Here is a 71,386-nt window from a genome sequence, read left to right as displayed (position 1 = left end):
TTCTCTTTCGGCACGATGTCCTTTGACGGCAGGAGGCCACAGCTGACGGCGCCAAGCACCAGGCTTCTTTATCTGGCTTGAGCTCGCGTTCCTTTACTGAGGAGCCTGATAATGACATGCACAAATAACTCGCGATAAACAACAAGAAATACTTATCCCGCGGTCCAATGTGTGAAGCGGGAGACAATAATGAGGCTTAAAAGGTAAACAACCACTTTGTCTAAATTGTAGGAATAGTGTATCCGGGACACTCGTCCACGAGGGTAGGTTGAGCTTGGAAAGCATCACAATGTGCGGTTTGCGGCCGAAGGCCTTGCACAATTTTAAAAAATAGCCTTTTCGAGTTACTTAGAAGGATTTGGTGTTAGGCCAGTTGGCAGGACATCGGGAAGAGAAAAACCGCAAGACAGGACAGGACTGAGGCCCGCCCTTTGTTGTCGCCTGTCTCAGTCCAGTCCTCTTTTGCGGGTTTGCTCCTCACAAGGTTTTCGAGTTAGAACAGCGCTTTTTTTCGGAATAGCATGGCCAGCAGTGAAGTGTATCAGAATATGGCTAAGGTGTGATAACTAGCAGCTAGTTGGTTAACTAATATTGAATAGTTGAATGTTTAATCATTACTATTGCGCTGCTTAATTATTGAGAGGCGTGTAGCCCACCGTAAGTAATAGCCATACCGGTTTGCATAATTTCGAATGCACGATTACCTTTGGCGCTGTGGCCCAACAAACTTTGGCTATTTCGGCGGGCTACGTGCACTGCAAAGGTTGCTTTGCCTGCAAGTTTCTCGAAAGCGCATGTGTATTGGCATGATAACGGCCAAATTTGTTGGGATTTGCCTGCAAGGTCTTGAAAGCATATCTATTGGCGTGATATCGGCGAAATTTTTTCGGCGACCGCCGAGGGCCACCGCATTTTCGAAATTCTAAACACAAATTTTACAATGTCGCTTTTTTATTATTTACCGAAAATCACTGTGAAACTTCTTTAACGTTCAATTTTCTGTTTCGAAGTAAGTCTGTGATTTTCATACTTTTCTTCATCATTATTTACTGAAAGCTTGCAAAAGGTCTGTGAAATTCACTTTCTGTTTTCAGTGATTCTGTTATTTTACAGTGTTTCTTTTCTATCATGTACAGAAAATCAGTGAATAAAAAGAGAGTTCAGTTCTCTGTTTTTGGCTTGCTGTTAATTTACACACATCTTTCTTTTTTGTTTGCAGAATATATGTTTCAAAGTAATGGAAAGTTCTGTTGCCTGGTTGTTCTTTTATTTCAATATTTTTTCCGCCACAAAATGCGGCTTTTCTGCAAGCATTTAAAGAAGTGCACATTAAATTACAAATGCGCTCTTTACGTCGCTTACAGAATTGAAAGCGTGAGGTTCGATAATTCACTGCTCGAGGGAAGTTGCCTGCAGCCAATTTAACAATGTCTAAATATGAAACGTTTGCACAACACACTGATTTTCATTGGCGTAGCATTGCCTGCGAACCGAAAACAAAACAGCTTGTATGAAGGAGCACTTCATTAAAATGAAAGTGAAAACATGGGGCCTTGAGTTTTAAGCAGTCTCCCTGTGTTACATCGTTACGACACACGTGGCGTGTCTTACTGTATACGACAGTACGCCGTTCGAAGGTTGCAACATGAAATCTTTATTGCTTCCGGCTCGGGGCGTATATATACGAAACAGAGAGGGGGGAAAGGGGAAAGGGAGAACAAGGGAAGGATATCAAACGATAAACGCACGTGCCGTCAGCGCTTGCAAGGCAGTCTGATTGCGGCTGACGTCACTTTACAACATCCCTTCTTCCTTAATAGTGAAGTCGCTGTACTGGTTTCCTTTGACGTGTAGAGCGCCGCAAGGCTTGGGGTGATCTGACGGGTTCAGCGTTGCTCCCTGCGAGTTCCGGCTGAAGTTCATGCTCAGGTTCTGTTATGCCCCCTTGTTCGGCTGGCGTTCTCGGCAACAGTGGGTAGTCGCTAGGAGTACCTGTTCTCGAGTCTCGTTTAGCCGCTTCTTGGTATTTACCAAACGGTGGCGTCGCATCTTCCCGGTCCCGCACCTGGTCAACATGTCGTCTTACTGATCCGGCTGGTGTTCGAATGCTCACCATCCGAGAGCCTGTTGTAGACTCTACAATTCCTGGAGTCCATTTCTCACCCCTTCCGAAGTTGCGGGCGTACACGGTAGCTTCAGGCAATGGCAGTGGCCACTCGTTTGCTTCGTTCGCTGGCCCTGCGTGTACAGGAGGGAAACATGTATCTAAACGGGATCGAATTTTATATCCGAAGAGCAGCTCTGACGGCGATTTTCCAGAGCGGTTAGGTGTCCTTCTGTAATTGAAAAGGAGCTTGTTTATATTATCTTCCAGCCACCCCTCACCAATCTTCTTGAGGCCGTCCTTAATTGTCCTGACAGCCCTTTCTGCTAGGCCGTTCGATTGAGGGTGATATACAGCTGTGCGCAGATGCGTTATGTTGTTCCTCTTGACAAAAGTAGCGAACTCGTCAGCGGTAAACTGCGTTCCATTATCGGATACGATGGTTCGTGGCACGCTAAATCTGCAGAAGATACCGCGCAGGCAGTTGATTGTGCATGAAGCGTTTGCTTGTCGGAGTGGCACAGCTTCAATCCACTTACTGTATGCGTCCACGACCACGAGTACCATGTTCCCTGCAATAGGTCCCGCAAAATCGATATGTACCCTTGCCCATTTTTCAACAGTAGCGGGCCAGCCTTTTGGCGTTGCTGTAGCTGGCATGGGCAGGTTTTGGACACAACTCTGACATGACGCTGTCACTGCCTCTATTTCGCGATCTAACCCTGGCCATCAGAATGACGATCTAGCAACCGCCTTCATAGCGGACGATCCCTGGTGCGTCTCATGCAAAAGGTATAAGATGCGACGTCGCGCCTCCATCGGAACGACTTCTCGCCGGCCCCAGTATAACAACCCGTGGGCCAAAGAAAGCTCCAATTTCTTGTCAAAAAAAAGGTGCGACACTCGTGTTCAAGCCTTTCGCGCAGGGCGGCCAACCGTTCTTGGTGAATCGCATAACTTTACTCAGAGCAGGGTCGCCCGCACTCAACTGCCTTAGCTCCTCAACTGACACAGTTCCCTTATCGAACACACTCAAGGCCAGCAGATAGTCTGGTGGGTCCGCTTCTGGTGGCTTCGGCTCAGACGTCCGTTGTGGCAGTCTACTAAGGGCGTCAGCGTTGAGGAGTTGTTTACCAGGAGAGTTTTGAAGCTGATAGCGGAATCCGCCTAAGTACAGCGCCCAGCGCTGTATTCTGGCGGCTGCCAATGCTGGAGTTGGTCGATCCGCCTTCAGCAGGCCCAGGAGCGGCTGGTGGTCGGTGACCAATACAAATTCTCGGCCTACGAGATAATCACGGAATTTGGACACTCCAAACACAAGAGCAAGGGCTTCCCTCTCAAGCTGGGAATAATTTTTCTCAGCCCTTGTTAGCGTCCTAGAACGGAACCCGACAGGTTTGTTTACCTTTCCGAATGTATGGAAAAGCACGGCACCTATTCCGTCCTGTGAAGCGTCACACTCTATCTTGAGGGGTCTCTCGGGATCATAGTGAGCCAGCACAGCCGCTTCCCGAAGGCATTTTTTTGCTGCACGAAAAGCTGCTTCTTGCGCATGTCCCCAGAACCAACGTGTGCTGTTCTCCAATAACTTGTACAGCGGTGCAAGTACGGAAGACATGTTGGGCACGAACTTCGAATAAAATGTAATCATGCCCAGAAACGACCTCAACTGCTGAACATTTTGTGGGTTGGGGGCTTGCGCGATTGCTTCAACATGCTTCTCTATCGGATGCAGACCTTCACGATCAATTTTATGACCCAGATACGTCACTGCCTCTTGGCGAAAGCTGCATTTCTCAAGTCTGAGCTTCCCTCCATGCTCACGAAAACGCTGCAGTACTTGTCGTAATCTGTCGGTGCTACCAAGTTTTTCTGATACCAAAACGTCGTCAAGGTAAGCCTGAACACCTGTCAGGCCCTGCAGAACTGTTTCAATATTCCGCTGGAAGATGGCAGGCGCGGAAGCTATGCCGAACGCCAGTCGGTTGTAGCAAAACAACCCACGGTGTGTATTGATTACGCACATCTTCCTTGAGTCCTCATCGAGGGGGACTTGGTTATACGCGTCTTTTAAATCCAGCGTGCTTAAGCAGTTCCCACCGTTCAGGCATGCGAAGATGTCATCAATAGCTGGCAACGGGTACTGCTCCAGTTCACAGACGAGATTCAGGGTCACCTTAAAATCAACGCAGATTCTAACCTCGCCGTTCTTCTTCATTACAGGCACAATGGGAGTAGCCCATTCGGCGTGCGTTACAGGTGACAGTACTCCAAGCGTTACGAGCCTATCAATCTCTTTCGAAACTTTGTCGCGTAAAGCAAATGGAAGGGAACGGGCCTTACAAAATTTCGGCATGGCGCCTTCCTTGAGCTTCAGATGAACAGGGTGTCCGTCAATGAGGCCCAGCTCGGGGCTGAAGACGTCTTTGAACTCTGACAGGACGGCATGCGTGGCGTAGGTATGGCTGCTTCCCGGACCAGAGTTTTGTTGCACTGATACGTTCAACACCGAGGTTTCTGCGTCATTGAACTTGGAAATCAACTCCCGTCTACAAAGGCTCGGACCTGAACAGTTCAGGACCATCAAGGAACTCTTGACCTCCTTGTCGTTGTAGGACACTGACATACTCAGTTTCCCTACTACTGGAAGTTGTCCAAGATAACAGGACAGTTTAATGAATGCGGGTCCTAATTGCGGCCAATGTTCACGGTTTTTCTCAAAAATCTCTTTGGACACAACACAGACGGGTGAGCCGGTGTCCACAATCATAGGTACGTCAATGCCACACCATGTGAAAGTACGAAGAATAGGTGGTGGTAGCCGACCATTGAAGGGTGCGGTTAGTGTCCAAATGTGCGCATCGTCTCCATTTTCCTCAGTAACATCCGCTGTTATGCAAACGCTTCTCCTTGCCTGCATTGTGAACGTGCCTTTGGGCGTCCTTTCCGCACGTCGCTTTGGCACATCTTCGCCAGATGGCCGTATACACCACAGCGGTAACACCTCGCTTTCGCCCAGCCGCAGGCGTTTCTGTTGTGTTTCTTACTTCCGCAACGCCCACATACTGACACCAGTTCATCAGCTTGTCGTGCATTGACCTTGAGTACGGATTCAATGTCAGAAGACATCTTCTTTGTATCGTTTTCCGCTGCTTCTGCTGATATGACAATTGTTTCAGCCTCCTTCAATAATAATAATTGGTTTTGGGGGGATAGGAAATGGCGCAGTATCTGTCTCATATATCGTTGGACACCTGAACCGCGCCGTAAGGGAAGGGATAAAGGAGGGAGTGAAAGAAGAAAGGAAGAAGAGGTGCCGTAGTGGAGGGCTCCGGAGTAATTTCGACCACCTGGGGATCTTTAACGTGCACTGACATCGCACAGCACACGGGCGCCTTAGCGTTTTTCCTCCATAAAAACGCTGCCGCCGCGGTCGGGTTCGAACCCGGGAACTCCGGATCAGCAGTCGAGCGCCCTAACCACTGAGCCACCGCGGCGGGACAGCCTCCTTCAACGTCAAATCTGTTTTCGATAATAGCTGCTTCTGAATAGCGCTTGACCTCACGCCACAGACGATTCTGTCGCGAAGCATCCGGTCTAGCATGTCACCGAAATTACAGCCATCCGCAATCCGGCGAACTTCAACGATGAACTGTTGAATGGGCTCACCTTCCAACTGGCAGCGATTGAAGAACCGATAGCTCTCCGTTATTTCATGACGCTTGGGGTCGAAGTAGGCATCCAAAACTTTGACTGCTTCCTCGTACGTCAGCGAGTTTGGCTTCCTCGGTGCAACCTGTCCTGAGAGCACTTGCACGGTGCGCGTACTCAATGCTGCTACCAGCAACATCCTCTTCTTTCCCGAGTCGCTGACGCCAGTTGCCTCAAAATAAGCTTCTACCTTCGTGATGTAGGCCTTCCAGTTGTCGGACTGGTCATCGTATTCCGGTAGTTGATGATGAGCCATGGTCGGTATTTCCGCGGCCGCTGTTTCCTGCTTAACTGCCTGGCTTAAATCATTTTTCACCTCAAGGGTTCTTTCTGGCCTCGTCGCCACTGTTACATCGTTACGACACACGTGGCGTGTCTTACTGTATACGACAGTACGCCGTTCGAAGATTGCAACATGAAATCTTTATTGCTTCCGGCTCGGAGCGTATATATACGAAACAGAGAGGGGGGAAAGGGGAAAGGGAGAACAAGGGAAGGATATCAAACTATAAACGCACGTGCCATCAGCGCTTGCAAGGCAGTCTGATTGCGGCTGACGTCACTTTACAACACCCTGCTACAAAACTATCTGTGAGTACAACATTTATCAATGCCAATAATAAAAGGCTTATTACTCCCGAAAAAAAACGTGTAGTCCTAGAAAGAGCAACACAAGCCAAAAATATAAAAGTCGTAGTCTTTGAGTGCTGTTATGACTGCAGCAACTCTCGGTGCCAGGCAGTGTTGCTTTCTGCCTGTCTTCTCAACCTTCGTTCCTGTTGCAAGATTAATAGCTGCAATAGCCCTGAAACAAAGAGCCACAAGCTGCGACTAACGACCAGGCACAAAAACTAAATATTTAATTTTTACAGTTGAAAGACAAAAATATATATGTTGTACACTTGCACAACTACTCCGACAAGGGCAAAAGGAACTATGATGTGTTAAAAAAAATCAGGTCCCATGAATGATCCGCTACGTTCTGAGTAGTATAAGTTAAGCAAAAAAAAACACTAATCTTACCCGTTTCCATCCAGAAATAAAACTCTAGCTTTGCGAAGTGTCACATTCCTGCTCAAACCTTCTTGGCAAGCTCCTCATCATGATAAAGCAGCAAGATTCGTTTTATCGAAAACTGTACATCAGCTGGAGTCGCAGGTACTGCTAGGTGGAAAGAGCATATGGTGCTTCTACATTCTCACTGTTTATGAGGCGCATGTGTTGGCGGAGTTTCCGGTCATACAGGTGCCATTTTAAACAGAAGTCTCTAGGACGCTAGTAAAGCCAATTATGCGCCATTTTTCTGAGTGATCACATCATTTTACCGTCACATCTTAAAGAACTTGAGATAGACTTTCATCTCCACAAGTGAGGTTTAGATCCAGTGGGTAGTAATAAAGCTGTCGGCTTCGTTCGTAGCTCATGTGTCATATAAGCTCATAGCCTCGACAGCACATGTGGCCATATGAATAAGGAGAATTTAATAATAAAACAAGGTGAAACATGTTTTATCAAAACGTTATGGTCTTTTCTGCCTTACCTCTTGCTACTATAGATTCCCAAGGCAGAACATACCCCTCTCCAATCAAAAAACAAAAGCCTGAATGCCAAACCCCGATTCCATTACCTTAAGTGTGTGTGTGTGAAATGTGGCGGACAAAGAGCGGTACAGATACATTTTTTTCCTACACAGTGATATTATATACAAAGGGTGATTTTTGTCACTTTTTCAGATTTTTATTTCAAGTACTTAGTTACGTCGGTGTGGTCTTCTGAGCTGGATTGTACAGCAAGGCAGACAATACGTATACCTCAAATGCATCAGTATAGATAAATGATTAACTTTGATTGACTTTTCTGTCTTTGATCTTAGAGGCAAGGCTGTATTGCAAAGTAATAGCCGTCAACTTCGAATGCCAGCTGTTTTTTAAATATTGTTAATCGACAGTATCGTTCGAAATATCGGCTCAAAAATATGCACCTGAAAGTTCGTTGAGTCGGCTTTCTAGCATTACATATTCATAAAATATCGCTTCTCGCACTTCTAATGCATGCATCAAATACAGGCGCAGTTAGTGCATTGGATGACGTATAAGTTAACTAGATTTCAGCGGCAATACCATGCACAGCGATGGCATTGTTTAGTTAGGTAATGTGGGCAAGTCAACTGAAAAAGCTTCGATACTACGTACTACATTGCCAAAAAAAAATTAAAAACAACGCTAGCTCTCTATGTTGACGAATAAATTTTGCAATATAACCTTGCCACTTTAAGCAGAAATAACGAAGTTTATTAGCTAATTTAAGCTGATTAATCGTCTAATTACTGACCGATATGAGAGACACACCCTGCCTAAAATGAGAGGCACACCCTGCTAAGCCTCAACGACTGTTTCACATTTGGGTTGCACCGTGTAGCAGCGTGGCTGCTCCTTAAAGATTTCGCTCCTTTGGTGAGCCTCGTTGGTGAGCCTTTGGTGAGCCTCTAAAGCCTCGTTCAAAGTGTGCCCTCCATGCTACTTGCTACGCGCTCTTCAATAAGTAGGCTATATACGCAGTTAAATTACACGGTCTATTTGCTGCTTTCGAGATGCTACAGATGCGCACCTACCAACATAGTACACATGATCGACGTCTGCACGCCTGGTTGCGCGGCAAGCACCGCTGACTCGTATCAGGTTGCATGCAAGCGTCGGCGACAGGCGACGCGACGGACTATGTCAGCAGAAATGCGCATTCGCTCGAAGCCTAAACTTAGCCATTAGTAAGCAGTCAAGTAACCTGCGCCCTCAATCTGCTTGTAAGTGCAGCATGCTGTCAAGCATCTACGCCGCGTGCAAATCAGCGCCAGCCTTCGAAGAGAACGGACACATGCAGGTGATCGACGGCCCGTGCCCAACATAACATGCATCTCACCGCCAAGAACTGTCGGTAATACGTGATATAGTCCAATATGGTTGTTCTCATTACCCGGCAAACAGAGCAAACAGGATATTCGGCATTACAATTTTTAGATTATATTTCACAGCCATAGCAAAAGCCGTGTGGAACCTTTTTGACGCTTAAGCCGATACAGCGGTGGCGACCAGGCCACCGAGCCTACTGAGGCGAAGACATGCTCCACCGCGCGAAACGAACGATCCGCCTCCGGGTCGACGTTGCTTGTCGACAGCTAGGCAAGGACCCAGACCGCAGCCTTTTCTTCTCGAGAAAAAGCTGCGGTCTGCGCCAGCCGAACAGCCTCCGCTCAGCCGTAGCCCCACATGAGCAAGATGCGATGCCGCTGCATTCGGAACGACACGCTGACGCAGGTGCCGGAAACCTGCGATACTGGTTTCAGCTCGAGCGACCGGCCGGTGCGACGGCTGCATGACGACTGCCCGCGCGGCGGCCAATCCCGCGAGCCGCAGCCCAAGCGAGAACCTGGCCCCTGGCAAATCTCAACTTCAACGCGCACACCACGCTAAAACACAGTGGAAATATTTCAAATAGCCCTTAGAGACAGTCACGAAAGCGAGGAAAATTAAGGCTTCGTGGTTGCTGTAGCGAGGCCGCCGCACGAGAAGCTAGCACGATGGAACCACACGACGCTTGCCGCAACGGCGGCGTCCGCGGCGGGAAGGCATTCGCGCGTCAGCGCTCGTCCTGTTAGTTTCAACTGCGTGTCAGAGCTGCACCTTCCATCATGAGCAGTTTACGGAGCATAGACAGCTTGAAACCACAAGGTGGAGGAGGAAAGTTACACACGGCTCGGGCTTTCCTGCCATTTTGTGAGATGCGCCCATGCCTTAACATTTCGCTACAGCAATCCACCTCCATCGCACGTATCATCTACAATACAGTTTAGAGACCACCTCAGGTGACAAAAAGCAAAACATACTATCTGTATCAAGCGGCAGAGATTGTTTTTTTTTTCACTCACCTGTCCAAAAAAAAAAACGAATCAATCGACGCAGCAAGAAATCCACCGCTCTTCATTCGGGAGCCATCTTGCGAAGTGCCGCTAGTAGTTGTGCGGAAAAGTTAGCGCTGCGCTTTAGTTTACTACATTCCAGGGTTTAAAAAATAAACGAAAGTTTTTAAGGTTTTCAGGAGAATTTTTCGTTGCTTCTTTCTTACTGGAAACGCACGTGACTAGGCCACGGCGGTCAAAAACCATAGAGTTCCTTAGTATTAACTGGAGGGAAAGCTGGCGGCACTGCAGCTGAACCTCTATGGGCGCGCAAAGCATCATGGGACGATGAGCTACTTCGTGCGGGACAGTAGGTTTGTTTTTTACAGGAACGCGGAGTGGCCTTACAGAGATATTCCATTCCGTATCCACGGCGCAGACGATTTCGGCGTAAAAGTAGTGCGCAAAAGCCACAGTAGCGAAAACGCAAAAGCACATGACGCCAATAAAAGGTTCTTGTTTTCCAAAATGCTGTGGAAAGAAGTTTTAAAATGTTGAAGCGACAACATTTTTTTCAAAAGCATATCTCTTTCTAAAAGTGCGCCTGTTAAGTACGAAATATTGGCTTTTGTGGTCTGCAACGCTTGGCCAATAGGAGAGCAAGCCATCGCTTATTTTGAGCAAACTTTGCATTTACATGCTTTTCTGCTCGTTTGTTGCAATTTATAAATAGAATATAGAATGATAGGACATTCTTGATTATCGAACAATGTTTGTTTTTTCATTATTTTTTGGCCAAAAGCTGTAGTTCTGCAGTCGGTAGCTCTCCGCCCCCTGATGCTTAGAGCGCCAATGGTGGTACAGGTGGTCTCGATGAGGCTCCATGCAGACTCCCATAGGCGGGGCGCCAGCATTCCCTCTAGTTAATAATAAGAAACTATGTCAGAAACATAATATGCCTGTTTTATTGCTTGATCACGTTTCTGTTATTTCCAGTAACAGATTTTTTTCCGAGGGGCAACAAAAAAATTCCGCAAAAACGCCTGTAATTTCACACACTTTTTTACAGTGTAGAAGAGAGACGGACAATACGAACGCTGAATCTAAAGTTCACCAACTAGCCTGCAGCTTTCCGCTTTAAAAACTCTTAGGTGAAACATCCTGTATATGGGGGGTATCTAATTTGACCACGTCTGAACGTAATGTTCTCGTTCAAATAGATTCACTGCACTGTAAAATAACACGGTCAGTTCCCACCAGATTAAAGAATGAGACGGATCCCAGTGACCACTCCTGGTCGAAGCATCCAACAACGCATGAGTAATGTGTAGCTATCTGCGCATGCGCGTTGACGGCTGGTGGCAGCGCTGCACACTGGTAAAACACTGAGTTCACACAATGGTTCTGTTCCCTGTCCCGTTTCCGTCAAGGCCCAATTTGGCGTCATTGATGACAGTTTTCCTCTGTATTTTTTGCTCGAATATGAGCTGCCAGGAGGGTAAAAGCAAGCACCAAAACGATCGGAAAGGTGCGCAGATATTTAGCGAGCCCCTAGTAGCAAAGTTGACAGCCATTCAGAGCGGTATCAATAATAATAAAAAATTGGTTTTTTTGGGGAAAGGAAATGGCGCAGTATCTGTCTCATATATCGTTGGACACCTGAACCGCGCCGTAAGGGAAGGGACAAAGGAGGGAGTGAAAGAAGAACGGAAGAAAGAGGTGCCGTAGTGTAGGGCTCCGGAATAATTTCGACCACCTGGGGATCTTTAACGTGCACTGACATCGCACAGCACACGGGCGCCTTAGCGTTTTTCCTCCATAAACACGCAGCCGCCAAGTTTCACATTTATTTAAAATGCAGCAGCAGCTTTTTTGTAGGCTGCGTTAGCTGTTCGGAATCCAAAGGCGCATGATGAGGTTGCCTTTTCAGTGACGGACCAAATCTTATGTTTAGAGCACAAATAATTACTGTGGTGCAATGTGTATACAGTCCTGCATAGCACCCGTACAGTACAGCACATTATTGCAGTATACCTGTGCATTCAACACACACCGGTCATACTGGTCTCAAGGTTTCAGATGTTCTTACTGCTCCTTAAAGAGTCCATCTAATGTTGGAGGTGCATAAAATAAACTATTGGCCCAAAACTATTGGCGCAGTATGATCGGTCTTGCTCTATATGGTGGTAAGGCGAGCAAAAAATTGGCAAATTTATCAGTAATTGACGATTTAAATTAACAGAGAAAGTGAGGCTAAACTCGATAGGGGCGACGTACGTGCTGTGCTCAGACGTCGTCCCCTTTCTGGCAGGCGGCCTACTGTTGCCTGCAGTGACTACACTACATCTGGTGAAGTCTGAGTGCAATTTAAACATTACTATTCGAAGAAACTTCAGGCGCTTCGAACAGATTTTTTTTCATGCAGTTAGGGACAATGTACTGTGCTAAGGCAAGGCTGTACTGTGCCAGTACTGTGCGGTTTAACATATTTTTAACGTGCCTTAATTTGCTTAACATTACTTCCCGCCAGAGGAGTATTCAAGGCTAAACTCACTTCATCTTCTAAAGACAAAGACAAAGGGATGAGGCCCAATATAGGTTACAAACAGAGCGCAGAATAACGGACCGCTTGCGCAAAACTAAACCCGTACCTTCGTGTCCTTGATTCTCTTGCCACAGTTTCGGACCTGCGTTGCAGAAACGAATCAGTGGAGTGGGTAAGTCTCTTTAAGAACAGGGATGCATATATTTTCTTCTTGTTGTTCTTGAAGAATTGGGACTGAGGGAGGAATCTCAGGCGCGTGTTCAAGTTCAAATATTGCGATAATGTTTCAGTAAGTACGCAATAAAGCCATAAAAAGAAAGTGTAACAAGCTCTAAAAAGTATGCGTGTGAAAAACCTAAAACCAACAACAACGCGATCGTCAAACATGCTCGAAGAAAAGTTTGTGAGATTTGATTGCTGTTTAAGAATGTTGCTCTCGCCAGACATTTAAATGAGAAAAGAATGCTGCATTATGAACTTCTCAAAAAGTATGGAGATCCGTAGCACGCCTCTCGTTTAATATTTTACCACAGAGGGGAAGATGAGTTGTAAATTTTTTTCTGTCATATACACGTGACAATTCCACGACACCCGAGACAATGATGAAGGATGATTGTTTTCTGCAGATCGGTTCAATACCGCCAGCGGATTTGCTTTGAGAATATTGAATCTTACCACGAAACGCTCAGTATTTTTTTCCCTTGAAATACACGATACAACGTAAGCCTTCAAAATGTTGAACGTTAGCATCAGTGCTGTGTTTGACATATAAGCTCGAGTGCCACCGCAAGCGAAAAGAAATCCTTATTACCATCATACGTGTAGGCATACGGAACATCATGGCCACTCATACAACGCTTGTCGGAGTATTGGATGTAGCCATGCGCCTGCAGGAGTGCCTCGCCCAACATCAGGCACCTTATTCTGCGTAATAAAATGAAGTTAGGTGAAAAAGCAACTGGAGAAATGAGATACTGTAGCTGAAGGTCCTAACAGCTTTCTTCCGCAGGCTACAGTTGCACCGCACCGTCCTATACCGCTTATCTGCATTGTTCATCAGGTAAGATATCAAAATGTTGAAGAAACTGACGTCTTTTGAGGAAACAAGAATGATGCAGCATTTCTAGGTGTTCCTGGGAAAAGGTAGATCTTCGTTTGCAGCGAGAGCTTCAAAACAAAGTTCCTATTTTGGTTACAGAGAGAGAGAGGGAATAAATATTTAATTGTAAAAAAAAAGATCAGTGCGTATTGTGCGTGGGGTCCTCAGTTCAAGACTCCAGTGGCTTCCGCCGACGCTTTGGTGATGACGGCTAGCGCCTCCTGGTCTTCCAGGGTGCCTCTGGCCAGCGTCACCTCCCACTGCTCCAGAGCCGCGTTGTGCGGCTTTAAGTGGTTCGGTTCGGCTTCTCTGAGCATTGTTAAGAACGGCGATAGCACTTCTATTAATTAGCAACGGTGACAGCAAGTCTCGCCTGTTGGCATCCGTTTCTAATGGGTGGCATCGAGCAACTCGGTGGCGATAGCTCCCAGGCTGGCCGTCAAGCACCACACGGGACCCGGGTGTCAGCTGGTTCTAATTTCCGAGCTTTGCCCGATCGGAGTGTGAGACCCGAAAGAGCGGATGGCTGAAGTTTTGAGCTGTTACAGACGGAGAACGCCAACATGCCAAGAATGTTCGACTGGGAGTCGTAAATCGACATATGCCCCCCCCCCACACCTCCCAAACCTGTTGTTTACGGGAATGAAATGGCCATCCGCTGCGTGGGAACATTTCTCGGGACCGTAGTTATCATTAGTTCACGGTGCCGGACCCACCCGGGACGCAGCGACATGGTGTCGGTGGAGGCGGCGGCAACGGTTAATCACGGCAGACGCGGCTGTGTAAGTTTAAGGCGAGCAAGGACGCCGGAATGCTCGCGCTTCGGAAGAGACCTCGTCTTCCCCTAAGTGCCTTCCTATAGGTGGAACCATCTGCGCAAGTGCAGCGGCGGCCTTTTGTTCCCACGAGCTGTGCAGTGCAGGTGTCTTACCTTCGACGCCGATTGGGCCTCCATTCTGGCTTTTCATCACTGCTACAGGGACAGCACGGACCATAACTTGCCATTGTTGCGAGAGTGTGTTGTTGGGGACGACCTGGAAGGCGGATCCTAAAGACTGGACAGGTGATCGACATCACAGTAATTGGACGCATTTTAAATGAACTAAATTTCCCAACAAGGGACCCGGGGAAATGAAACCCTATTTAAGGAGAAGCTGGTATGTGATAAACCAGCTCCCGATTCACTTTTTTGAACTCTGCAAAAATGTAAATGTACCCACTCGTAACCTTCCTCCCATCACCCAGCTCCTATAACTCGTCGGCAGTCCTGTCCTGGTGGTGGCGGCGGTGGAATCGGCGTCGTCCTGAACGCGTGGTTCCATCAGAGTGCGACTCCGAGCCCCACCATCCAACAGCATGTCCATTTAATGTGCGTGAATGTGGGAATTTCGCCACACTGTGACGTTCCTTGTGTGTGCTACGAGGTTCCGCGTTCGACGGCGCGGCGTAGACGGAGCCCCCAGTGGCGGCGAAAACACAACCGGACCCCCTTTCATGTTTCTACTGTATATGGCTGCAAGCAACTTGAGTGAGATTGCTTTTGGGCCTGCCGCCGTGGACCGCACGGAGACGACCCAGATGACAGCGGCATCATCAATTACCGAGCCATACTCGTTGAGAGTGACGACCAGAACGAAGGGGTTTAAGCCCAACCGGACCCCCTTTCCATAGTGTCGGCACGAGTCGAACGCCGCCGCCGCCGCCGCCGCGGGGAAACGGGCTTTATCCTCCCCAATTGCCGTGGCCGTTCCAGGGCGGCCTCGTTTCGGCGGGCCTGGCCCCGTGGCAAGACGGTGGGCATCATCAATCAACCCTCCCGAGCACATCCCAGGACAAGGGACCACTTTCCCGGCCTTTTAGTGACCTCGCGTTCCGGCCTTGAGGGGCGAGTGTCATTTGATGGAGAACGGAGGCCGGTGACCCGCAAGAACCGACAGCGGGCCAGAGCGCGCCTTACCACAGCCGACGCTATGCGCTACCTCGAAGACAACCTTCTTTCCCTCGGACTCAACACGTGAGGGGGGCGAGACCATAAGTGCGGCGGTGTGTTTGTGCGCCCAAGGGAAAGCCCTAGCCCCCCCCCCCTTCTGGCGTGGGCGTCCACTTTCCCGGCCTTTTAGTGACCTCGCGTTCCGGCCTTGAGGGGCGAGTGTCATTTGATGGAGAACGGAGGCCGGTGACCCGCGGGAACCGACAGCGGGCCAGAGCGCGCCTTACCACAGCCGACGCTATGCGCTACCTCGAAGACAACCTTCTTTCCCTCGGACTCAACACGTGAGGGGGGCGAGACCATAAGTGCGGCGGTGTGTTTGTGCGCCCAAGGGAAAGCCCTAGCCCCCCCCCCCTTTCTGGCGTGGGCGTCCTCACCCTAGGAAGTGTGGGGATAAGAGGATATAAAAATCGACAAGCAGTACCGAAGAAGGCAGGCTCAGGACGACATCGTTCGCCAAGAGGGCCTTCAGCGCCGAAGCCCGACGGCGTGCAGCTTCTGCCAGCAACCGTCCGAGCTCAACTCCGGAGCCCCTCCATCGTCCCCATGAAGTCGTCGGCACGTAAGCTCGGACGCCCCAGCCTCTGAATCTTAATCATGTATAATTATTGAATATATCTGTTTGTTTAAACTGAGCCAAACGGTGTCTCTTTGCCTCTCCGTCCTTTGTGGACCTGCGCATTATGGGCGGTCATCACACTGGTGTCAGGAGTGGGGTTTCAAAAGCAAATGTCCTCTGAATGCTCCGACATTTTTTTCTTTATTCGCTGGCTTTGACCCATAACATTTACACAAAAAACACTCAACAAAAAACATACAAAACGCTATGTACATACTCTGAATGCTGCGACATTCATGACTTCAAAATTGTAATCAAAAGGGAATCACGGGACTGATTGTGGGACTTTTACTCCCATTTGAGAGGCTTGAGGCACCAGAGGGCTTGAGCGAAAAAAAATGTCGGTATCTGAGGGAGCTCCCACTCCACAGCCGTCACTCGGAGCAAGCATGTTGGCATTAGGAAGCGTCATTCCGACGTTTACGGGAGATAAGATAGGGGTTCCAATCTGCGATTTCTTTTCCATGCTAGAAGAGATTGGGAAAATGGGGGGATGGTCCGATGCTCAAATGCTGGGAATGGCGAGGTGTAAGATGGCAGGAGCTGCTCATGATTTTGCATGGCGAGACGAAAAGGTAAAATCCACAAAATCCTTTGCGGAATTTAAGAAGCTCGCGTTAGAGCATTTCGACACTGAACCACGTCACGAGCGGGTACAGAGGTTCCGTGACGCCGGACAGATGGTAGGGGAGGATGTGCGAACGTTTGCGTCGCGGCTTCAGCGCCTAGCATGCGATACGTTAAGCAGGGAGGAGGAAGGGGACCAGCTAAGGAAGAAATACGCGGAGGATCTACTTAAAGAGGAAATGACCGCTTTGTTCGAGGCTGGTCTGCAAGACCCCGTGCGCCGGTTCGTGCTCTCGCGCAAGCCGAGCAATTTCGACCAAGCCGTGGCGGCCGCATTGGATGAGGAACGAAATGAGGCGTTAACGACAGCCGCAGCGAGAGTACGCGTCATAGAGAGAGCGGTGCTCAACCCTGAGGTTGCTTTCTTGACAGAGCGGTTAGATCGCTTAGAACAGCTGCTATCTCAGCAGGTGGAACGCCAGGTTGAAGCGCGCGCTCAACAGCGCCCATTCGCGGGAAACCGGAGACCGCCACAAAGCTACAGGCGCGGTATGCGAGATTTTGAAGAAATCGTATGCTTCGCTTGCCAGGGTCGCGGACACATCGCCAGGTTCTGCCAAAACGTGCGCCGTGGGGAGCCACAAAGAGAAGCAGGCGAGACACGCCCTAAGCAATCCTACAGCGGGGCTCCAGATACCGAGACAAAAAACTAGATAGTCCTCCCCATCCCGAGGAGCATGGGGAGGGAGCAGTGGATGATGAGGTTGTGGTAGTTTGTGTGGCCGACGAGGCATGCCCTGTTGTGCGTTGCAAGTTAAATGGTTGTTGCATGGAATTGTTGATAGATACGGGGTCAAAGGTGACATTGCTTAAGGAGAGCAGTTGTAACACGCTTCGAAGGAAGTTGGACCGCGAGGTGTTGGAAGCGTCTGGTGGTATGGCAACCAAATTTGTAGGCATAACGGGGGATCCTCTTGGCATAAGTGGACTCTACCGGTTACACTTCTCTCTCGGCGGAATTGCATTGGAGCACCCCTGCTACGTATGCCCGGACACGGTGTCTCTGCCAAACGGAGTGTCAGGTATATTAGGGCAGGATTTTTTGAGAAAAGGGAAGGTAGTAGTCTCATTCTCTGAGGAAGAGGTTAATGCGGGCTGCTCAAAAGTTCCGTTTTTGAACAGGAGAGGGGCTGAGATTCGCATTACCGATATTGACACCCGTCAAACAGTGGGATCATTGGAGAAGGTGTATTCGCGGGTTGCCGTCAGGCTGGTCGATGAGGCAGTCGTCCTTCATTGGTCGGAGCACATTTTGTACGCGTTTGTGCCTTCAGATGCAGAGAGCGGCGCCGTGGGAGTGCTTGAGCCGGTCGACTCTCTCAGCAATGGCCTGAAGGCAGCCGCGTGCCTCGTGACAGTTAATGACGCCCACAGAGTGCCCCTACGGGTGGTTAACTGTAGCCAGCAGCCACTGAGCCTTCCCAAGAACAAAACATTGGCTTTTTTCACCTCTGCGATAGAGAAACGTGAGCCCACCGATGCGGTACTCGGAACTGTAGAGCATGCTAGTCCTTCGGCTGCTCCAAAGGTGTCGTTCGATCTTTCTCACGTAAAATCCAGGGAGAGGGAGGCTCTGGCTGGTTTGCTGAACGACTACTCGGAGGTATTCGCCGCGTCCAACCTGGATTTGGGCTGCTGTGGCGTTATAAAGCACAGGATAGAAACCGGCACTTCATCGCCCGTTTACCAGCGTGCGTACAGGATTCCTTACTCCCAACGTGAGGAGATGGAGCGGCAGGTGCAGGACCTGATTGATCGCGGCATTGTCGAACACTCAAAGTCACCCTGGGGAGCACAAGCACTATTGGTGGAAAAGCCAGATGGCTGGTATCGATTGGTAGTGGACTACCGCAAACTAAATGCCGTAACTCGCATCGATCCATACCCCATCCCCAATATACAGGAGACGCTTTCTCAGCTGGGCTCTGCCAGGTACTTCACGGTAGTGGACATGGCGGCGGGAATCTGGCAGATAGCAATGGATCCGGCAGATGCCGAGAAAACGGCATTCAACACGTCCTCAGGGCACTATGAATGGAAAAGAATGCCGATGGGTCTGGCCAACAGCCCTGCTGTCTGGCAGAGAACCGCTGATGTTATCCTGGCAGGTCTTCTGGGGAGGCTGTGCTTCGTGTATATGGATGACATAATCATATACAGTGACAGTTTTGAGAACCACTTGCGCGATATTGAGCAGGTTTTGATGCGACTAAGAGGAGCGGGTCTCAAGCTGAAGCCCTCGAAGTGCCAATTCCTCAAAAACGAGGTGAAATACCTCGGGCACGTTGTTTCAGCTGACGGCGTGCGACCGGACCCTGAGAAACTAAGGTGTGTCTCGGATTTTCCATCCCCGACTAGCGTCCGCCAGCTCCCGCAGTTTCTCGGCCTGATCGGTTACTACCGAAGGCACATAGAGGAGTTCGCCAAGCTCGCTAAGCCGCTCACCGCCTTAACAGCCAAAAATGTCGCTTTTCGCTGGGACGAAAACGCGGAGGATGCTTTTGGGGCCCTGAAAAGGAAGCTAATGAGTGCCCCGCTGTTGCGCCACCCGGATTTTAGTTTGCCCTTCGTTATGGCCACAGATGCGTCAAAGTTCGCAGTTGGTGCCGTGCTATCTCAGGTTATCGAGGGCAAAGAACATCCCGTTGCTTTTGCTAGCCGACAGCTGAGCCCCACAGAGCAAAAGTACGGAGCTACGGAAAGGGAGTGCCTCGCCGTTGTCTGGGCAGTAAAGCACTTCAGATGCTACCTTTACGGCCGCAAATTCAAGCTAGTCACAGACTGCCATCCTCTGAAATGGGTGATGAGTGTCAGGGACCCTAGCTCGCGACTCGCTAGATGGAATCTACACCTGCAGGAATACTGCTTTGAAGTTGAGCACAAGTCAGGAAAGACACATCTGAATGCTGATGCACTCAGCCGCACAGCTGCCGTGGCAGCTATAGATGAGTTTGTCCCCGTAGTCGACCCCGCCGAATTACGCACAGAGCAGTGCAAAGATCCTGACCTGAAGCGAATAATCGAAAGCTTAGAGCGCGCACCGTCTCACCCCGAGCAACTAGGTTATTTCATTGGCAAAGACGGCACCCTGTGTCGGCGCACGAGGCCAACCAGGAAAGGGAGACCAGAGAAAACCGCTTGGGAGAGAGTCGTCATACCTTGGTCGTGGGCAGAAAGGGTTCTTCGCGCGTTTCACGATGCGCCATGCGCCGGTCATTTTGGCGTAGCGAAGACACGCAGGCGTGTGGAGCGTTTGTACTTTTGGAGTGGCATGCGACAGGATGTTAGAGACTACTGTGCGAAGTGTCACTCCTGTCTCGAAAGAAAAACACCCAAGGGACGAAGACCAGCTCCCATTCAGCCGTTCCCTGAGGTTTCGGCTCCCTTCGAGCAGACAGGTATGGACATAATGGGCCCATTACCCACGAACACTTCCGGAAACAAGTACATTTTAGTATTTGTCGATCACCTTTCAAAATACGCGTAAGCGGTAGCACTCCCAGATCAGAAGGCAGACACGGTTGCAAGAGCATTTGTCGAACAGATCGTGCTCCGACATGGACCCCCGAGGCAACTCTTGACAGATCGGGGAACGAACTTCGTGTCGCAGCTAATGAGGAGAGTTTGCGAGCTGCTTAAGATCGCTAAGAAGCAGACAACACCGTACCATCCGGCTTGCAACGGCGCGGTGGAGCGACTGAACCAAACCGTGGCCGGGTTCCTGTCGCATTTTGTTTCGCGCGACTAGCGGGACTGGGACTTGTGGCTCCCGTATGCAATGTTTGCTACAATTCCGCAGCACACGAGAGCACGGGCGAATCGCCATTCTTTCTTCTCTACGGCCGAGACCCGGACCAGCCTAGTGAAGTGCCAGAGGGCCCCGGTCGTGTCCCATACGCTTCACTGGACGACTATAAGGTTGAGCTAGAATCGCGATTGCAAGTGGCGAGGGACATCGCAAAGGAGGCCTTAAAGAAAGCGGCGAAGCGCAGGAAGGAGGTGCACGATCGCAGTGCTAGAGACGCGCCGTTTGATGTGGGGGACAGCGTGTACATTGAAAACTGCCAAAGGCAGATTGGGCTAGCTCGTAAGTTCCAGACGAAGTGGAGAGGACCGTGCGAGGTTGTCGAAAAGCTTTCTCCGGTAAACTTCAGAGTCCGAGACGTGAACCGGCGCTTGATAAGGATACACGAAAATCGCCTCAAGTCGGCACCGGTTCAGTATTCACGAAATGAGGAAAGGGAAAGCGCGGATTTTGATGGGGACAGAAGTGAAGCGGAGCGCGCAGATAGTTCGCAAGAAACGCCCTCTAGAGCATTTGTCCGGCAGGCGCCAGAGGTGACGGCCGGAATGCCACCGAATTTACTTCATGCATTGCTAGAAGAAGAAGCGCGCGAGGTTGCCGCGCAGATAACGCCAGGAGAGGCTCCTGCCACGAGGTCTCGCGAGTCCGAAAGCAGACAAAGGGTGACAGACTTACTTAGTATGACTCATGAAGGCTGATATCCGCTGCGAAATCGGAAAGCTAAGTCGGACTAATGGCGTAAACAGAGCGGAGTTGTGAACTGGTTAGAATTGTGTAATGCCGCAGCTCATAACATTGCTATGTGCTTATGTGTTAAGTTATCGGAGTTCGTAGTTAAACCTTTCTGTCATTAAGTAACACCTTCACAGGAGAGCATGCGGAGCGCATGCAGAACCTGCCCTACTTCCTTTCGTTATCTATAATTTTGTCTCTGCCCTGGTCGTGCTAGAAGTGGGAGCTCCTTTGTAACTGTGGTAAATTTATTTCGTCCAGTTTGGACTAGAAAGGAGAGGCTTGGGTGCTGAGTTTCATGTTTATCTGTAAAAGAAGATCAGTGCTGCCCCTGGAGACGCCAGTTATGACAGCTGAGGCATATGGTGTTGTGCAGTGGTGTTGAGTGCAGCGAAAAGTGTTTTGTCGGACGCACTGTGCGAGGCGATTCAGAAAGACAAGGGGAGCTGCATGGACTCAAATGTTCGGAGAACATTCTTCTGGAGGGTGAGCGAGTGTGACATTCCTTGTGTGTGCTACGAGGTTCCGCGTTCGACGGCGCGGCGTAGACGGAGCCCCCAGTGGCGGCGAAAGCACAACCGGACCCCCTTTCATGTTTCTACTGTATATGGCTGCAAGCAACTTGAGTGAGATTGCTTTTGGGCCTGCCGCCGTGGACCGCACGGAGACGACCCAGATGACAGCGGCATCATCAATTACCGAGCCATACTCGTTGAGAGTGACGACCAGAACGAAGGGGTTTAAGCCCAACCGGACCCCCTTTCCATAGTGTCGGCACGAGTCGAACGCCGCCGCCGCCGCCGCGGGGAAACGGGCTTTATCCTCCCCAATTGCCGTGGCCGTTCCAGGGCGGCCTCGTTTCGGCGGGCCTGGCCCCGTGGCAAGACGGTGGGCATCATCAATCAACCCTCCCGAGCACATCCCAGGACAAGGGACCACTTTCCCGGCCTTTTAGTGACCTCGCGTTCCGGCCTTGAGGGGCGAGTGTCATTTGATGGAGAACGGAGGCCGGTGACCCGCGGGAACCGACAGCGGGCCAGAGCGCGCCTTACCACAGCCGACGCTATGCGCTACCTCGAAGACGAGACCATAAGTGCGGCGGTGTGTTTGTGCGCCCAAGGGAAAGCCCTAGCCCCCCCCCCCTTTCTGGCGTGGGCGTCCTCACCCTAGGGAGTGTGGGGATAAGAGGATATAAAAATCGACAAGCAGTACCGAAGAAGGCAGGCTCAGGACGACATCATTCGCCAAGAGGGCCTTCAGCGCCGAAGCCCGACGGCGTGCAGCTTCTGCCAGCAACCGTCCGAGCTCAACTCCGGAGCCCCTCCATCGTCCCCATGAAGTCGTCGGCACGTAACCTCGGACGCCCCAGCCTCTGAATCTTAATCATGTATAATTATTAAATATATCTGTTTTGTTTAAACTGAGCCATACGGTGTCTCTTTGCCTCTCCGTCCCGTGTGGACCTGCGCATTATGGGCGGTCATCACAACACCAAGGACATGTATCTGTGTATAATGTTGGGTAAATGCGGTGTAGGTGGTGGAGATTGGGTTGAGAGAGGGCTTGAATGCGTCTTAAGTGGTAGGAGTTCTCCGGGGAAAGTTTCTTATGTGGCGGGAGGTAGAGACGCCTATTACGGCGGAGGGTCTCTAGATGGGTTGAAAAATGGGATGAGAGGCGGTAGAGAGTAGAGCCAGTGTGCCCCGCTCGTTTGGTATAATCTCGAGCTAGGGCAACTGCCCTAATATTGCCATCGAGACCTGCATGTCCTGGGACCCAGGTGATGACATGGTCATACTGGAGAAGGCCGCCCAGATGGCGGAGAGCTGTGCGTGAGACACGTCCACTCGTATAGGCACCGCAGGCGGCTTGGGTGTCTGTAAAATGGGGCTGCCGTGGTTTTGAGTGTCGCCCATTTTGATGATAATGGCTATTGCTATGGCTTCTGCACCCGCCGGACATGAGGAAACGGAATACACAGGAAACTCAACATTGGCATAGTCTTTCGTAACCGAAGTCCTCCTTATGTGGTCGGATTGGGGCGCTGCTTAGTTAAGAGTCGAAGAGTGGACATCCCCTAAAAAGCGCCCTTCTTGTAAACACAACTCGAATTTCCTTGGGAGACAGGGCATTCATGGAAAAATAATTTACATGGACAGTTCAGGACTGCCGTAGTTTTTCGTAACCGAAGGGTCCCTTCTCCTTTTGGCTGTATGGCGGCCACGGAGCAAGACTATCCAGGAGGTGAAACTCCCGTCAGCGCGAGCGAGCGCAGGCGACCAGATAAAGTCACAATTGTATGCGCCGACGGGGGCGCATGCAGTGGCGGCGCCTTACGGCGCCTCGTAGAAGCAGCAGAAAAAAAAATGCAGCGCCCGGGCAGGCGGCTGCAGTACAGAGGCTAGAACCTTGTAGCCTCTATAGCTCCAGCGCGCTCTCCGGCGGCGCGCGCTAAAAGCAGATGACAAGCACACAAAACGGGTGCTTGCTTCAGCGGGCACGCCGTGACGTTGTATTTCAGTACCTTCCAGGCCGCCAGGCGCCGCCAGCAGGATAGTGGCGCCCCGGGCTTGTGACCTTTTTTGGTCGCCGCAGACGGTGGAGTTTCCACTCCTTATAGTCTTCCTCGGCGATGGCGGCGCTACCTCGGTTAGGTTCGAAGAGTGGGTGTTGCCTAGAAAGCTCCCTTTGTGTTAATGCAACCCATGTTGCCTTGGGAGACGGGGAATTCATGGGGAAAGGTAGTTCACTGGAAGTTCACTACTGCACTAGTCTTTCGTGACCCAAGTCAACCGCCTTATTCTGGCCGAATGGAGGCTCTGCCTAGGTTTGGGCAGGAGAGTGGACTTTCCCCAAAAAGCAGTTTTTGTTAATGCGACCCATGTTGGAAAGGGAGAGGGGTCATTCTTGGAGAAATGTTGGGACGAAAAATGCAGTCGAGGTAGCACTCGTAGGGCGAAGGCCTCCTCCATGGAGAGGGCAAGGAGCCTGAGAAGCCATTTCTTTTCCTTGTGGTTTCCCGAAACGTGTTTTGTATATATGCTACCTGAAGCCGAAATGTCATCACCATATCCGTGGACGAGAGCAGCGATGCTCCGGTTACCAGGGAGATGGGAGGCGGCTAGGGATGTCTTCCTGGTGGGAATCCTGTTCCAATGGGAGGTTACGCGCTGAGGACGGGTACCCATCGCCGCCGGGAGGACGCGCGGTGGCCCAGCTGGTCTGGGCGCCTCTCGCGGAATGTGCACGGGTGGAGGCAGAGCCATCTCAGCCACGGTTCCTGGTTGGGACCGCCTTGCGGACGGACCTCAGTCGTGTGCCGAATGCCTTGGGCAACCGGCCCAGTGGTCGTTTGACCCGAAGGAACGTTGGGGGTACCGGCAGTTATCCTCGGTCATCCGACGCCCGGCGGAGGGCTGGCGCTGACTTCCCTATTCCACAGCTGCATCGCACGTGTGGCTGTAAAACGGGAGCTGCGGTCCTTTTGCAGCTTTTACAGCAAGGAAGCCACGGCAAGCGAAACGAAAGGATTTTAACGTGATAGCGTTAAAGGCCACATTCACCAGAAAATTCGGCGTCGCGTTGTCGGCATCGTGAGTGAAGAATCACGGGCGTGCCAGGCGTGGCTCTGGCAAGCGGTCCACAGAGTGCAACCTAGGAGGCAGTTGGGCCACCTCGGTGACGTGCCCTTGCGGCGTCATCACAACCTACCCATCGGAATGTGAGGAAACTACCCACCGTGGCAGGTGGCCCAGCGTTGCCGATTGGTCACTAGGGAATAGCAACCTGGGTCGCACAAGGAGGACTGGTGGCAGCAGCTGCCGTTCTGGGCAGTGACTTATCGCTTAACCGCTACGCCACTGCGCCAGAAGTGGTAGTAGGGCTCCCAGGGAACTATGAATTTGAAGTAGAGAATGACCAATTCCGCACATATGGGCATTAACTCATTAACTTTATTACGCCATACCCTTAAGGCGGAGCTGAAGTGGCCCCTCCAATTTCGCGTCGTCGTCGACGAGTCGAGATAAGCAGGTGGCCCAACTGCCACCTACGTCGCGCACGTGACCGTGTGAATTCATCATTGCGAATTCATCAAACTACACCCCGCGGCATGCGGCAGTTAACGATTGGTCGTAAGTGGTTTCTCGGTCGAGAAGAGCAGCCTGGGTCTCCCAAGTCCCACCGGTGGCTGTATTTGAAACAGCCACCTGCCAGCCGGGGCAGTGACACTCCGTTTGACCGCTGCAACATTGATCCAGGAGTGGTATGGGGAGTCCCAGGCATCTATGAATGTGAGGTAGATTATTACCAACTTCGCATATATGGGCTTGTAGACAGAACCGAAAGGACAGGGATTTCTTTTGTAAAAATTCAGGCCCCAAAGCGCCTCATGCAATGAGGGACGCCGTAGTGAAAAGCTCCGGAAATTTCGACCACGGATTGCTAACGTGCACTGACATCACACAGTACACCGACCTCTATAGAATTCCGCCTCCATCCGAATTCGACTAGAGCGGCTGGGATCGAACCCGCGTCTTTCGGGTCAGCACGAGAGGACAGAGTATACTTACGCGAGCGGGATCTCTAATCCTATCGCATTGTACTCTCAAGGGTGGTTTAAGCGTTACGCGATGGTGAAAGAAAGAAGAGCGTCATTGTCTGCGAAGTAATACGCAAAGAGAACACCAGGCCGCTGAATGGACCCATGAACGCTCTCGCGTCATACCCTTAAGAGCTTAAAGGGGCTCTGAAACACCTCCCGAGCATGCCTTGTAAACTAGCTAACTTGCTAGATGTTGTTGCGATGAACATTCGAGAAATAACATACATCTACGCGCAATAGAGAGCCAATAATTACATTCTAAAGTTGGCGGGCTCTTTGCTGCGACTTTTTCAGGCTCGCTCCTTCTTTTGTGCACCATATCTACGTAAATACGGTTTCGAATGGCTATTGAACAGTTGCTTCTAGACGTCACGGAGCCGCTACTGGACACTTATTTCGAATTACATGTAATATTATTAGCTTATAGTGATTACAACTGAAAATTATGGATTTTCAGTGCGTGATAATGTTTTCTACAAGATTTTCGTTTTGCACTCCCGGTCTGGTGCGGGCGGTCCTCGCAGCCGTCACAGCCGCGGTTGTCGCAGTCCCAGCGCAAGCTGTGTATCATGTTTTTGTTTCTTGCGTTTCCCACACATGTGTTTCGAAGTTCGCTTGCTGGTCCACAGGATTAAGACTGGTGCCTCTGTAACCGTATGCCGACGTGTCGTACGTGCAGAAATTTCCGGTTTGCACCGTCGTCACTAACCAAGTCACGCCGACAACTTGCGCTGGTAAGTAATATATCCTCGAGGCTCAACACAGTGCCGGCTAAAATAAGGTTTCAAGTGTGTATTGTGTTTAATTCATATGCGAGCATACACCCCTGTTTTGCATCATGAACGTACACGGTTTTTAAAATCTGCCCACGTCTACCACTGGCTAGTTTGCGGTGAAACTGCGCACGGAGCTAGCATATTGCGGTAACTTTAGGCTGGTAGTAAGCTTGGCAACGGTACATATCTGGTTCGGGCGCGCATCGCAAATGAGCCGGCGGTTGAGGCGGGAAGATTTCTAAAAGTCGCTACAGTAAAGATGCATAGCACATGAAATCTAACGTGCAGCGACAGCGAAACTGAAGATTTAGGGCCTCTCTCTCAACTGCATGCGTCATGGTATTGCATATGCTGTTTTCCCCCTTGCAACGTTTCACATCATATGCAGTGATAACGAAACATCGAAGGAAAGAAAGAAGGAAAAGAACTTTATTTGAGGCCAGTACAAGGGCTTTTCTCTTCTCGGCGGCTGGCCGTGCTTCCAAAGTTCTGCATGAGCTATAGAAAATGTGTGTTGGCAAGAATAAAGCAAGGGATTCCAAGTGCAATAAATACTCCATTAGCTGGTGCATAATCTTGTGGTCTGCTTTATGCTGTTGTCTTGTCAGTGCAGAGTAATTGATGGGTAACAACGTTCTTGTGAACAGAAAGACTCATTAGTCATGTGCAGAGTTTGCTCATTTTACTATCATAGTGGTGCTTGTATATGCAGTTTCCAGGAGGCACTGCTTTTTGCCAAAAGATGATTCATCCTATGGAGCAGCAGCATAGGTTTGTGGGAATATCTGCAGCCAATTTTTATCCACGGGCAACGTGTAATTCTATCCTTTGGCACTAAGAGCTGCAGGTAATAAAATACCTTACATGGCCGTAAATATTACCTGCAGGCAAGTGGTTACTTGTGTCTGTAGGAAGGCCATACTGACCTTTGAGTTGAGGCCAGCTGCACTTGTCACCAATGAAAACATACCATTCTGAACCATTGTTCACAATCGCACATCGCTCCGCCTTTTGCTATTTGTCCCTAACCTGCTTTAATCTCTCTCCCCCACAATGCTTTTTTTCCAACAAACTTTTTTCCTGACGTTAAGAAGCGCTGTCTAGAAATTAATCGGTTTTTAAACACAGATTCCAGAAACATTTAGGCCTCATCGACTTGGAATCTAAACATTTGCCACTGCCGTGCTTCCAACGCAGCGATCTCCGAGCCATCTTTTACTGCGTGTAAACCAGATGCGTTCACCTTACCTTCCACCTCAATGGCAGCAGCGACAGTGACGTCAATGGCAGAAAGAGAGAATAAACATTTATTTGTAAAAAGAAGACCGGAGCGGATTGGGGGTGGGCTCCTCAGCTCAAGACTCCAGTGGCTTCCGCCGACGCTTGGGCGATGACGACTAGCGCCTCCTGGTCTCCCAGGGTGCCGCTGGCCAGCTTCACCTCCCACTGCTCCAGAGCCGCGTTGTGCGGCTTCAAGTGGTTCGGTTTAGCTGAGCAGATCCATGTAACGTCCGTGAACGGGGGAATATCGCCACACCAGGGACATGTATCTGCGCATAATGTTCGGTGAATGCGGTATAGGTGGTGGAGATTGGGGAAAGTAAGTGTTTCGATGCGGCTTAGGTGGTAGGAATCCTCAAGGGAGATTCTGATCTGGCGGGGCGTAGAGACGCCTATTTAGGAGGAGGGTCTCCAGGCAGGTTGAAAAATGGGCTGAGAGGGGGTAAAGAGTAGACTCAAGGTGCCCTGCTCGGTCGGTGTAATCTCGAGCTATACACGGTATCTGCCCTAATATTGACATCGAGACCTGCATGTCGCCAGGTGATGACGTGATCATACTGAAGAGTGCCGCCCAATATGCGGAGAGCCGTGCCCGGGACTGGTCCACTCGTTTAGGCTCTGCAGGCTGCTTGGGATAAAAATGTGAGTGCCGTGGTGTTGGGTGTCGCACATTTCGATGCTGATGGCTATTGCAATGGCTTCTGCGGCTGCAGCATCCTGTGCCGTGAAGGAGGCTCCAAGAAAAGGGGTGTTGGCGTGATTGACAGCAGCGCAGCATATCTGTGGGGCTGCGCATAGGAATTAACATCCACATATATAGCAGAGCTGTCTTCGCCGTATGGCCTGCAGAGGCTGCGAAGGCGGGCCTGACAGCGCGGGGCCTGTGACTCGTGCTTCATATGGCGAAGGATAGGGTCTATGTAAAGGCGTGAGCGGACAGCATTTGGAAGAACTCCGGTCAGGGCCATGGGTCGCCTATCCTTGAAAGGATGGCCCTACCTGCCGAGGTGGTGAGGAGGCGAGTCTGTTGGGAGTTCAGAACAGCCTACTGGATTTCCGCAAACATGTTGTGAATCCAAAGTGCAACCAGTCTAGTGGTGAATGTACACATGGGAAGGCCCAGAGCTGTTTTAAAGAGGTCATAACGGATAAGGATATCGATCTTACTCTCGGTGGTGCGATCAATATTGTGGTATATGGGAGACCATACTGGATTCGACTCATGGCTAGGGTTGGATAGGGCATGGATAGGGCGGTTGTGAATTTGATTATGATTGGGCCAGGGGAACGATAGCGGGGACCATGAAGACGGATGATTTCCGATTTCTCCGGTGCACACTGCATACCGCTGCTCTGAACAAAATGCTCGACCACACTGATGGCTGTTTGTAAGGCTTGCTCTTTGGCGGCGAGGAATCCTCAGGTTGACCAGATGGTGTTTTCATCCGCATAGATGGTTTATCCGATGTCTCAGAGAGTGTAGAGAGCTTGTGGGCGAGAGGGGCCATGCGTTTATTGAATAGCAGTGGTGATAGGACAGCTCCTTGTGGAGTGCCCTTCTCAGGTGCTTGGAAGGAAGACTATCTAGTAGATCCGATACCTATCGTGGCTGTGTGGGCAGTGAGGAAGGTGGCGATATATTGGAAGATGCGAGAGTCACAGTGTATATGATTTAGACCTTCCAGAATTACAGAATTGGAAATGTCGAAGGCGCCCATAATTTCAAGTGTGAGAAGAAGGTGCTCTCCGCCAGGAGGTATCCCCGTGAGGACTTCGTGTTTGATAAGAAGAAATGCGTCGTGTGCAGAAAGACCTGATCGAAAGCCGAGCCTAAAAGGGGAAAAGAGATTATTATCTTCAATATAGCTGCGAAGACCTCTCCATAAGTGCTTGGCGAACGGCGTAGCAGTTTGAGGCTGCCTTTCTGCAATGCCATTGGCCACAGCCCTGGAAACACACAAACCACACTTGCGATATTCATTGGAGATGAAGTTTCAGACTCGAAAACTCTCTTCATCAGTTGTGTTTGCATGAATCAAGCAGTCATTGCACTGTGATGAAATAATGAAAAGGAGGCGTGATATGCGGGTGGAGTCAAATAAAAAGGCGCAGTGAACGGTCTTGATCAAGGTGGGAACCGGAACCACGCAGTCAGGAATAGAATGAAAAAGGCGGTGAAAGGAGGCAGAGAGAATTGCCATATTTGAGAACTGCAATAGGACGAAGGCACGCTTTGATGCTACGCACCACTATCTCCGTTCGGCAAGTTCGCTGTCGTATTTTTCACCGGATCACTATGTGCCGGCCGAAACGAGGTAGATGCGAACGCGGTCTGAAGGCAGCTTTTCAAATTCGTCAAGCTCGCGTGCTTGCACTCACCTCTGCGTCCTTGACATGGGTCAGTGGTCCGTGCTTGGGGCAGTCGCCGGGATGGTCGACATCGCAGTCATCGCAAACTGGAAGCAGATTACCCGCACCGTGGTTTAGGAAAAAAAAAGGTGTGCGGTTGCCGACATCAGAATGGGCACTGAATCTTCCTTGGACGTTCTGCAGACGCCCTGCAGACATCCTGAACGTCTACAGGACGTCCAAGGGAGTTTCAACGCCCATTGGGATATTTTATATATGCACTGCTCGCCGATTGCAGCGGAAACAATTTGCGAGTGAAATATCCGTGTCTGGGTGTCCTAGGCTCATTCAGGCCACGATAAAAATGAATTCATCAGAACACTCCTTTTGTGCGACATACATTAACCGTATAACAAGCTGCCCAACTGGCCGCTCCAGAAAGTGAAGCATGTAAGTAGCTAAGAAGGTTTGTGCTAAGAGCTCTTGACGCTGTAGACAAGCCGCTCTGCATTTCATGTGTTCACCCCTTACGAGCTACACCAAAAGACTCTTTTACAATAAGGTGTGCATTTCCCATTCTCGTGTTGGAAGCCAGGAACCGGCTTTAGCAGACAACTCACATAGGTATTCTTCGTCCGAGTTCTCGCATTCCATGTAGTTGATGTCTTTTCGCTGGCGTCTCGGGTAGCGGGACCCGCTGGAAGACGTCTCGGGCGAGGCTGCATTTCACCCCACGATATTTGTAAGACTGGCTTGTAGAATCGTGCGCATCAAGCAGTTTTAACGGAACGCTACTATTTTGCGCAGAAAAACAAACATGCTCCAGACCAATCAAGCGTCACTTACTACACTCTATTAGGAGAACAAAACCAAACAGCAGTCCCCAACTCAGTAAAACATCAAACCATATATAATCTCTAGTAATTGAGTGATGTTTCAAAACTGTTTCAAAGGAAAGTTTGTGAGAAAGCTCGGAGGATAGTTTGTGAGTTTCGATCGGAATTCGTGGCGTCTATGATTGACCATGACACATTTCTTGATAGCCTGAAGCGTTTCCTGATCCTGTGAATGGACTTGCAGCTGCCCAATTTTTATTGGAAAAGGTGTGTTTACTTGATGTACGAAATCTCTGAATGGCTGTTTGTTACTGTGTGCGTTCTGTACGTTTCAGAGCCCCTTTGATTATAAATTCTGCCACTAATTTATGCATCGTGTAGTTAAAACAGCTCTGTGCCGGGCGCATAATCATACCGAGAATCTCCGAATTTGGTTACTAGAGCAGCGACTTCTACTGACGGAAAAGGAACCGTATCGCGTGCATTTCCACGAAACTTTTGCAAAAGAGTGCGTGCATTTTTCTCTGGAACAATTTCCTAGGAAGAGTAGTCCACCCGTACAAAGGAGCTCATTCAGTCAAGAGACCAATGAACGTATGGCATATGGTTTTCCCTTTCCGGTGGCTGTGTATTTGTAATTGTGTATGTGTGGTGGGTGCGCGCGAGGGTAACGGATGTGCGTGCGTGTGTGTGTGTGTGTGCCATTTATGAATGCCAAATTAAGTCGTCGTCTTGCGAAAACCACCGGGCTTCTCCGTAACGAAATTCAATGATTGGTCAAGAGGGGCGCGACGCCATCAGCACCGTCAAATGTGTAAATCTCAGGAATTTTCTAGTACCTTCCACTGAATTATCATAGCGACACAATCTTCAACCTCAATCCACTCACTAATCCCCACCAATCCACCTATCCGAAATAATAGAGACCCATTAATCCGCACTAATCCACTTTAATACTTTTTATGGGATGGGCTTACTCGCAAAATTTGGGGGTCCTTTGGAATACCTTAGAAGGACTTTGGTGTAGGCCAGTTGGTATGACATCATGAAGAGCAAAACCGCAAAACATGACGGGACTGAGGCAGGCGACAACACAGGCGACAACAATATTTTGGTGTGGGCGATATTCCAAATGCTATCTCGTTTTATTCTCTGAATGTGGTTAAGAAGGCCCGAGGTTTTTTTAGACTACCATTATTGTAGGTGAGGTGGGACCACCATACGCGGCATGTATATGGGCCGGCCGTGGGTTCGGATCCTATCGCAGCCGCGCGATTGTCTTTTCTACTATATTTTACCCACTGGGGGCCCTCAGTAAATGGTAATTGGTTGTTGAGCCCCAATAACGGACGCGAGATTGAATCCCGACCGAAGTAGAAGCACATTTTGATGGAGGCAAAATGCATATACGCACACATGTTCTGTCGATATATCACCGCATGCACGTTAAGTACCCTATAGCTAGGTAGGTGGTCTATATTATTCCAGAGCCCCCCACTACGGCGTCTCTCATACATAGGTAGCTGTGTAACATGATGCAGACTGTCGCTCAATTAAACGCGTGCCGTAGAATGCTTTTCTCAGCTAAACTGATGAGTTGTTCGAGCTCAAATTTCGGAGAGAAATGGTGGATATTCAACAAAGAATTCCACTAAATTCGGCAAAGAAATTCCGGCAAAGAATATTCGATATTCGAATATTCGGCAATGTAATTCCACTGAATTCCGACTTTTTTTTTTACAAAAGACTTGAAATTTAGTGGAATTTTGGCCAAATTAAGTTTTTGTCATCATTACCAAAGCAGTTGAAAAAAAAAACGTGTTCAAATCTCCCGCAAACCATCCCCACCCGCCTCCTTTGCCGAATCTCCACATCTGCCAAACGAGATGGCGCTACCAGTACATTTACTGAGATAACGGCTAGTTTCGTTTCCTCGTCGCCACAGACGATGCTAATATCCGACTTCTTTTTTTTTTACCGATTCAGGCAATTACATCACACAAATGTATCATGAAACAATTGTACCGAGCTGCTGCCGTTTATGTGCGGAATTTGAGCTCGAACAAGTCACCAGTTTAGCTGAGAAAAGCATTCTACGGCGCGCAATTAACTGCGTCGTACGCTGTATTTATTATCATTTGCCTATCGAAACGAGCAGCTCGCACTAACAACTTGTCACGACCGTCTAATCTGAAAAGGTGTTTTCTCAACTGCAACAAAATATTGGTTGGACATATTATCCAACATCTGTTCTAGGTCGAACAAAACTCATTCTAAGCGTATACAGGGTCACGGACCTCTGCGATATCGCTCCGAGATGCAACTGAGGCAGAGACGTGCATCTTTCCATCAGCATATGAAGCAAGAAAGTGGCCGTAAAAATAAAAGAAAGAATTATCTCAGCACCTGACACTGTGACAGCTCTTTGTATACTTACGGGAATTGGGCTTTGTTGCAGGTTTAGCAGGTTTAGCTGGGGCCGGCTTTGGTTTCATAAATTCAGGAAGCACTGGCTTCAGTCCTGTAAATATGCAGGTAAGAGTCATATCTTTTATGCGCAAGACTTTTTCTGTTTGTATCTCCTTTTATGCTAGCAATCATTGATGTCTGTCGTGGTGTGCGACTGAGCCGTCGATTCTGGCCCCACAAATTTTCTAATATGCACAGTTGCTGCGTTTTTTGAAAATTGCGTCATTCTGGTAGCCTTAAACAATATTAATCGCAGAGAACTTTTAAAGCAATTCGCACTTTCAAAGACACAGCTCCGAAGGAAGGCAGTACAAAAGAGTTCACTCACCCAGATTCAGCATCAGCTCGTACTTCTTTTTGAGGTTCGAGTCCGCCGTCTTCATGCATTCCGAAAGGCCCTTCCATTCTTCGTCCGTGAAATAGTGACGAAATTTTGCAAAGTCGTCTTCGCTCGCCATTCCAGTCAACGCACGAAAGTCTCAGCAAAGATCTCTCTCCACTTCTGCGCGTTAACCGCCACTCGGAAAGGCTGTCGTCTGCGTGAGCGCTTAGCGGTTCATGTAACAATAATACAGCTTAGACACGCATAATCAGTTTAAGTTGACTATCACGGAGTTAGTAGATCTTTTCATAACGTTTTGCGATGAATATTAGTTCACATTCGTCCAGTAATTACAAACAAGTGATTACAAATGATCACACAGCCAGTGCAGAGTTTAGCAGGATCCGAACACTCATCTGGCCACATTGTAGTATTCTCTTTTTTTTTTTTTGACGGAAGTTTGTTGGTAGTCCGTATGGTCGCGTTGTTGTGTGGAAGTATGTTGAGTCTCCCCAAACGCGCGAATATAGTGCTGAGACTTCGCAGGTCTCGATCTAAATTGCAGGCCGTGAAACATAGCGCGAGCGCTATTCATAATTTGCTGCGACGAACCGCCCCGTAGCCGCTTGTTTGAAAAGCGCGCTCAATTTAATGCGCGTACTTTGCTTTCGAGTGGCGAAGCTGGCCTTCAATATCGACGCACATAATTTTGCGCTGATCGTTGCAACGCTGTCAGCCTAATGGATACGGTCCAATGTGGGCGTGAGATTTGTTTTTTTTCTCCTCAGGACTGTGCCTCAGTGCCTGAGGCTTTGCACAGCGGCTACAACGTGTTGACTGAGCTGGTGGGGTTAGCGGTTCTGTACATGTGCATTTTTTTTTTCTCCACTGTTGATGAACTTGATGATGACTCCACTGTTGACGAACTTATCAGCTTACGGGCAATAGCGCCTAGGGCAGCTCTGAAAGGTAGAACAGCTGTAGTTTCATGTGTGCATGTGTGGTGTATTGCTCTTCAGGAAGGTGTCGCGAATTGCCAGGTCTCAGGAGGAAGCAGTTGTGAGCGGTCAGGTGGTAACAGGCCTGAATTCACTTGTGAATTTTGCAGATACACATTTCCGTGTTTTGACTGGAGCCCTACTATGAACTACTATGAAAAAAAAAAATCACGTTTGGCCCAAACTACTAGGTGCACTTCTCCAATTAAGCTAATCATTGCGTGTGGCATTTATAGTGAAAGGAGGATGTTTGAAATTTCTCTACTGTTGACATATTCTTTAAATACGGTGTTAAAACTTTCTCAACAGTGTGTACATAAATTCTCTCCCTGAATGCGATCCATAGAGATGTGTTGGCATGTAGTTAGGGATTTAGGCAGCTGCGAATCTTGCTATCAACTAATGCATTATTGTCTGTTCACTGCCTCTCGAGTTGCTTCTCCTGGTCCAGTTTCATGTAAATCTCTTTTCCCGTCTCCTACACTTTCTCTCTCACGGTGGAGAGGATGGGAGAGTAACCCATCAGTTGGCACAATGGTAGCACCAGAGTGCTGGCCCATCTTCTTGGCACAGTACAGAAGTATGTGTTTATGAACCTCATGTTGTTGAAGAAGCATTCACAATTGAGTTCTATATTACTGAAGATTGTAAAAGCTGCTGGATGCATAAAGATAAAGCAGGCCAGAAGACTAGAATGGCAACAGCAATGCAGTGTAGAAACACCAACACATTGCAAATTAAACAAAATCCAGTTTTTATTCAGCTTACTGATGCCATCATGCTTGCTTGCAAAGAACAGATTTTGTTTGAAGAGGCGCCACATAACGATTAGGATGGCCATAGCAGTCTCATGCTGAAAGTCTATCTTGGTGCGACTAGGGGTAGAGCATTCTGGCGGTTGGTCACAGGCATTATTTTGAATTCTCGCTTCCTATGCTACACAGCAAATTGGCAGAAAAAAAAAACTGTCTCATTAATTACTGTGCATTCGTCAATGTGGTTGGTTGCATTGAGGCATAATTCTGGAATAAATTCTCTTCACCTTTTGGAAATGGACCAAAGACAAAAGAAACACACACTATGCAGATGACTGATTTGTCATTGCTGATCCTATCTTCACTCTTATTCTTTGTGCCCATTGTTTACTCCTTATTCTTAATTATTTATGTGTTATTTTTATTGATTGTTATTCTATGCTTAATCTTATTCTTTGCTCCAGGCCTGTGTCCTGAAGGTAGGGTGAATGCAATTCAAATATTAAACAGCCAGCTCACTAACTGTGATGATGGCACTGATGAACTGTGTGCATGTCATTTGTAATGTTACTGTAATGTCATAACTGGCCCAGCTATGCCTACTTCAGAACAAGGGCCTCTCCCAGATCCCTCCATTTAACCCTGTTCTGAGCCACCTGCAGCGACCTTAGCCCGTAGACTCCCCAATATAGTCCTGCTGCTTACCTGACTGTTGGTGCCCTCTTGTATGTCTGCATTCGCCTGTGTTACCCAAGGATCTCTTGGGTAATGTCACTGCATGACAGATTGTAATTAGAGCTTGCTCCTCTGTGAATTTTTTGGTGTGAATAACGCGCTACACACTAACAAAATGACAAATGGAAGAACAGGAGACACAGGACAAGCGCGCACTAACAACTGAAGTTTATTCTGGTACGAGGGTACAGAAATACATTCCGTCACATGCTGAAGCAATCAATTCATTGTCAACAGCTGTGTGTTCTTCCAGTTGTCGTTTTGTTAGTTTGTAGCGCGTTATTCGCACCAAATGTATAACCAACTAGCCCACATTGCTGTCTTGCCTCTGTGAATATTGAACATATCTGGCCGCTCATGCTTTGCTATGCCGTGCTGCGAGTGAGTTGGTACAGTGCAGTAAGTATGCTTGCAAACATGGGTGCAAAATTATATTAACAGTGAAATATGCAATGGAACCATCTTTTCTAGGTTTTCGCTTTGGACCAAAGTCATCTTTTGTGTTCCTAAAATGGTTTTGCCTTTCTATCATTGACTCAAGGCTGATCTTACAAATTATATTCTGAATAAGGAATAAGTGGGCATCATTTGTAGTGTACGGTGATCGCTGTTTTTTGTTTGCCCTGTACATCGTGTGTTTTCAGAATTAGAATTCCATTACTCTTTCTGCTAATGTATGGCACCATCAGTTCGAGCTGAAACTCTTCTCCTTCCTATATCACCGTGTATGTATTGTTCTTTTGTTTTCTGATTCAACTTGAATTTACTCTTAGCAAGATGAAAAATGGACGCATTTTTAAGCCGGCTCTCTCTATCATCCATGGCTTTTTTTCTTCCTCCCTGTCTTTGCACTGCTTTTCCGTTTTTCAGTCATGCTGAACCAACTAGCCCAATGCTCAATGTTTGTGAGCAAGGCAAGGGATTTGCCACTGCTCCTGTAGTGTGCAGGTAGGTTGAGAGACCATGGTCCTGAGCACAAATGGGTTGCATCCACCCACCCATGCTCTAACCTGTGTATGGTATGCATTATGTGCCCTTCTTTGTCTCTTTCCGCTCTTCACCTCCGTCGTCCCTTCCTCCTCCTGGTGTAGTTCAGGCTTGTACACAGTGTGAAGCAATCTACATTGCCTTCACTCTCTCCATAGCTTTCTCCCCACTACAAAGAGGACTGTGTTTCATTAAAAATGTCTGCACTGAGCTGAGGGTCTCCATCACTCTCATATTCCTAATTCCTGTTTATCTCCACATTCCTGATGTGATACCTGCGATCTTGTGATCAAGCCCAAAGCACTACAGCATTCTGGCAGATGGAACAGGCTAAGTTGTGAGATTTGCAGGTTGTGTTAGTGCCTGAAAGATGATGACTTCTTTGGCTTCAGCTATGGGTTCTCCCTGTTGATTCAAATTCCTTGTCCTCTGTTTCTCTTGAATAGCTTCTTCACCTTTCTGTTGTTCTGTGTGTGACATGCATGCTGCCTTCGAGACCATCAAATGGTGCCTGAAGTGGTTTCTGAAATATTTCCACAGTCATGGTGAGTTGAATAATAATAATAATAATTGGTTTTTTGGGGAAAGGAAATGGCGCAGTATCTGTCTCATATATCATTGGACACCTGAACCGGTAAGGGAAGGGATAACGGAAGGAGTGAAAGAAGAAAGGAAGAAGAGGTGCCGTAGTGGAGGGCACCGGAATAATTTCGACCACCTGGGGATCTTTAACGTGCACTGACATCGCACAGCACACAGGCGCCTTAGCGTTTTTCCTCCATAAAAATGCAGCCGCCGCGGTCGGGTATGCAGTCAGCTTACTTTGCTGCTCCAGGACACAGCGCTAATATGGATCCATTCATCAGATTAAGTTTGGAGATGGCGTCCAGCACTAGTGGTGAGTGCACCACAGTGTTTTGTTATGACTCTCTGCATCAAAGCATACTCTGAGCTGATAAGGCTTCTCTCTTATATCTTGTTTTGGTCATGTTCCTTCACCCGGCTCTCCATGCACTTTCTAGAGCTTTTCTTTATATCTTTCAGGTGCAGCTTGCTAATTTCGTTTCAGAATGATAATGTTTATTTATTTTATTAAGCTTTCAAGACAGTCGCAGATCTAGAGCAAGTAACATTTTTCTTCTTTGTGAAAAAATCTTGAAACAGTCAAGCGTGTGAAGTTCACAGTGGCACCGGCTGCACTCCTGACAGCTTACGCTGTTTTAATGCTGTAGCATTGAAAGTCCCGTGTCGCAGAAAAGCTGGCATCAGTGTCATTGGCCATGGGCGATGGGCCACAGGAAAAAATGCCTACCGTGGCAGCTGCAGATCAATTAATAATTGTTTGCAAGAGGCTGCTTGGGAAGAGCAACGTGGGCTCACCGCCTTGGGGTCGGTGAGCTGGGGTACCTTGTCAACTTGGCTGGTGCCGGAGATCGATTCCTTCTGGTCTTCTCGAGTGGCTACCACGAGCTGGGTGTTACCCGGTGCCTGGACATTGCCGGGCCTGCGGGTGGTGTCAGCTCGGGGCTGACGGTCGCCGAATTCTGTCGTGCAGCAGGAGTTATTTTTTTTGATGGTCCATTGGGTTCTTCGGAAGGGCGCAGACCCTTCCAAACGTTGTTGTTCGGCGGTGATGAAGGGAGATGTGCAGCTGAAGGTCAAAGAGGGAATATATTTACAGGATGTACAAGGGAAAACTGCGTTACAAGTTGAGTCACACAGACAGTGAAGCTTCAACTTAGAAAGACAATTCTCACACAGAGAGACACTCGATACAAGCCCTTACTCATCGACCCGAGGTTAGAGTCTAGGGTTGTCGAATTACGTGCCACTGCACGGAGCCTCTAGCTCAACTAGACAGGAGTGCTCTCCAATGATTTTACATGCAATATTAAAGCTTTTGCAAACAAAGAAGTTAGGGCAGTCATATTTCGAGGCCCGCCCTAAGCTTCGATAACCAATGCAGGTAGCCACGGCCCCTGAAGATTGGACCCACCTTCGAGCCCGGCGCGTGGCTAAAAGGGAAAAGGAACACATACCGAAAACATTCTGAAAACCCTCTCACCTGCGCGTCGCCTCTTGAAGGATGAAAAGTTTTTCTTTTTCAGCTAATTGGCGGGACCACTAATCCACTAGCTCGCCGCAGGAATGTCAGATGGCGGAGACCCGCGACGCTTCGGTGCCATCGAGAATGCCAAAAAAATGGGGGCCCATCACGGAATGCGACGCGGTTCGCATATTTCCGTAGACGCGCAGTATGGCGATCTGCCGCCGTGGGAGTGCTGCCTAAGACCAAGCGGCACCACGTGCTCGTTGTGTGCGCCTTGCATGCTTTCTTGGGGCGCTTAACAAAGCTAGGAGTCTTCGACCCTCACAGCGGTGCTGTCAAGCGGCAAATGTTTCCTGTGCCTTTGCTGCTGTTTGCGGGAGAGGGGCACGCAGGTAGGGGGAGCTCGGAGCTTCACTGAGAGCTCTGCACGCAGACCGGAGGCTCACAGTGACCGCAAGCTAAGGGGGAAAAAAAATGTATGCGTTGATGAAGCGCGGCGTTACAATAGCCTTAAGGTTTTGCAATATGCACGTGTTGGGTGACAAGGTTTTTTCGTGCTTGCTTTCTAGCTCTTTTTGTTTTTACACTTGAAGGCACGGATCTAGGGCTACTGTACATCTTGTTGCACATGGTTGACATTATGGTCTATTTTTATGCTCATGTCTCTTCCGAAAAATAAACAGTTGCTGGTAGCACTTCGTCGTGTGTGTGTGTGTTTCGTGCCAGTTAGCGCGTTCCAAAACCTTACGATTAAATATCAACCAGCCTCCCTAGTAGGTCTTCAAGTTGGGAGACAGCCACTTTCCCCTCTCTAGGCCTGTGTACTGTGCACAATTTTTATTCTATTTATTTCATTACCCTTAGGGCTCAAGGGCATTACAGAAAGGAGTGGGGAACATATGAAAGTGAAACAAAAATACAGCAGTATATAAACATATAAATCAAAATAAATGAGTGTCACAAGAAATGAAGAAAGGTTACATCAAAACAGTAAATAAGAGAGACTAGACAAATAAGATCAGCATAGAAGGCATAACAACAACTTTTGTAAACATTAAAAAAAAATGGTACCACTCTAAAAAAGCATCAACATGCACATATACAGAACAAGAACAGGAACTGTTTTTTTAAAAAGATTGGCTGGATCAGGAAATTAACTATAAAAAAGCAAAAATGGCAGTGCTGCAGTTTATTTATTTATTAGAAATACCTCAAGGGCCCCTTGGGTGAGGGCTTTACATGAGGGGTAAAGCTAAAGGTGCTCCTTTGAGGATGTAACATAGGGGGGAAGGGTCACTGGTAAAAAACTTGTATAAAGAGCATAATTAACAAGCAAAGGAGCAAAAAACAGGTAAGGTATAACATGAGAATATAATTAAGCACCAGAGAGTAAATACAGAAACAGGCAATAGGAAACAATACAATACAAATTATAGGTTTAAAGAAAATGATAAGGCATAACAGAAATTAAGAATAATACAGTGTACGTATAAGGCACGAAAAGAACAGAAGTAATCGCAAAAGTACAGCAAATAGAAAACATGGAAACTGGAAACATTTCAAATGCCAACGTCTCTGCGGATGAGATCAAAAAATGCGGAGGCGTTAGATTCAATGGCTCTATGTGCTGGTAAATTGTTCCGCTCCATGATAGTGCGTGGCATGATTGACTTGGCAAATGCAGATGAACGACACTTGATGCGTTTAACTTTGTGGGGATGGTTGAGCCGCGGAAAGAAGGCTGATGGCGATTGGAAAGAATCGTGGTGAGGAGATGGGATGGTGATGCAGTTAATAGAAAAGTGGTAGTCGTGATAGTTTATGGCAGTGAGACAAGCCTTCTAATTCACCCGCGATTTTTTAAAGCAGTGACGCTGGTAGCATGTGAGTAGTGTGAAAAAACAAAACGCGCAGCATGGTTCTACAAGGACTCAATGTTAGCTATGAGGTAGGCTTGGTCAGGATCCCAGATGGCTGATGCATATTCATCTTCGGACAAATGACTGTTATGAACTTAACTTTCTTCAGGTGCGAGGGAGCCAGTCTGAGGTTATGCTTTAGCGGGCCGAGTGAGAGGTTGGCGGACGCTAAATTGAGATTAATGTGGTTAAGCCATGTTAAGTCTGAATGCATGTGACTTCCGAGGTACTTGTAAATAGTTCCAAGTTCGAAAGAATCGTTATTTAAGAAATAAGTTGTGGGAATGCAAGAACTGCAAGTGATAGACATAGATTAGTTTTAGAAGTATTGAGCGGCATAAGCCAAGATGTGCACCATGAGGTTACTGCATCAAGGTCAGTTTGCAAACATTGTTGATCAGTGATAGAAACAATATTACGGTGTATCACATAGTCATCAGCAAAGAGCTGAACTTGAGAAGACACAGAGTTAGGTAAATCATTAACATATATTAAAAAGAGGAGTGGACCAAGAACGCACCCCTGTGTACCCCAGAACCGACTAGATAAGTGGAGTTGTAGCTGTTGATGGAGGTAAAATGAAGTCTAGCGTTCCTTGGGGTTTATGACAGCAGCAGGTTAGAGTGAATGCAGACTTGGATGCAGAAATATCAGAAATTTCGACGATAGATCGCGGGGCATCATCATCAGCCTGACTACACCCACTGCAGGGCAAAGCCTCTCGTATGTGTCTCCTATTAACCCTGTCCTTTGCGAGCTGCGCCCACCCTATTCCTGCAGACTTCTTAATCTCATCTGCCCACCTATCCTTCTCCGCCCCCGCTACGCTTGCCTTCTCTTGGAATCCACTCTGTCACCCTTAACGACCAGCGGTTATCTTGCCTTTGCATTATATGCCCCTGCCCAAGCCCATTTCTTCCTCTTGATTTCAACTAGGATGTCATTAACACGCGCTTGTTCCCTTACCCACTCTGCCCGCTTCCAGTCTCTTAACGTTACACCTATAATTTTTCTTTACCTGGCTTGCCGTGTTGTCCTTAACTTAAGCTGAACCCTTCTCGTTAGATCCTGGGGCAATTCCAAATAATGTCCGGACCCCGTAGAGTATCTGTTACGGGTTCAGTTGGACTTATTTTTGGAAATGTGGCGGAGAGTTTGAAGGATGCTTCACTCCCGCCATCGGTTGGCCTGGTATTGCACTACCTCAGGGATCGGCCTCGTCTTTAGCGCCTCTTTACTAGCCTGTCTTTCTATCCCATCTTTCAACTCTCCTACTATCTGCACGTAGTAGCGATTGTGGCTTGGCTAGAGCCAGTGAGCAGGCCTGTGCACTTTCCTTTTCTTCCTTCCTGGCAACAACAGACAGAAAGACGCACTTGGATGAATGAATTGTTTCATTAGCTTCTTTCTTCCTGTACTGCAGTTTTACACCACGCTTGCATATGTGCAGTACCCTGAAAATGATGCATTCTAAATCCACTTCTGACGAGTTACTGTATCCTACAAGTTACTACACTACAGTGACTATTTTAGCACGGCACAAATTGTAGTGCACTATTTTTATGCACCGTGCAAAGGCAATAAGTGTTATTATTCTTTGTAAACCAGCGCAATGGCACGAAGCCAAAAAGGAGAAGAGGGGACAAGACACAGTACTGATGTGTTCCCTCACAGCTGAGACCCGCAGGACAGTGGCGTAGCCAGAAATTTTGTTAAGGGGAGGGGGGGGGCTCATGTTGCAGCACGGCCTTCTCATAAAATTTGTGGAAGGCTCAAACGCAACAATAATAACTGCATTTCCATTGCAATGCCATTGTGTATTAGATAACGCTACATACTGTCTAGACAAGTGAAATATGTATTTTTTAAAATAAAAGAATGTATTCGTGTGTCTTAAAATTATGGTAGACATGATTACAAAACATAAGACTGAGCAGGGGACAAGACAGCAGGGAAGGAAACAGGACGAGCTCGTCCTGTTTGCTTCTCTTCTGTGTCTTGTCCCCTGGTCAGTTTTATTTCTTGTAATCAAGTCAAACCAACTATGTATCCCTTATTGTTCACTCGTGGCAGACATAACTGATACCAATGCTTCCATGTTTTTGCGTATTTAATAAGTGAAGGAAAATATCCCACGAAGTATAAAACTATATCAGTCTGAAACCAGCAAAGCAGTGCATGCCGCTGATATGAAAAACGTAAAGGCATGAAATTAGCAAGTAGAGGACAAATATTTTAATGAATGTTTGTCGTTGAGGAACCTTTACATGTTTGTACATATGCAACGGCCAGGGAAAAATCTCGATGACGCTGTCCTTCGTGCCATTGTACTGCGCAGCAGCAGCTGTCACCGGTCATGTATTGCGAGTAATTGCACCGAAATTTTAGTCGCAACAGCGAGCCATCGGTAGGCCCTTGAAAGTTTGTGCTAGGATGGGGCCCCTTGCGTTACATGACCCCAGGTGCATGGGAGTTTCCACAAAATCAAACCAGAGTTAGCAACGTTCGTGCCAAAATGACTTCTCTAGTCTGAAAAAGACACTGTAGGTGGCAAAATCCAGAATGACTTCCAGAACCGGTCATTGTTTTGGTCAGCGGTGCGGGACAGTTTGAAAAAATTTCGGGAGGGGGGGGGGGGGCTGAAACACCAAAAGCATCCCCCCCCCCCCCCCCCCCCCCCCCCCCCCCCGGTCTGGCTACGCCCCTGCTGCAGGATGCAGACACCTGTAGTGGCCCAGTGGTATCAGCATTTGCCTCAAATGGAAAGTGTGGAGCTTGATCCCTAGAGCTCCCAGCTACCCACCAGTGATAAATGTATACAAGCTTTTCCTTAGCTTGGTGACACGGATTCACTGGGTGAAAACTTTGAATTTCTCTCAAGTTGTCTCCACCGTCTGTAGATCAAAAAGATGTTAGCTACTGCACTCTTCGACTGACCCGCTCTTGCACCATTGAAATTTTGCTTGCAGATGCTTACTGCCCCAGCTTGTGAAAGAAGCCGTCTTGTAGAGGCTGGTGATAGTGGTGTAATGAATCTGCTTAACAATCGTGTGCAAAGGGACTTGTAGCTTTTTCAGTGACGTGTGCCGCATTTAGAAGCGATTGCTTTGTTTCAGGTGAATTTTGCATCCTTCATGTCGTAAATAATGTGGTTCTTTTAATGCCATATAGTGAACGCTGCAAATAATATTTCAAAAAACAGTGAGAGGGGTAGCATGTCAGTCACCATTGTCGTGCAGACTTATTTTGCCACCAGTAAAAACAGCAATTTTCTTTCACATTTTGAAGTGTTACGTGCACCTTCAAAATAGAAATTAAAACTTCCATGGTCATCCAAATGTTTACTTGATAAATCACGGGAATTTGATGGTGCTATTTGCATCAATTATGACACATTTTACGAAATTTTACACATCCCTGCAAAATAAACCACCATTATTTTGCGTTCAGAAGTTAACAAATTATCTTAATTAAGACATGGATATACTATTTAGGCAGAAAAACATTTAATTTTGATGGAAACAACAAGTGGAATGAATGGATTAAGAAAATCCTTTGAAAGGATAAGAAATTTTGCTTCCCTGGATGATGCCGAACTACTACAGTATAAAAACCATCGACCACAGGTTGATTAGAGCCCTTCAAGGTGATTCCAAGGTGCAACAACGGCAACCAGGAGCCAGATGCAGGAAGAAACTACCCTTCTAGCTTCATGGCTTGAAACAGCTCCATCTGTGAACACGCAGCTAAACCATCACTTTGAGCATCAAACTTTAGCCGGAAGGTCAGAAATAAAAGCATTTATTAAAAAAGCACAGCTCTGATGGGGCTGTCAGATAAAATATACACACACAGCATGTACAGTATTTATGTGCAGGTGGGCTCCCGGCGTATTCTTTCTTCACAGTGTCTTGCACTCTACAGTGGTGTCTGCATTTGTGGTCACCCAGGGGTGACTCAGTACCTCATCAAGGGAAATTCAATAGGACAAATTGTCGGGCTAGTTGGTAATGATCCATTCTTGTTGACAGCGCGTTTAGAGCACAGGGACAGAAGAAACACAGAGGACGACGTCACAGGCGCTGAGAACATTCTCGCTCTGCAAGTCGCTGCAGCAATAATGGGTACTAAATGGCAGGGATCGGTGAGTGACGAGGAAAAAGAGCCCGCTGAACTAGAAATGAACTTGAATAGGACAAATTGTCGGGCTAGTTGGTAATGATCCATTCTTGTTGACAGCGCGTTTAGAGCACAGGGACAGAAGAAACACAGAGGACGACGTCACAGGCGCTGACGTGACGTGACGTCGTCCTCTGTGACATCGTCCTCTGTGTTTCTTCTGTCCCTGTGCTCTAAACGCGCTGTCAACAAGAAGGGAAATTCGGTCGGCAGGCCGTGTCTTCAACAACTGTTGAAAAAAAGAAAAAGGAAGACTATGCTGAGCGCAGGCACTCGCACGTGATCAAATGAATAAGACCTGTTTCATTCATGGGAAGTGCTTGCGGATCATGGAATCCCCAGAATAATTTAGAGTCCACATTTTTTTTCAAATGTGGTGCCCTCTAGGAAGCATACCAAAATTTGTCCGCTACACAACTGGTGGGAAACAAATGCATGTGGCCACTGCAGTTCCCACTACTGGCACAATCCGCTTCAGCAAGGCACCAACTGCTCATGTGATGCAGCAGGTGTGCACATTTAGCTGTTGACTGCTTTTGCGGCTAACACGAATTGCACATGCGTGGCGTAAGCTGGCAATTTGTTTTCAGCCAGTGGGTTGCAGGCATCTCTAAGAGACTTGGACATTCCGAGTTCATAATTGCATCATATCCTTCGAAGTCCCGTTTCTCCAGCATAGCAAAGCATTTTATCAGTATATCGAGTGGAACTATTTTAAAACAGCAAACCGAAACCAATACTATATGGCCAAAGACTGCACTCTCCTCGACTCCATGACGACGTCACAAACATTCCTGAAAAAAAATTGTGCACAGGTTAAATGGCTGAAACAGTGATTGAACGGTACCCCATGCACAAAATGCCTCAGATGATCTGACACAAAGTGCGAAAATTTTGTGCAGCGAGTATAAGTCAATGTGTTGGCAATGTCTGCGACATCCCAAATATAGTGTTGCCCGTGGAAATCACACGAAATGACACATTGCTGCTAAACTTTGTGGAAATGACCCATGTGACGAGGGGAACCTACAGCAATTGTTTTATGTGAATATAGGAACCTTGAGAAGCCCTCGGAGTTGCTCTTTGAGAGGTCCAGTCGGTGCTTGTGCAAGTGACCACCACAATCTTCTTCCAATTCCAGCTTTCAATGCTGTCCAAGAACAAGTCAAGTAACAAAATTTTTTTTGCGTGTATGTGGCTCTAGTGGTCATTAATATTTCGTCCCCAATAACCCACGGCTGCGGAGTCCAACAAAACGTGTATACATGGCTCACTCTTGACATCCCAGGTTCAACTTAGAGGCCTGCGCACGAGGTACAAGAATACGCATCACAGGATGGCAAGAAAGGGCTGCACTTATGGTTCCAAAAATGAAGAGAAGGCCTGGTGTTGCACTGCACGCATCTGAGTGCAGCGCAATGCTATTTTTCTCCTGCAGTACTTTTCCTCATTCAATGTCTTCAAATGCAAAGCTTTGTGCTGTCACAACTTGCAGCTTGCCATAAAAGCCAATAAAATTGCCATCGCCCAGATGAATGAGCCAGGAACATGTAGTCCAAAAAACAAAAAACAAAAACTTCCTTCTGGATTTCTGATGCTACTGTGCGAATTTTAAACGTTTAAAGGAGACTAAACTGAGACATTAGGCGTACGGAAAAAGGCGATCTCACACACACACAGCCACCCACATTTGCGCGCACGCGGACAATTAGAAAGCACATGGGTATTAAATTACCAGACAGAAGAAATGCAAAAGGGCATAGTTCCATCAGTTAAAGCTGAGGCGGCCGTGACTGGCAAACTTTTCTAGCTTGTTTTGTGAGCAAGCACCATGACAATTTCTAAGTTTTGCTTACCTGTAGTGCTATATGCAAAAAATACGCTTCTATTTTTGTCACTTGCCAGTTGTACAACAGCCTTCATCGTCGATGTCACTGGTCTCAGATTCTCTACAATGCGCATATAAGCCGTCTGCCGAGCCACTTTCAAGCTGCCTGTTTACAAATGCAAGATGGCGATTTTTTCATTGTCTCTCATTTACTATGTTAACAGTTGAAAAAAGAAACGGGTATGTTTGGCTCCCATGATGCTGGCAGCATGGGTAAACAAGCATGAATTTACAGACAAACTTTAAAACAAGCGCGATTTTAGGTAGGCAAGCTATAAGCGAACGTCCCCAATGCCGCAACATTAGATAAACTGAGGCACCCCTTCTAGGTTGTAGAAATCTGCAAAAGACACCAAATTCTGGTTGAGGGTATTCTTTGAAAGGATACATAACACAACAGCATACGTGGGTATTCTCTGTAACATGTGGTATTCCCTTATGACTGTGACTGCTACACAATAACTGAATTTCGTCACATCATGCTTCGGTTTCAACAGTGGAATGATGGCTGCGATGTCAAAGGTCAGTACAGGTCACATGAGGCATAAAAGCACTGATATAATATCTGCTCCATCTTTCTTTGCGATTCCCGCTCTGGAGACAGGCTGGCTTTAACGTTGCAATGAATTAAAATGAGAGAGTGGAAATTATATCGCAGTTTTTTCATGCCTCAGGTGATCAATATTGAACTCCTTCATGACAGCCATAGTTCGGCTGTTAAAACTGAAACCAAAACAAAATAAGAAAAGAAACTCAACTGTAAATTATTTTGCGGTTGTTGCCGAATGCACTGGGATGATCCATGCATACCGATGTCTTATGTGTTCTTAAAAAGAAGAAGATAGGCAACCAAAAATTTTATGTCTACACTCCTTACGCACATTAACCTTCCAACTCCTTACCGACACAGCAGAGTCGATTTGGTCACTGCATTAGCCCATAAACTTCAAGTGTCCAAGTGCAGCATGTCTCCAGCATGTCACCAGGACGTACTTCCCAGCTAGGTATCGTTATGTGCCAGTTCAGTTTCCCCAAGCACATAGCGCTGCCATCACGGGAGTGCACTAGATGTCCCCTGTGCAAGTCATCACTTGGCTCAGAGGCAACCGTGCTCACCTTTCCAATGATGTCGCGGGCATCAGCGCTGACGTATGGTGGAAACTGGACCCTTGCGTTACGAATGCGCTGGTACGTCTCCTGCGTGGTCTCCGATTCGAAAGGCGGCTTGCCGACCAGGAACTCGTAGATGAGTATGCCCAGGGCCCAGTGGTCAACCTTCTCATTGTACACAGTGCCCTCGATCATCTCTGGTGGCAGGTAGTCCAGTGTGCCGCACATGGTCGCTCGCCTGCAGACCGGGTTGCAAGAACCACAATTAAAGGCCTATGAACCGCAATTAAATGCATGACAGGATGCTAAAGCAGTCTCTTTGCTTCTGCTGCCAGAGGATAAGTCTTACTGGCCGATTGGCCAGACCACACAAACAGAAGGGCATTCGGAACAGAACAAGAAAAGAGGATGGCATTGCAATTCTGTGGCAATGACAGAAGGCTATTTGCGAAATGTAGATAGAAAAACAAGGGGGTTCTGCACTGTTACTTCCTATGCTCAATATTAACGAAAATGGCGGAAAAACATGTCGACCATCTGAAATGAGGGCAAGCACTGAAATACAAAACTTTGACATGAGCACACCATGTATATTTCCCTGCGGGAAACTTCTGTGTAGACAATGCGGTTTACAACATTTTAAAACATTAGGAACAGTCAACTGAATTTCCTCTTCAATTCTGGGTTAAGCAGTGCACCTTCAGAACTATTTGAAACCTTGGAGACCTAATGAATAAATCTTGCACCGTGGAAAAATGCTACCAACATGGCCCGAAGCTATGGTTCAATACAACAGCCGATAATGATCAAGACACTATGCTGCCTTACACAATGGCCAACACAAAAATACTTTGAGGACACTTGCGCTCACCTTACGACTATGACTTGATAGCATTAAAATGTCCCTATGATTGCTTCACAGACATCGACACATTTGGTGCTATAACAAACTGCTTTATTACACATCATTGTCCATATTAACTGGTAATACTAATTCGTGACCCTAATTACCAATTTCGCTTGACCACCTGTTTTCAGCAAAACTACTTTTCTGTGTCACTACCCTCTTTACCAGGTCAGGATGATACAGTCACACTGACACAGACACCGGGGTTTTTGTCGAACGGGGCCTTTGAACCTTGAGAGTTAAAAGCTGGCCATAGGAATAGATGCCACCTGTAGCTACTGGTGGCATCAATGATTGATAATAGCCAGCAAACAAAAAAAAAAATGCTGAAGAAATATATGGCTAAAGCCTCCAATTTCTTGTAGCAGAAAGATTAAAATTCCAAGAATGAAAAATAAGGAATCTGCAACATGCTGCGGGAAGCCTCCCGCATGTTAATGAACGTGACCTTTCACGCGGCAGACATTTCCTCTGCTTCGTTTCTTCGTGCTCTGCACTCCCCAGTTCTTTGCCCATCAGTCCTTTTTCCCTTTCTTACCCCTCGCGGCTTCTTTCAATGACTTCTCTTTATCAACAACCTGCACCACGTTCTTTCCACATTTGCAGCAACTCTCTTGACAATGTGTGCTGGGTGCTTCACCTCAATGACTCCTGTCGACAAGTTTGCTTTTCCTCACACCTCTCAAATTTGGTGAGAGCTTCTGTGGTTATGAGCAGAGTTGTGCAACTGTTTTCCCCAAACCACTGTTAATGCTGCTTGTGGAGCGCCAATCACATGATCCTGCAGACGTCGAACAAGTCCAAAATTCTAGGACATCAATTTTAATTTTGAGGCAACTGTGAAGTATTGTAAGGTACTGTTATGGAAATGTTGACAAAATGGTCCATTCTTTTCATGCATAGTAAAATTATCTTTTAAGATTGTCCATCGCTTGCATAGTGTAGTTCAGACTGCCACAGAAAACAAATGGGGATCTTTTTTGACGATAGCGAAAACGTCAATATGTAGCAAAAAATACAAGCCTGTAGAGGGGAGATCTAATGATATACGGCCAGCAGCGCTTCCAGGGAGGATTGGCAGCTGATAGAAGAGCCAACACCGCTGTTTGTTTGGCTGATGCGACTGCCGGCTACGCTTTTCTTGGTGGCTCTGACAGCTTGTGCTTGGCTGTTCGGTCGTGTCTTGCGATGGGATATCACAACTATACGGCATGTTTCAAACTGCTTGTGAGCGCGGAGCGGCGAAGCCAGCGAGAATAACCGCGTGCGCACAAGTTTGCCCATAGACGACAATCGTTGTGTCGGCAAACTTGTGCGCACGTGGCTATTCTCCCTGGCTGCTCAGCTCCGCGCCGTGATAAGGCGCCGACAAGCGGTTTGGTCGACGCTCGTGCGGTACTGTTAAAGAATTGTGTGGTGTGGTAATTGATTCGCGGTTGCTTTCCCGGACGAAGTTGCGAAAGCAAACTTATGGAATCCGGAACTACCGAACAATTCGCTGGGCCGCAAGTGATGACGCTGTTTTAGCGTCTTACTCAGCTTCGTGCATGCACCTTCATGCCATCCTGCAAGGGGGTGGGGGAGGGAGGGGGGGTGCGCGTGGCCTTTCATTTAGAGTGAACTTTTTTCGGGGGCCGACCAGCGTAGGGTGCAGGTCCGGGTGGTGACATATACGCAGCAACATACACTATACCTATATTGCGAGTTATGACCTTTGTGGAGTTTTTTAAGTCGCGCTTGCGAAATCAATGCCTAATTTGCGCACCCCCTTCTTAGAGCCCTAATTTCTGAATAAAAAGTGCGCAAATTATGCACTTAAATACGGTATTGATTATTACAGTGGAATCCTACTATATGAAAAAACTGAGTTCACGAACTTCCCATCGAAAAATGCACTAGTACAGAATTTCTCGGTATGCGTTCCATTTCAATGTGACACAAATGACTTCACAGCTGCAGTCCTGGCTCTTCACATGCACAGATTGCCAGCACGTGGCACAGTCGCTGCTGGCAAGTGGTCGCAATATACGCCATGCGAAAATTCAATTTAGCATAGAGTTTCCTGTGCTACAACTGCGCATGAGAGATTTACTGGAGGCGACGACGGCAGTGAGACATTTTTTTCTCCAATACCCTAATAGCCAGCACCTTGTTACTACCCGAACATAATTTTGAAAAGCAACTCAGGTGGGTCTTCACAAACATTTTAAGTTGGAAGCCACATCACATTCCTTCGAGTGCTCTCGAAGGCCACCACAAACCATTTTTGAAACTACACAGTGGAATACTTTTAAAACAGCGGAAACAGCAAATCGAAATTGAAACACAGCCCGTGGCCAGAGACGAGAAAAGAAAAGCACTCATACGCGTGCTGAATAACTGCAGTTGTGACTGGAAATGACGAGTGTTTTGATAAAATGCTTAAGACGACCTAGTACAAGCCTCAGAATTTTGTTAAATAAGAGAGGAGCACGTATGAATGTGCTGAAAATGTTTGAGACGTCGAAAAAGCAGTGTTTCCCACAGATAACAACTGAACCGAGGCTATGGAGATGACAAACTTTAAAAATCGATTTGCCACGAAATGAAATGCCGCATGGCTGCCAAGCTTAACGGAAGTAATCAGGAACAAGAGAAAAACCTACAGTACAAGCTTCATTAGAATAGGGTAACCTTCGAAAACCCACTAAACCCAACTGTTTCAACACGTAGCGTCTGAACTACGGTTCGAAGCTGCTACATGTCTAGGTATGGCCACACGTGTTGCATGAACAAGGCGACTACTCCGAGGTTAGCAAGGCAGGTTGTCAAAGGGGTGGACAAAAAACGTCTCTTAGGCCCGTTTGTGAGATGACAAGCAACTTGAACTTAAGGCTTAAGGAGGTTTAACGTCCCAAAACGACTAAGGCTATAAGGGACGCCATAGTGAAGGGCTCCAGGAATTTCGATCACCTGGGGTTCTTTAACGTTCACTAACATCGCACAGTACATGGGCCTCTAGAATTTCGCCTAAATCGAAATTCGACCGCTGTGGCCAGGATCGAACCCGCGGCTTTCTGGTCAGCAGCCGAGTGCCATAACCACTGAGCCACCACGGCGGCCAGCAACTTGAACTGTAGTTTGCCTTCTAACAACTTTCGTGAGTTTAAGTTGTAGCTATAAATACTCATTTCAGAGTGAATAAATGCGTTCAGATAACCAGAATTGACTATCAATTCACAGGGCACGATCATAAAAAGTTATGGCTTTGTAATTTACCTAATGAGAGTTCCTGTAATAAGGCCAACAAGTAAGCTTTATGCAGAATAAACATGAATTATGCAGCTGTTGGCACCTGAAAAGGCCAAAAGAAGAGAAAACATGTATGATGTAGAAACAGCCTCCCATGTCGCAAATATTTACATGCACTGCATGCAAAGTTTTCGTCGAGTGGTCGAGACGCCTTGGGCTGCCGTGCCAAGGATTTCAGGTTTGATGCCTGCACTTGGGCAGATATCCACTTTTTCCTTTTCTGGGCTACTCTTTGTATCAAAGCGAAAGAAACACCTTATAGTAAATGGTTTACTAAAGCCTCCAGCAGCATTGGCCTGCAACAATGGTTGAATTTATTAAAGACCTGCAAAAACAATAAGTGATTGCTCATTTATGGTTTTTCTAGCAGAACCACTGATAAAGCTTTTCCTTAGACCCCTTAGAGCAAATGTAGCTGCCAATGAAATGACTATCATCTGCTTATTTTACTGCCCCGAATGCGTGCCCGAGACGAAGAAGGCGGATTCGCAAACATTCAGCGGTGCAAACATTTTAAAATATAATGTTTGCAGAAATATCTTTTTTTCTTACCAGTGCTTAGAGAATAAACAGACATAGTTCTTCAGCATGACATGTATATCAGTGAAGTCAATGAAGTTTAAGCCAGGCTGCTGTAAAACCTTACCAGGTTTAAAATCTTAATTACTCACCATAACAACAGCGGCCACTATCTGGATGTGGTGCCACATTACAGCACCATGAATAATTGTGACTTCACAGCAGAGCATTAAGAGTCAAATTTGAGCTCTGCATGAACTAGTAATCTATTAATTTTTGAATTTTATCAACACCTCTGTGGTCATTTTCACCTGGTTCTACCCAAGGCGAGTGTGACGTCAACTCTGGTGAGCCCCGCTATCCAGGTTACCCAAGCGATGCTGCCAATAATTCCGAATAATTCCGAATAATTATGATGTCTAGTTTTTTTCTAGAAGAGAGACACTGACATAGGAAACAAGTGTGTTGTCGCACTGGTGCAGCCCTGCAAACAGAGTGAAATCTTTAGGCTCACAAACTGCAGTCCGCTCCCAGAGCTGGTCATATCATTGCAAGTTTTCCGGCCCTCAATGAGTCAACCTTGCTGTATAGTGGGCTCCAATGCCTTCCCACTTGCCGACTAGCCTGGTTAACGGCTGCTCGCATGGAGTGAAGGGTTGCAATACCATGCATAACACTGAATGGCTGGAAGCCCATCTTTGCATTAATATGGCACAGCTGCACTTCAGGCTGTGCAGGGTGTCGGTGAGTGCTGTCCCAACAGAATCAAGTTCCTTGGCGGGCTTGGTCACAGAGGTGGTTAGCACGAGTTGCATCGTTGACTGGCTACTAGCTGACTGTTCATCCTCACTTGGCTTGAAGTTTACGATTTAGTACAATGTCCATAGACCTGGCACCATCAGGCATACCATTAAGGCTATACAGACCATCTGACTATAACCGAGTTGACCTTTGGGCGACCTCATACACTTTTATGTCCTTTGTATAGCAGCTGATTCACTGGACCAGCATTATCACGCATGCCAGCTGCACCAAATTTATGTCATTGCATGTTGAACATGGAGTGCATTAGGCCGCGTAGCAAATGATTACAGCCCAGCAACCTGCACTGTTAAACTACTACTGTTAAACTACAGCCTGTGTTGTAACAAAACATGGCAAACTGCTGCAGTTCAACAGAGCTGTACAGTCTGTAAATTAGCTACAGTTCATGCAGCAGAGAGGCCTCCATGTCACCAACTGACCAGTGCAACTGTCATGCCACAGCAAAAGATGTGAAAGGCCCCTGAGCAGCAACTCACCTTTACCCTTCAATTTAGCATCGAATCCCAATATCTTCAGGGCCACTATGGCATATATCTGCCGGAGAGACTGTGCTAAATGGATGTTGTTGCCTACCAAGCACTGCACATGTACAGCACCAAGAATGTGCATGCACATACCACATTTTTCTATTTTCGAGTGTGTAAGTCGTGCTTTTTTTCTGAATTTTCCATCCGTGAGTCATATACCTTGAAAAATCATGCACTGCCACACGCCATCTTTTGGCATGACCAGCAACTAACATGAAGAGGAAACCAGTGCCTCTCAGCCCACTACACCTCTGCCCTCGACATCTAGACATAGACACGATGGCCTCCAGTGACGGCACCAAGCGCAAGCTCAGTGCCTTGCTGGACATTGTTTCAGAGTCTGGCGTCCTAACCCTTTCGGCATCAAATTGCTCACTCATTCACTCACTGTTCTTTCTTACTGAATGTGATGGCACCTTGCGGTGGCCCACGGGTTAGGGCGTTCAGCTACCGAGCCTTAGTACCTGTGTTTGAACCCAACTGCGGTGGCCACGTTTCGATGGAGGCGAAACACAAATGGTGCCCCGTGTGCTGTGCGATGTCAGAGGGCACACTAAAGATTCCCAGCTGGCCCGAAATTATTCTGAAGTACTCCCCTGCAGCACCCATTTCTCTTCTTTCACTCCAACCTTCCTTCCCTCATGGCGCAACTGAGGTGTCCAACATGAAGCAGGACAGTTACTGCACCATTTCCTTTTCACGCCGCCTGAGAGGAGAAAGAGTTACGAAGCAAAATTCAAGTTCTCTGCCATTGAATGTGTGCTGGAGAATGGGATCAGGGAAGCAGGGAGACTGTTTGACGAGAGCAATATTACCCAGGACTGGCGTAATTCAAACCTTGCAGGTGCAAACCTGCAAGAGCACCCCCAGCTGACAAAGCTAAAAAAAAAAGAAAAAGCACTCCATAGGAAGAAAGCACCCTGGCCAGTGCTCGAAGATCGTCTGCACATGGCAGCTGCCGCAAGAGTAGGTATCTTCATCACACTTTCCGACGAAGGGATCCTCAGTATGTTTATAGCACTCGCAGAATGAGCAGGTGTGTATTATACACTAGTGAGACTTGATGAATATGGGTTATTATGGTGCAAGGGCATCTATGGCAAAAAGCGCCATGGCACAGGGTATTTTCGATTACTCAATGTGGGGTCAAAGACCCATTTTTTCAAGCATTTCACCACTTACTAACCGAGCACCAGGCCAAGGGAAAGCTTGTATCCAATGCAGCACCGGTGGGTATAGGGCGGCACGGGAGATCTAACCTCGCACCTCCCAGATGTGAGCAGGATGCTCAACCACTCAGCCACTGCTGTGGTGCTAGTGAGACTTGTGTGAGGCTTTTTGAGAAAAACTGCCATTTGCAGGAGGCACAACTTATGCACAGTGCAACTTGCAGACTGAAAAATACGGCAAGCCCGGTAGCGGTTGCCCCTCTTTCAGGTCTAATTTTGTTGTAGCATCTTTCAGGCAGAGATGTTGTGAATGCTCACATCACAGGCTCACACAATGTTCTCTTAGCAGAGCTCACAGCCTCGGCTGGCATCTGTGCATGCACCAAGAAGGGAAGCCATTACATGCAAGGGTAATTCTAGAACTCTTGCCGCTCTCCTAACACAGCACACACAGGAGGATACTCCATGACAAAATGACTGTCATTCGTCACAATCAAATCAGCTAAGATTTAATCCCCCAAAAACAAAAGCCATGCTTTTTTGAGCTTGAAATAAAGGATTCACTACAGAGTGCCCAATTAAAGGCGGCAGATAGGACATCAAAGTTGTTGAGCAGCACACCATTCTTGGAGTTATGTTCTCTTATTTAATCTGGGATTTACTTGCCGAGGAATATACCGTAAAAACCGAACTATAAGTCGGACCGGAATATAGGTCGACCCCCTAACTAACCAATTCTAAAAATGAAAAAGATCTTTTTCAATGGGAAAAGTACCGAAAGACATCCTTACTTTGAAACGAATGCGACTCGAGAGGTTGCACAATGGTGACAGTATTTAATTTCATTTAAATGCTGCTTGTATGTACACTTGGCAAATGTTTTAACAATATCGCGCACCAATCGGCCCGCGTGTTTGTTTCTGGCACAGGCAAGTACGGCGCCGTAGAGCAAAGCCCTCCTCTTCATGAATCGCCGCAACCAGGATGGCGAGCCTTTGAATTGCGCCCTCGTGAGTCTAGAGGCATGCGCGATCTCTGCCGCTTTCACGCGGATGCATTCCGCAGTCACGGGCAGCGATCTTGCTTGCAGCGCAACGTTTCCTTCCTATTCTCGATACACTACGGTCTGCCCACGAAATGATGTTTTCTTCTGGTTGCTGCAAGTTGTAATACGCAGCCTCTGCCTCCGCCAGTACTGAATGCTCTTTTCGGATACTCCAAATTCGCGCTGTGCCGCCAGGTTCCCGTGAGCTTCCTCGTACTTATCGTGTTTTTCTTGAAGGCGACGGTAAATTGCCGTTGGCTACCGCTTTGCATCTACTGAAACGCAAAATGGCGACACTGCTGCTGATGGCGATGGTGATGGAGGCTGTTGACTTCAGCCACCCATTGTAGCAAGACTTCCGTATTTTTTACGCCAATGACCGGTATGTAAGACCGACTTTTCACCATGGTTTTTTGAAAAAAAGTTCGACCTATATTCCGGTTTTTACGGTATACCCGAAGCTCTTTCGTAACTGGAGCAATATCGCTAACCCCGCACTCTTCTTCCACAAAATAAACAAATATATCCCACATTGTTTGCCTAGAAGTTATTACAGTCTTGTGTGGCTGACCATTAATTTAAACAAAATTCTAGTTTTAGAGAAAAAGGCTAATCATCACATATTGAAACGAAAGCTCCACTTTCCAGCCAGGCTCCACATGCCTGATGTCATACCATGTGACTGGCCACAGCTGAAGCCGAGCTTCGCCCGCGCCGAGCCTCCACCGTACCACATGACATTAATACTTGATTAGCCGTATATAGCGAGCGCCTCGCCGCGCTCGCTTCAGTCGGAGCTGTTGGGGGCTTGACTTTGCGGAGGGATGGAGGCCTGTCTTTTGCTCGTCTCATTAGGTAGAACCAAATTAAACCCGAGCCATTTTCCGATGGGTAAACCCCGATCAAGATCTAGCTATGTTCGTAGGTAGGTGCCAAGAGCATAAAATAATAAATAAATTATAAAGTGAACATTGCCACGACTAGGATTCGAACACATGGCGCCACGAACAGATCAGCTTCGCTGACCAGTGCATGATAGCATTATGCTATCATCGCAGCCTATCACGCCTCCTGTTAAACTGCACCACACTCGCACGCTGTGCATCACACATCCTCGTCTTCATCAACTTCCATCTGCGGCGCGAACAGATCAGATCAGCTTAACCTCGATCAGAGATTTACCCGGTTCTAATTTTGTTGCCAGACGTGCCAACGACCCAGCAAAGGAAAACCATGAGCCAGTCAGGCGAAACACATGCTTTCGCATTTTAGCTGCGTTAAAACCCTGAAATTTTTTTGTTTTGCTGCTGATCTCCTACCGTACTTTCTTCAACTGTATAAAATTCTTCAAATAAATCATATTTATGACAACAGAATTTTGCACCCAATCATTCATCTGCTTTAAACAAGCCTTACGGTTTTATGGGGTTTAACAGCCCGAAGAGACTCTGGCTGCGAGCTACCGTAGTGGAGGGTAGTACACGAGCATGTAGCATTACGCCTCTATTGAAATGTGACTGCTGCTGTCAGGATCGAATCCGTGTCTCTTTGGTCAGTAGCCGAGCGCCATAACCACTGTGCCATGCCAAATTTTCACATTTGTACCAGCAAAGAATGCGTAGGAACCTTCCGAGACAATGTTGCTCTTGATGGAAATGCAATGCATGATATTGTCATGTAGTGGTGAAGGCAGCCCAGGCAGTGAGGAAGACAGTAAAAGAAAGCTTCCAAAAGAAACTGTTATTGGGCTGACCTGTGCCCACAATGAACCGAATGACTCGGCGGTGGCGAAAGCAGCAAATATGCTCAGTGGTCGTTGGTGTGCCCGCAGCTCTTGGTCGTGCTGTATTTAAATCTGATAGCGCATTCGGAGATATGACGCGCAAAGTTACCACGACAGTTTGGAACAACGCAGAATTGGCTCTGCCTGGATGCGATCAATCCAGATGAATCTGGTCACGTCTTGCATCACTAAGTGATAAAGCCATGTGCTGCCAGATTTGAAGAACAAACAAATAACGAGTAAAAAGATTAGTGGCAATATAGGCATGCGTGGCTGTCAGCAAAGTAGAGTATCACCATACACCCTGAACCCAGCTTTAAAAACCTATTCCATAATCAGCCTCATTTATTTTCCATCTTGTAATTAAGATGTTCAACTGGGTTATCATAATACACTGAAATTTAGAGACATCACTTGCGTAGCTTACTGATGAAGCATGGCGTGAAAGTAGATTAATGTGTTTTAACTTTTACGTGCCAAAAAACTGCCATTTGCTATGACATAGTAGAGCAAAAGGCCCCAGATTGATTTCAAATACTGGGATTTCTTTAGAGAGCACCACAACTCACTACAAAGGTGGTTTTGCACTTTGCATCTGTTGAAATGGAGCAGCAATGGTTGGAGATGAACCAAGAGCTTGTGTGCTCAGAAGCCAAATGCTATGGCCACTGCGCTGCTGTGCCAGGTGCACAACAGGAGAAGCAATGATTCACACAAAACAAGGCTGGAATAGAGTCTCCTTCACCGTTACCGACCCTCTAGGTACAAAGAAAAGAGACTGCAAGTAGAAAAAAAAAATTGGTTGATACACTTACTTAGAAGAGGGCGCGTGTACGGACCAGCCAAAGTCTGCAATCTTGACATCGCCAATGATTCCCAGGAGCAGGTTTTCGGGCTTGATGTCCCGGTGGATGACATTTTGGCTGTGGCAGACCTTGAGAGCGTTGCACAGTTGGTAGATGTACTGCACAAGAGGAACGGGCCCCTAAGAACCTCAAGAGCAAGGCAACCTTGCGCTGTTTTGCACAGCACCCGCCAAGTATGTCGTGGTGGCTTTTACCTCATACTGCACAGCATGGACTAGTCTATCAGGGTCATGATGAGTACCTAAAAAAGTCCCTACACACTACAGTGTAAGAAAAACAATGCACAAAGAGCTGTCTAAACCATGCTCCCTGTTAACATTTAGCAAAAGCACTGTTTGCAAAGTTGCTGCCAAAACACTGGAAGAGAAACAGGCAGCATGTGCACATTATTCAAGTGATTCTTTTCCACAGAAAGTGGCCACAAAGCCAAGGTATGCCTGTGCTCATCAGACAGGTGCCTGGTGGCAGTGCAGTTGAAACCAAGAATCTCCCACAGATGAGGCAGGGTGTTGCATGTGCTTGCATGAGGAGGCAAATACGCAACGCACCCTGCCTATTTTCATTTCTGGCTGGCCTTTGCCCTGGTCCTACATTTTGTATTCACTCCCTGATCTCACGCCCTTCCTACTTTTGACATCCGTCAGTATTGAAGTTGGGGCTCATTTGCCCTCGTAGTTATGACTGTTGTCCACAACAATAAGGCTATGGAAACTAATTATGGCGCACAGTTCACAAGCTCAGATAATATACACAAGCTATGCAACAGGAGACTATAAAGGGCTCAAGAACAATTCGAACCACAGTCGCCTCCAATGTAAATCAAAATCTCTGCGTATAGCCGTTTCCACGTCAAGCCTCAACCACCGTCGGAAAGCTAATTTCTATTTAAATTTTTAGAACTGATAACACTCTGTGGCGATGCAAGCCAGTGCAAGTGGTTGACACAAAGCAGAGCCTCGTTCGTTGTGGGTGCAGCATACAGCTCCAAACAGAGAGGGCACCATACAAACGACCAAGCTAGGCTGAGCTCTGGCAAGCCCGAAACCGTCGAATCTGAAACAAGAGGCAAATTAAACAACAGACAGCGAACAACAATACTGAGCCTGTATGGAAGTATGTATTCCAAGTAAACCAGTTCAGTGTAACAGCACTTTGTCTCATTGGGATCACCTAGAAGACATCACAGTGGTGCAGAAACAGGCAGGGTGCTTACTGTTGCAGCTCTCTGGTCGGTGAATCTCTTTGCTTTGGTGAGGTGGCGGTACAGCTCCCCCTGGGGCGCATACTCCAGGATGAGGTAGACACGTGTCTCATCGTGGAACCAGTTGTACAAGCACAGGATGTTTGGGTGCCTGCATCAGGGACGCCATTTTCCACCAGTTGTTTACCTCTGTAGCTAGCATACAGTTGCAGCTAGGGAACCTGGGTGTGGCCATTCCAAGCGCTAAATTCAGTTTGGGAGTAGAAATGAACCAATTTTACAGAAAAACTCCAATTTGCAGCAACATGCAGCAGGTTTAATACAATGGTGCAGTTTGGTGCGAACAGCATGGCATTCCCATGACTGGCCTAATGAGTAATACTAATGAGGAAATTTCAGATACCTTTCAAAAACAAAGCACCACACTTACCAAATAAATTAAAAGGCCAAACGCGTTCATCGAAAAATAGCAAATGCCCAAGGGCATACAATACAAGAATCTTTGTGCACTCAAAGCACAAGTGCACTCTCAACACGAATACTCCTGTATGGAGTAAAAAAGAAGTAAGCTGTCCTCTAGCATGCTCCCTTTTTACTCCTTTCTGTTTAGAGTGTGGTGACCATACCACTAAGCAATGCACTCGCAAAAGAACTCATGACACCAAATTCAAACGCTTCTTTGAACACAAAAGCAGCAAGCATGTATGCCCCCGTGTGTGTGGGAGTCAATGCCAAAATAGCTCAGGAAACAAGTGTGGCGTGACGTCAGAAGGAAGACTCCGGCTTCACGGGGTTTAATGTCGCAAAAAGACTCCGGCAACGGGGGATGTTGTGATGAAGGGCTCCAGTATTTTTAACCACTTGGCGTCCTTTAACATGCACTGACATCGCACAATACACAGGCCTCTAGCATTTCGCCTCCATTGAAAGGTGACTGCCATGGCCGGGATCGAACGTGTGCATTTCATGTCAGCAGCCGAGCACCATAACCACTGAGCCACTACGGCGGCTTCTGAAGGAAGACTCAGAACTGAACCTCACTCAAGAATGCCGTTAGGAATAAGCTAGTGACATACTATTGTTCACCTTGCTTTACTTTGACAGCTTTCACAAACCTTGAATGCGTTACACATACTTCTAGAACAGCAATGTTCTGTAGCCCCGAGCTACCGTTCTAAAAAAATGATTTATTCTCAACAGCAGTGAAAGGAAATAAAAATTGGCGGTGGTTTAATTCTGGTTAAACCTGGAGTGACGCGATACCTACAGCTGGCCGAGTGGAACTTGGTCATGTGACCAACCCTGTGACAAACCATGTGATCAGCCATGTGATGAACCATGTGGTCAGCCACGGCGCCACTCCGCCGACACCTGCTCTGCACCACCTGACCAACCACGTGACAGTGTGGCGGTGCCGCCACGCTGAAGGCTCGAAATGCTACCGTAATGTAGCTATCGCTACAAAACTCTGTAGCAACAAACCCACTAAACACCAGCAAGATCTAATGCTTCAATACCTATTCATGTTTCTCCATTCTGTGAAATATGATCGGTCCTGACTCCCGCCATTCCAAGCTGTTGATGCCTGTGTCGGCTGTCTTGCTTGTGTTCAGTTTCAGTTATTGTTCTGAATGCAGCAAGCGGTGCAACAACCTTCATGCATCAAGTGCCATGCAGTGCAATATGAAACAGCAGCCTCACCTGAGGTGAGACTGAATCTCGATCTCCCTCCGCAGCTGGTGCTCCACGTTGTTCTTCTGCAGCTGTGACTTAAACATCACCTGCGTGGACATTTTTCGCAGTTCTTTCACGGGGACTCTTTGTGGGCTTTGTGTGTTTTCAGAGCAAGTCATAACAAAGAGGTTGCGGTCTCTGCCAGCTACCAGCAGCTCTTGCTTTGCATTGCATTGGTGGTGAATACTCTAATGTAGTGAGACCTGAACACCCATTCTTCTGCTAGCTAAAGGAGCTACCCGGTAGGCCAGAGTCGTAACAAACGCGCATGCCAGAGAGGGTGGTCTTGAGAACCTGCTACTTGTCATGCGATGTAGGTGGAGCCTGGAAAAGGCGTGCTTATGCGAGTGGAGTGGGAGCACAAGAGTACACAGCTATCACTGCCCCTTCTTTGTTGTCTGGGAGTTGGCCATTGCCTTTGAGCACACAATGGAATGAACTGAACGAACTAAGTAGCAAGTAAGATAACTTCACCTCTGGCTGTAAATTTGGTCCGTCGTGACATGAACCGTTGAGGCCGTCTGGCATTTTGGATGGTGCAGGGCAAGTGGCAACTACTACACCAGCTTGTAATTACATAAGAATGAAATAGACACATGTGCCAGCAGTTTGTCCTGGCTAGATAAGGAGTAGCACCGTAGTAGCCACTTCAGAGACTTAAATGAGTTGTAACAAACCAACAGGAATGCCGCAATAGGTACGTTCAGTTGCCAAGCCAAAGCTGGCCTACAGCTACATCACAGACCCTACAAGCAGCAATCAACAATGTGGAGAGGTCATGTAAATGGTAGAACAGGGACTACTGTAACCTCAGAAAAGTACAAGCTACAGCTCTTGCAAATGGATAGCAAACAGGAAAGTGAAGCTTAAATTTAACTTAATAAAGACAGCTGTTGCCCAAACTCTTTAGGTGCCACTGGGCACTTCTACTACAGATGAAGCCTTCCATAAATTATCTATGTGGACTAAAAAAAAAAGCAAACTGTTTGTGTACATGCCTGCGACACAGCAGCACACAGCTGTGTACAAAGCGTCCCGGTGGTCGCAACATCACAAGCTGCTTCAGGTAAGGTAGGACCACAGACGCTGCCAACTTTCGACCTGCAAGCAGGCGAAGCTCCGAGAACCACCATACTTGCTCTAGTGAATTTAAAATTTGTGATCAGTAGCTTACACTCTCATGGCATATGTTAGCGTCAGGCTGGGGCAGATGCAGCTTCTTTTCTACTAGGAGATTGTCCTAGTCATGCAGCATTATCGTCCTTTCAAGACAGTGCACCAATGCACTCATGGCTTACACAGCCAGCTGAAAATGCTCATTCCTTTCTTACAGTGTTCACCGTTGTAGTTAGCACATGCTCTGTACTGTGCCTTACAGGTTGTAGTTAGCACATGCTCTATACTGTGCCCTACAGCCTAGCACCTGGGATATATTTGCTTTGCAGTTAAACGTAGCCAGGAAGTATGCCAAAAATAAAGCGAGAAAAAAAATTTTTTTAAATTGGTTTTGAGAGAAGCAAAGGGCGCACTGACTTTTCAGTGGGCATCAAAACCATGCCAAGAGGGAAGGTATGAAAGATGGAGTAAAATAAGAGAGAGAGATGGTGTAGAGGAGAAGTCCAAATAAATTTCGACCACATGGCGATCTAATGTGCACAGACTTTCCAAAGCAAACGAACACCTTTTCCTTTTCACCTACATTAAAACGGGAATGGCTGCTGGGTCTGGATTGAATCCAGGATCAAGTGAGGGGCAATGGAAGTGTTATGCTGCAGGACTTTTCTCTGCATGCAATGTCAGCATGGGAATAGCAGACATCATCCTAGCCACTGAAAATTGTTTACTGTAGTCCCCATGGCACCACTGAATATATCACTTCTTTCACTTTTGAAACCTCATCTTCAAAGCTGCCGAAAGTGTTATAGGCACTTTTTAATCGTTACCTTCAATTTCCATGTGGCTTGGTTTTCAAACCAATTTCAGATGTCTGTCAAGCATACACTTCCATCATACCATGAAACTTCGACCAAAATAAAAAACAAAGCACCATAGAAATTTGTTAGCTCTAAATACCAGGGATTAATTTGCAAAAAAATTGCGCATTGCTCAGCACTGTTCAATGTGCCACTTGGCAAACAGCACACATATGTGTTTCATTACATTAGTTTGTGCACAGCTGTGACCATGCATAAATTGAAGTTATAAAAAGTGCCGCTTGCTTTCAGTCATTACAATCTCTCAAACTGACACAAGATTGAGAAATCAATTATTTTTTTCAAACCTGCACATAGCATCAAAAAAAAATATGTGCAGTCGCAGCACAGTCTTTATGTAGAAAAAGCCGCAGTTTCGCTATCTATGAACATTTCTGTACTGAATGTCAGAACCTGTGAGGCTGTGATCATATAATCAGAACTGCCTTTAACTCTGAATGCTTCCATGTGACCAAAGATAGTTCCTTAGCAGAGATAAGAAAGGCTGCTATCACCTACCAGTTAGCAGAGCAAAATGCATTTCAAGACATCTGCCCATGGAGAAGATATGATAAATTACCTATGGAGCTACGGGTAATGCTGCTGTAAGTACAATACAACTTATACATGTTTGAAGTTTGCACGTTGAGGAATGCATAACCCCCTATCAGACTTTTTTTTACGAAATTGGTGCCGAAATGATCATTTAGTACTCATGCAGCAATCTGTTTGCAAACATATAAATCCTTTGGACAAGCTCTGCTTGTCTTAAACCATTTGTTGGTTTGCAGACAGATTGCAGTATGGGTGCTTAATGATAATTTTGGAAAAAAGCATGTCTTCTAGGGGGTTAAAAGCTCAGGTCTTGAACTACTTGATGCACCAGTTGTATGTAAATAGGATTTAGTGAAGGTAACGTCCAGGCAAATTCGGTGGAGGCAATTTTGATCACGTCTAGCAATACTGCGTGGCATGCGGAAGTCACAAGTGGGGTCAGTATGAAGAAGGGGTCTATATTGATGCTGCGGATCACACCACACAGAGTGTTGCATCTGCAAGATTTTGTAGTTAGAAGCCTCGCGCCATCACTGCGAGAAAATGGTATAGGTAGGAGCAAGGTGGTGTCGCCATGCGCCGACCTCTCTGCACCATCAGCGTGATCGTTGCTTGCAAGGCCCACAGTGAGCGGATAACCACTGCAACACAACACGGTGGCCAAGCTCACAGACCTCCGAGTGGAATCTGTTTAAGTCATCGCTGATTGGCTCTTGAAGGCTTACTGATGACCTTATATAGATTGTAATCAAGCCCGGGAGTCACTGAAAATAACCCACGCTGCTGGCGGTTGTTGGAGAATGTAAGTAAATGCTACTCTCAGAGCAGCCAGCTCGGTAGTAGTAGTCGGGGTGCGTGACTGAGTAACGCCGAAATTGTGGTGCGCGTTGACAGAACCCAGCCGCCAATCGCTGATGAGACGGATGAGACAGAGCCATCAGTCACATCAGACAGTACACACTGTAGCATCGATAAATGTGTTCAAGAGCAAAATATTTATGTGCAGGACCGGGGGTGTTTGTTTTTATTTTGATGCCAGGCACTGTTGTCTCATTTGCCATGCTGTGTACCTTCAAGGTGAGGAGGAGGTCGTGTCCAGCATGCAAGATAGGCATCAATTTCATCACTCACGATGAAGTGGCTTATCTGTTTGTTAAATAGGTTCTTGATGTCTTCCATGGTTCATCTTTTTTACCAAGCATGAGACCATGCATGCATGTGAGGACAGGCAGGCGCAGACTCAACATTGTGAATGAAGAAGAAATTCACCAAAGCGAGTACCTGTCCCACTTCTTTTCCATTACTGCCCGTATGCCTTTTGTAACGCTCTTCCATGGGTCATTATCAAACCTCGCAGCTTGTCATCTCCACAACATTGAACATAAAATTTTTATTGAAAGTCTGAAGACAGGTGGCACTTAGCAGCTGTTGAGTGCAGGCCAGAGGGTGCAATATTTTATGCCCAATGCCCTTGCACAACATCAAAATGAAAAAAAAAAAAGATAGTTGATTTGCGTAGTTAGGCCAGATGCAATCGAGGTGTGCCAGTAGTTGTTTTCACTTTGGTTTCAGTGTTTAGATCGAGTGTTCACGGATAGCAGTTGGACGGAGTTAATGTTCATATATGTGGAACTGGTCATTGCGGTACCAGACACCTAGGCTTGTATACAACACCTCGTAGACAACATACATGATGGGAAATACCTGTAACATGGTACATAAAAATCAGCAAGCATCCTGCAGTCATGGGTGTGCCATCCACTGCAGTCAGACACAAGGAGTCCTTACTTCTTGAAAACAGTGCCATATGCCTTAAAGGAACCATGAAATGATATTTACTGAGGTTACGAAAAGTGCACAAGCGATCGGTATTCCATCACTCATCACCACACCAAAAAAATATTTAAGCTAGCGAGCTTAATACTAAAGATATCAGATTAAAAATCATGCCCCCTTTCAACCCATACATGGCGGCCTGCCAAAACAAAAAAAGAAAACAGGTCTGCACTGCACCTTGCTACACCCCATCCCACCTACAGCACATCGACACACCCAACAGGAAGGCTCGCCCAGATTCCCCACCATTTCACGTGGATAGGGGCAGCTAAGAATGGGTGCCAAAGTGTTGCCCTAATCAATTCTGAGCACTAATATTTAAGAATTATTTGTAAATTATAGGGTCCACCGAGAGCTTTTAAACTTGACAGGAATATTCACAAAAACCACCTATATAGCTTTGTTGCTTTAGAATATGCCTATGGCAATCATTGCAGGGCCCATTTAAATGAGACCAGTAAATGATAAATAAGAGCAATGGAAGAAGACACAGCAAGGTAACTAGAAAAAGCCATCATTGAACTGGAGGGTTGACTGCGCCAGAAACGTGCAAGTTTTCATATGTTCTTGTGCCACCATTGCTGTACCAAACTGACAGCTTCTATTTGCGCTTCAGTTCTCTTTTCATATTGTGTTCTTGTGTCCATATTCGTCATATGTCCTGAAGTGGTGCAAAAACTTACTATGAACCCTGCAACCCACCTTAAGAGCCACAATGAATTTTGTTTTCTTTTCTCGGGCGAGGTACACGTTGCCAAACTTGCCCTTCCCCAGTGGCCGGCCAATCTCAAAGTCCTTGAGGCAAGACTCCTTGACAGACCTGCAAGTAAAGAAAAAGAACACACAGGGCTGAAAGTACTACTCCAGTAATGCCACATTCTGAGCATTACACCAACCAAGAAACACATGCCACTACCCTGGAATTTCAATGACAGCACTACACTGCACTGCTCCAATTAAAGATCAACCATCACATGTGCAGATGCAAACACAAGCAAACAAAGCACACTATTTTGTTTGTGAATGATGCCTGTCCTAGCAGAAATGAAGAACTATACTGTCTTCACGAGAAACTACAGGTTCGACCACTATTAGCATGCACATGCCAAGCCTCCGAATTTCTATTAGGGCATGCGCAAACAGGGGTACAAGACTACTGTATCCGTTTACTTCTGTTTACACTTGTGCTTATTGGATAGTTATACATTTTTTGCTCCACGAAGAAATAGCGCATTGCTTGCACGTTATAATATATGTAGTTTGGTCAAGCATCAGCAGGAATGACTTCCTGACAAGTTGGTGACACATTCTGAATTGACAGCGTGAATGATGAGACAAACAGAAGGAAAAAGACCGCAAGACAAGCCATGTTCGGATTTATAAAGAGGTGGGGGCAATGGGAACGGATGGCCCTTCCCACAAATACAGAAATTTTACAGACGAAAATTATGCTGGACCTCACTGTTTTGACAAAGAAAGTCGAGACTGATTGATGGGTCACTCCAAGAGACCATAAATACCCCCCCCCCCCCCCCATTCAGAGAAAAGCGCTGCCTTGCAGTTTTGTTTGTTTTTCATCATTTGCACTACTATTTCAGTGATGACAAGCATGTCCAAGTAGCCAGAGCCTGCACAGCCACCTTCCTTAACACTCTGCCACTGCACTGAACACTGGTGCACGCACAATCTGGCGCAGAAACACTGCGCACAAAAAATGTGACAGAGAAGGCCTAAATATTAAAGGGACACTGGGGAGAACTCTATCATTTTTTTTTTGTTAGCAAAATCTGATACTTCGGCATTTCATGGCTTTGTTGCCGCTTGTCAGGGCGCGAAAGGTGCATTTATTTCAAATAAATTTGGATTCGAAGTTGAGAAAGTTTTTCCCGCCGCTCTGATTCAAACTCGAGAACTCTTATGACGACACGGAGAACTCTTATGACGTCACAGAACGGAGTGACGTCATACGTGACGTAAGCGCAGACTCCGTGATTTCTGACGGCTAGCGGTGCGGTGCGCAACCTTTCTTTGCCACCCTCAGAGATTCGTGGCTTCCATGAAGTAAGGAAAATTCCTCCAAGGTGGCGCCTCTTGTCCTAGGAAGTCATCACGCTTGTACTTGCGAGATTGGCCTGTGGCGGCGACACCTGTATTTTGGTTCTTGCTATTTTCTACATTACAAGAGCTTTGTTTTCAGTAAGAGTGGCATTTTTGTGATCATAAGCTGCTATTCTATTGATACAAGCCAACTTCAATTTCTCCTCAGTGTCCCTTTAACATGACAGGCGAACAAGCTCAGGGACCACTGCGGTTTATTGATAACTTGGCATAGCTGTGGTGTCATGCAACTGCAAACACAATTTTCTTTGTGCCTGTTATATATCATTGTAACGTAGTTCACGGCAGTGATTGTGAAAAAACGTTCCATTTGGGTATGGTCAGACGACCAAGAAAAAGCAATACCGCGACAAGTCCTGTGAACGATACTCACATGACGATGTTTCCGACAACCGTAAAGAATATCAAATTGACCTTGGCAAATCCTCGACAGCCGCAGCAACAAACTTCAAAGTCTCACAACACACGCAGGTGTCACGGCGACTGTGTTCAGCTCTGTTCAGTGCCACAACCTCTAAGGTTTTCACAGAACGCTGACTGCTGCCCGCAACTACCGCAACTGTCGCGCCGCGGAAATTAAATTCGCGGACATGCGGACGGGTGGCGCAGTGCATGAGGGCGCCGCTTGGGTACGCGTTCATCAGCGGAGTCTTGAGTAAATCGAACCAATTTTAAGTGTAGCACACAGGTTAACAACAAAAAAGAACCTTTTTATTGTTATTAAATATTTGGAAATAATCTACACATTTTAGCGTGCGACTTCAGCAGTTTCGGTTTTATTCATTTCTTAACTGAGACAGAGTAAGAATGGGACACAAAACTCCACGAGTTTCGTCCTCCCATCCTCGCGCTGTTTCAAGTATGATCGGTGACCTGCAGGGTGACCTAAACTTCTTCACTTTTTTTTGCGCTTGTAGTGCAAACTGCTAATAACTCTATGCTGCTAAGTGCTACTGGGGTTATTCACTAATGATTTCAAATTTGTTGTCGAGTTTTTTCGATGTGCATGTCAAGAGAGAGAATCAGGTTTTCGCGAAGGGAAATGGCTCAGTACCTGTCTCGCATCTCGGCTGACACCTGAGCCTCACCGTAAGGGAAGGGTAAACGGAGGGAGTGAAAGAAGAAAGGAAGAAAGGGGCCGTAGTGGAGGTTTCCGGAATAATTTCGACCACCCGGAGATCTTTAACGTGCACTGACATTGCACACCACATAGGTTGTTGTTATTGTTAGTGGCTATTAATAAAATAACGATGGAAGGAAAAGATGTTGCTAGCCGCGGCATCTGCGATCGAAACCTGAATCCCCTAAATTGCGGCTAGCGGGAATAAAACGACAGAGAGAGGACAGGAAGAAGAAAGGGTGGAGTGATAGTGAGAAAGGATAGCTGTAGGGGGTAATATACGCTATGCATGTACAAATACTGAATAAGAAATAAATGTGGGGGGCAGCACCGCGCATTATAGGAGCACTCAGCACATGGGAGCCTTTTTTTTTCGCGTTTCGCCTCCATCGAAACGCAGCCGTCGTGGCCGGATTCGAACACGGGTACTCCGGCTCAGTAGACAAGCGCCTTTACAATTGAGCAACCGAGGCGTTTTTTTTTATAGTCACTGGAAAACCAGTGACTCTAGAATATTAGCAGGGACTCGAGGAGGAAAAGCGAGGTGGGACGGGAAGGGATTAGAAGGACCGTAGTAGTACTACACAGTTATTGACGCGAAAACATTATATGGCTCAGTTGTGCCAACAAAATGTGTCTACACGATGACGTCACTCCAGGTGTATTAATGTGTAAAAGTAATTAGTGGGTCACTTGACAAGATCACTTAAGAAATGAATCACGTGTCAAGGTAATGACGTCACTCCAAAGTGGGTTACGGGATGACGGCAAACTTAGAGGGATGACGTCGCACCAAAGTGATGACGTCGCATCTGAGCTGAGTAACAACTGCTACCACGTGCAGACAGGAGAAATTATGTGAAAAAGACATGCGACGCAAAACCGCGTAGGCCGAAGTGACGACGCTGGTTTGAGCAATAAGTATCGCAGGTGCAGACGAAATCCCAGCGACATCACTGGTTGACCTCACTGTGGTGGCAGTATTCCCGAACAAATTAACCAAAATTCTAAGCAACCGTTCGTCTTACAACATCTGGGTGGTGTCATAGCATTTCTCCTTGCATGCAGCTTTCATGTTTTAGTCAATTTGGAGGCAAGCTCTCGACAGGGGTTCGGATCAATGACATATGCACCTTCAATTGCATGCTTTCTGAGACTTGCGACAGAGGTTCGGACCGTACGCTATCCCCACTATACGAGACGCTTTCTCATGTGTGCTCTGCCAGATACTTCATGGCGTTGGATCTGGCGGCGGGATTTTGGCAAATAGCAATGGACCCGACAGATGCCAATCAAACGCATTGAATACACCGTCGAGGCACTATGAATGGAGAAGGATACCGATGAGCCTGGTCAATAGCCTTGTCTGAAAGAGGACCACTGATGTTTTCCTGGCGGGCTTTCTGGGAAAGTTGTGCTTCGTGTATATAGATGACAAAATCATATACAGCGACGACATTGAGAGGCATTTGCGCATTTTTGAAAAGGTTTTGGGGCGACTGCGAGTAGCGGGCCTCAAGTTTAAGCCTTCAAATT

General features: G+C 47.2%; 3 protein-coding genes across 3 annotated transcripts; all 3 read right to left on the bottom strand.

Moving 5' to 3' along the window:
* Positions 1–1,813: 1,813 nt before the first annotated feature.
* LOC144095449 (uncharacterized) lies at positions 1,814–6,105 on the bottom strand. Its single transcript, XM_077629186.1, has 2 exons — positions 5,774–6,105; positions 1,814–2,238 (listed from the first exon to the last, which is right to left on the bottom strand). Exons 1-2 carry the CDS (start codon positions 6,069–6,071, stop codon positions 1,814–1,816), a joined length of 723 nt encoding a protein of 240 aa, XP_077485312.1. The 5' UTR covers positions 6,072–6,105.
* Positions 6,106–27,839: 21,734 nt separating this feature from the next.
* LOC144094914 (uncharacterized) lies at positions 27,840–33,477 on the bottom strand. Its single transcript, XM_077628777.1, has 4 exons — positions 33,407–33,477; positions 30,754–30,852; positions 30,164–30,240; positions 27,840–28,053 (listed from the first exon to the last, which is right to left on the bottom strand). The coding sequence occupies exons 1-4, from the start codon at positions 33,462–33,464 to the stop codon at positions 27,976–27,978; spliced, it is 312 nt and encodes a 103-aa protein (XP_077484903.1). The 5' UTR covers positions 33,465–33,477; the 3' UTR covers positions 27,840–27,975.
* An 11,512-nt stretch (positions 33,478–44,989) lies between these two features.
* Positions 44,990–69,292, bottom strand: LOC144094913 (aurora kinase A-B-like). Its single transcript, XM_077628776.1, has 8 exons — positions 69,104–69,292; positions 67,315–67,432; positions 62,216–62,295; positions 60,527–60,665; positions 59,263–59,411; positions 48,388–48,619; positions 45,588–45,612; positions 44,990–45,185 (listed from the first exon to the last, which is right to left on the bottom strand). Coding segments are annotated over exons 1-8 (825 nt in total). The 5' UTR covers positions 69,106–69,292; the 3' UTR covers positions 44,990–45,105.
* Positions 69,293–71,386: the final 2,094 nt, after the last annotated feature.

This window comes from Amblyomma americanum, chromosome 6, assembly GCF_052857255.1.
Source record: "Amblyomma americanum isolate KBUSLIRL-KWMA chromosome 6, ASM5285725v1, whole genome shotgun sequence".
NCBI lineage: Eukaryota > Metazoa > Arthropoda > Arachnida > Ixodida > Ixodidae > Amblyomma > Amblyomma americanum.
This window is presented reverse-complemented; position numbering and strand designations above follow the sequence as displayed.

Bases quoted from the DNA above. Each gene is read 5' to 3' on its own strand.
- LOC144095449 (XM_077629186.1), bottom strand. From the start codon at position 6,071: ATGGCTCATCATCAACTACCGGAATACGATGACCAGTCCGACAACTGG. The intron at 2,239-5,773 runs GTGAGCCCATTC...CTGTACACGCAG, and splicing joins CAATCGCTGCCAGTTGGAAG to GGCCAGCGAACGAAGCAAAC.
- LOC144094914 (XM_077628777.1), bottom strand. From the start codon at position 33,464: ATGAAACCAAAGCCGGCCCCAGCTAAACCTGCTAAACCTGCAACAAAG. The intron at 30,241-30,753 runs GTGAGTTGTCTG...ATCTGCTTCCAG, and splicing joins CTCGGACGAAGAATACCTAT to TTTGCGATGACTGCGATGTC. The intron at 28,054-30,163 runs GTGAGTGCAAGC...CATTATGCGCAG, and splicing joins CCCATGTCAAGGACGCAGAG to ATACATGTCCCTGGTGTGGC.
- LOC144094913 (XM_077628776.1), bottom strand. The intron at 59,412-60,526 runs GTAAGCACCCTG...CCTCTTGTGCAG, and splicing joins CCGACCAGAGAGCTGCAACA to TACATCTACCAACTGTGCAA. The intron at 45,613-48,387 runs GTGAGCACGGTT...TTTTTTCAACAG, and splicing joins CCCGCGACATCATTGGAAAG to TTGTTGAAGACACGGCCTGC.